The 64,315-nt window shown below is 44.4% G+C and overlaps 2 protein-coding genes across 4 annotated transcripts; both read right to left on the bottom strand.

Annotated features, from left to right (window-relative positions):
* Positions 1 to 21,520: 21,520 nt before the first annotated feature.
* Positions 21,521 to 24,786, bottom strand: RPL37A (ribosomal protein L37a). The gene is made up of 4 exons (XM_040070306.2): positions 24,717 to 24,786; positions 23,612 to 23,740; positions 22,288 to 22,370; positions 21,521 to 21,668 (listed from the first exon to the last, which is right to left on the bottom strand). The coding sequence occupies exons 1-4, from the start codon at positions 24,717 to 24,719 to the stop codon at positions 21,605 to 21,607; spliced, it is 279 nt and encodes a 92-aa protein (XP_039926240.1). The 5' UTR covers positions 24,720 to 24,786; the 3' UTR covers positions 21,521 to 21,604.
* A 3,816-nt stretch (positions 24,787 to 28,602) lies between these two features.
* Positions 28,603 to 63,430, bottom strand: SMARCAL1 (SWI/SNF related, matrix associated, actin dependent regulator of chromatin, subfamily a like 1). Of its 3 annotated transcripts, none has more exons than XM_040070346.2 (18): positions 63,341 to 63,429; positions 62,933 to 63,148; positions 61,553 to 62,513; positions 60,761 to 60,811; positions 57,915 to 58,175; positions 56,715 to 56,765; positions 53,841 to 54,021; positions 52,744 to 52,894; positions 49,632 to 49,790; positions 47,820 to 47,885; positions 40,506 to 40,646; positions 35,386 to 35,604; positions 34,531 to 34,601; positions 32,312 to 32,414; positions 31,461 to 31,643; positions 30,896 to 30,996; positions 29,299 to 29,395; positions 28,603 to 28,915 (listed from the first exon to the last, which is right to left on the bottom strand). In XM_040070346.2, exons 3-18 carry the CDS (start codon positions 62,421 to 62,423, stop codon positions 28,721 to 28,723), a joined length of 2,901 nt encoding a protein of 966 aa, XP_039926280.1. In that variant the 5' UTR covers positions 62,424 to 62,513; positions 62,933 to 63,148; positions 63,341 to 63,429; the 3' UTR covers positions 28,603 to 28,720. The 3 variants fall into 3 exon arrangements, with proteins under 3 accessions (XP_039926280.1, XP_039926279.1, XP_058277388.1); XM_058421405.1 differs by having other exon boundaries at positions 28,626 to 28,911; positions 63,341 to 63,430; XM_040070345.2 differs by lacking the exon at positions 62,933 to 63,148 and having other exon boundaries at positions 63,341 to 63,420.
* Between the last annotated feature and the right edge of the window lie 885 nt (positions 63,431 to 64,315).

The raw sequence follows: 64,315 nt of genomic DNA, 5'->3' as shown, positions 1-64,315 counted from the left end.
GCTGCTTGTAAAATCACCACATTGCCCTCTATACCCACTTTTCTCCCACAAAAGCAAGGAGATGCTTCCACTCCAGCATGACAGTAACCTCTCACATGAAGACAAGGGGTGTCACTCCGTGAATGCTGACATTGTGCCAATAAACACAGTCATTACTCAGAGAAGGGCAAAAGCACAGTGAACGGCATGCAGTGTTTGGTAAACCAGTTCACCACATTGGTCTGAACTGGGAAGAACTGTGAGAAATCAGCCTGCCAAATCCTCTGCTGGAGTCCTTCCAAATTACCCGAGCCAGGCAGGAGAGCACTGGCTGGGAAGCTGATGGGATGGGGTGTTTGCAGGCAGCTGGACTTCTCTGTGTCTAGACTGACTTGGGGGCGGGGGCAGTTGTGCTCCGTGACTCACGCACACACCTGGCAGCATGGCACTGCCCTCCACGCTGCCCAGCAGCTGGGGTGGAGGAAGTCGTGTGTGATCCCAAGGAGAGCCGCTCTGGAGCTGGGCCTGGGTGCTGCAGTGCTCCGGCTGGGGACCAGGCAGTCTGGCTGCAGCTCCACGGCTGGAGCGCGCAAACCTGTTCTGTCACTGCTTCAGTCCACGTCCTGTTCTGCGCCTAACTCATGGGATCTCAGGGGACACGACACTTCTAACCTGAGCTTGTCCCCAGAATGGGACTCTTCTGCTAGCCACACTGCTCACGCACCCACACATGTCCCACATAAAGCCTGGATCTCAGCAGCCAAGATCCAAGCTCACGTGCTCTGGGTTAGCAGACACTGCTCCAAGACACCCAAAGCCCTTTGGCAGGTCCCTTGAACATGAGCAGATCAGAGCTTTGGGTGTCTGCTTTCAAACCCACTCTGGGACTGGCAGCATGGATGTCACAGTGAGCTTGTGGCTGCCACAGCCGAGTGTGAGCCCAGGAAGACTTCACACTGGGACAATAAAGCCACCATCCCCTGGGATGACAGTAAACTGTCCCCAGAAGAGAGCAGTTGTGCTGGTATAACTGCACTGGGGACTCCAGTAAGCTTGGCTAAAGTCAATCACATGTCACATCACCTCCCACCCCTGACCCACATAGCTCTGTGGGTACAAGTCTGTACAGTGCTCTGGCCAGAAAAATTAGACATAACAAATATATTTTTAAAGAAAGGGGGAGGAACATTTTTCAGACCTAGGGGGTAGAGGGTGTTGGCCTGAACTGCAGGAGAAAGTTCAAGGTCAAATCCTCCTGCATGCAAACCAGCTCCTCCAGCAATGCTTTGCAGCACTTCCAAGTATCAACCCTTTTCTAACATCATCCATACAAGCACCTCTCTGCTTTAGGCACACTCCTATTTCTGAAAAAAAGGCTGTAAATCAGTTCTGCTCCTAGTTGGTAAAGTCCTCCAGATAAAGGCAATGTCCAGATAATACCTGAAAACCATATGACAGAAAGCGAGGTGATGCTGCCCTTCTCATACCAAGACGCGGGTGCATCAGTCCATGCTTCTCATTCAGGTCTAAATGGAAGGCTTGGCCTTCATAATTCTTGTTGTTACCTCTCTTCCAACACTGGGACAGACAGCTCATAACTCCAGACAGGTGGACAAGCAGCTCATAACTGAAAGACCCTGGACCACTCTCAAGGGACACCTGTCCAAAACTCCTTTCCCAACACAGATTGCCCAAAGCCTTAGTATATGTAGTAAATGTCCCAGCGAACCAAAGGGCTACTTTGTGGATTAACCATCAGTCAGATGAGCTAAAACCAGTCCTGTCTTGGGCCTCACTGCCAACAGATGAAGTTCTATGAGCTGAGTTTTTTGTTTTGTTTTGGGTTTTTTCAAGTATTTCACTCTTCTCATTGGAAGAGGCAAGTGGTTGACTGTAGGGAAGGAATTGGGGAAGGCCACCACACTCACAGTTGTTGATCTCGCTCATCTCTCCCAGCCTCCGCCACAGCAGAAACTGCACAGGTTAGATTTGCAAAACAAAGCTGTCTCTTCAAATATGCTGACAACTCAGCAATTTGTGAGCAGTACTTCCTGCAATGAAACTTCCTCTTGCAGGTATGCTTCCTCCCCTGAAGATATGTCCTTGTGTACTGTAGATTAATCTCTGTCCCATGGGCATGGTATTCCTTAATTTTTATTATAGCAAATTATTTTTCATATTTATATAACGAAATTACCTGTGCTACAGATGCTAAAAAATGCATCTTGTATGGCTCAAAGCAACCAATATGGTCATTTTTCTACTCTACCCATTTTCAGTTCCTTGCCACCCTTAAAAATTATTGAAGAAGTTGTATAATAGGGTGCAGCAATTTTGCCTTGAGGTCTTTACCTGTTCTTTAATTCAGTTAAATCCTCCACAGAATATTTTTCCGGTACCCATGACTTCAAAGCGCTCTTCAAAGTGCATTCTTTATAATGTTCCTCACCATATAGGTGTCCCGTGGACTTCACGAGATTTTGGGGAGCATTTGGCAGCCCCTCCACGGGGTTTAGCAGAGCCCCACAGCTGGAGGGGCAGCTCTGGCCATCTCACAGGAAAAAGCCATCAGCACAGCAGAGCGCCAAAGACTCATGCTTCAGTTCCAAGAGAGAAAATCCCATAACAGAAACCATGCCACAAACATCTGTGTTCTTGCCTTGGACAGGTGAAATGCGTTTCTAATTGGCCTCTCCCTGAAAATGGTCCAGGGGCAGCAGTCCTGAGGATCGTGCAGTACAGATGGAGCAGTGGTTGCATTCCCCAAAGTGCTCCCATCCAGGCAGTCCTGCTCCTGTCTGTTCACCAGCTGGGCCTGCAATGGGCCACCTTCAGGCCTCCCACATCAGCCAGGGTCACCCTGTCTCCACTGAGGTCTCTCAGCCCAGGTCTCTCTTTGGAGGAGGTCTGGTGGGCTGAGCCATTTGTCCTCCAGGCTGCCCACTGAGACCCACGTGGGGCTGCCTGGAGCACTGGGAATAGATCCTTCCCATGGTGGCTCACCTTGTCCTGCAGACACAGATCTCCTTTTGCTGGGGCCTGCTGATTAGAGAACTGCTCCCAGTGCCAGCTTCTCCTCTGTTTCCTTGGCTGTATGTTGGGACACGCTGGCTTCGTATTCAGATTTTTCAAATATTTTGCATTGTGGTTTTCCACGCAGTGCTCAAGATATTTTGCAAAAGGCACCTTATAAATTGACTCAATAAATGCACATAAAACACCATGTTTAATCCTTCCTTTCACATTCTTCTCTTCATTATTAAAATGTCCCAAACCTACCGACTCCCTCCCCACCCTGTGTTTAGGCCACTCCAGTCCAACTTAAAATACTTTTGGCTTCTACAGGAAGGCTGGAAAATGACTATTTTGTTTCAAGAAAGCTTGTTTTGGACTCAAATCAGGCCTTGTTAATGGTCAAAGCAAAGAAAGGCTGTACCGACTCTCACATCAGGTGCACAAAATAATCACAGCCTTGGTGGTGTTTTCATGCCAAGGGACACGCCAAGGGACATGCCAGTGCCATACAGCAAGGCTTCCACTCAGCAGCCCTTCCTCATTAGGGCACTCTGAATGGGAAACCATGCATACAAAAGAAAGAATAATTCTGGAGTATTGAGAGGCTGAAGGACACACAGGCATAGGGTGAGCAGTGTGGGTACAGCGCTGAGCACAGTCAAGGCCTGCCATGCTTTTGGAATGGTCAAAAATGTACCTGACTGCAGTGCATGAGTTCTAAAAAGTGGGTTCAACCACTCCAAAAAGCAGGTCAGATGGGCACTGTTTTGGAATTGACTTCATAGGAAGATCCATCAAACCTGCCTTTGTTTCCTCATTTCTGTGATGTTTGCACTTTATCCAGCGCCAGGGATGTTCAGCCATCCAACTCTCTGCTTTCATCAGCCTCCAGGTCCCCTTTTCTCCTTGCAACCCCACTCTGCTCAGCACCAGGAGACCATCTCCAGGTTCTCCATGCATTAAAACAGGAATGGGCCGAGGAAACAAGGAGAAGAAGTGAAAGTCAGATTGTGATGATGGCACTTTATCCAGCACTGACCTGTGCTCTGCCCCTCAGAGGTTTCCTTCAGCAGCTGAGAGATGGCGAGTTAAATATCAGAAGAGCATTTTGTGTATCACAGGTAGTACCTGAGCATTCAGGATTTCTCCTGTCAGCAGGGGACAGAATCTCATCTGAAAATATGCAAACTAAGCTTTGCTGTCTGCAGCACAGCCACAGGGCACAGTGGAAGACTCACACCACCCACGGGGCAGGAGGGCACCGTCACCTGACAGGGTGCAAGTCCCAGAAGATGATACCCATGCTCTTTAAAAGGCAGAAAACTGCAAATAAGGTCTCATCAGACAAGAGGTCAGAACAGCTGAGAGACCACACTAGCCCAGATTTTGTCCTGGAGCCCTAACCCTGTGGTTTAACTTTCTTAAGAGATTTCCCTAAGGATCACAATGTTCTGGACAAAAGACCTTTGGGACCTCTTGGGTAAATGTGGGCATTTTTTGTATTCATTACCAGCCTCTGGCTGCATTAATACCTTAGCTATTTCATCACAGGCCTCTCATGCCTGTTAATATGTCTTTTGGACTCATTTCAGCCCACAAGCCTTCCAGTTCCACCGTTCTGCTGTACAGCCTTGCCCTTTTTCAGAAGCAGCTGAGCGCCGTGGTCTCGAGGTTAAGGCACTGGAGACTTGTGCATGGGACAGCTGGCCTCTATGCCTGGCTTGCTGCAGCCTTTTACCCTTTCCATCCCTCTGAGCCCAATGGAGGAATTGTGGTGGGAGCAGGGGCCCTCGGCCTGTGGTGTTTGCAGGAGTGGGAATGACCTGTGCATGAGCACATCCATCTGCTTCCAACATTCTCACTTCTTCACGGACAACCCCAAAACGTCATGGTAGCAGTGAGACCAGGCAGAACGCTGGCTCGGCCAGCCACATCCAATACTTGTAGAGCTTTAGTGCGAGACCTGAATGACAGAGAGATCAGGCTGTTTTCTTTGATAGGTGAAGGGGTGGACTCATCTTTTGACACAACTCTATTTAAAGATGGTCGCAGGTCCAAATGGAGTTTTGTCTTCAACATCTAAAAAGGAAAGTCTTTTTCAAAGTATTTTTCTGGACTTTTATTTGCAGAAATATCTTGGTGCAGGGGTCAGGAAGAGCCTGTGTGTAGAGCCAGAGATAGCAAATGCAAACCCATGAACTTAATGAAAACCAAGCCTTGAGGAGTGGGCATGACGATGACCTTCAGTGCCTTCTGTGGGAGGAAGATGCACAGAGCAGACAAGAACCTGCTCCCTGTCCAGTACAGTCCCTGCTCCATGAGCTCCTGGTGGTTTCCTTGCCCATCTCCCAGGACAGATGGAGATGATGCGTGGAGGTTTTGTTCCTCTTCAAGGCTTTTAACAGTATTTTCATGATCAATTAGCCCAGCTGTTCATGAAGAAATGTTGTTAAAATGTTGCTTTTTGCTGCTGAAAATTGTCATTATCCTTGACCTCTTTTTAACATGTTTTTCAGGTTTAAAAAGAAGAGATAAAACATACGAGGTTTTCAGCAAAGTCCCATAAATTTGATTTAAAAGAAAATAACCTCAGAGTTGGATTATTTGGTCAGTTTCCCATGAAAAATCTACGGGAAAAGTCCTCAGGGAGAGATGTACCCTGTTGAAATGCTTAGTTTCACAAAAAGGACTGGTTTTCATAATAGGAAAACAATTTATGTAAGAATATAAGAAGCATGTCTGATGAGAGAGTTCATATGGGTTTGGTTCAGTAGGAGCTACTGAATCTGGTAGTCTTATGTTCTTACTCTTTCTGAAACTGTCAGCAAAGGATCTTGAATCCTATAACCAGGTAACTAAACAAGATTGACATCTTTGCTCTTTCCATTATAGGCATGGATTCGTTGTTGTTCTTGAAAGCCTTAATTTGCAGTATTCAACAATTTAACAATTGCCCCATGCCTTCTGCTCATTAATTACATCAATGAAAGGAATGTATTTGATTTGATGTAGATTATATCCATCTACGTCAAAAAACAACGTGAGTGACACTTTTTAACATGAACAATGTATTCAGCAATAAGAGAAATGTCATAGTCCTTTCCAGGATGGCAATAAACTGATAGGTCTTGGAGTTTTTAAAGCAGAGATAAGATAAATTAATTCAGATTGTTCCTCCCAGTGCCAAGTCTGAAGCTGATGCCTTGCCAAATCTACTATAGAAGTGCAAATTGGTGAGGAAAAGCAATGAAAGATATGAACTTGTCACTTGTTTTCCTGTTGCTCCAGACAGAATTTCAAACCACCTACTCCAAAACAGCTGCCTCTGTGGCACACACATCCTACCCACAGAGAAATCCTTGAACGAAGTCTTCCAACACGGTCTACCCTAGCACTCCTTTTTTCCTCAGTTTCCACCAAGGGAACAAGTACAGATCTCTCCTGAGAGTGAGCTGCAGGTGATGACTTCAAGGACCTTATCTATGGGTAGCAGCACAAGGAGGGAGGAACTGGAAAGGATATGGAGGTGCCTGGAGACCCAGTGAAATCTCTCACAAGGCCAGAGGTGCAGATGAACTGACTTATTGCTATGGAAAATGTACAGCACTCCTCCTGCCCTCACTTTTCAGGAAAGGACCAGAGGCAGCATTAGGCAGACAATGTGTGGTTCAGACAAACTATCTGACCACGCTTTTACCTATCAGCAAGCTCACGAGATACCCTTATCTGCTTGTCTTTCTTCCCATAAATGTTGTTGTGCAGGTCCAATCACAGCAAATAGTTCCACAGTGGTGGCCCTAGAAACTTAATCCATTTTTGCCTAGGGGAGAAGCCATCCAGCTGTGGCAGCAGAAGTTTCAGTGCAGCCAGGAACAGAGACAGAGGAACCTGTCTTTAACCAGTGCCCTCTGCAGACACATCTGTTGGGCTGAGTTTTGAAGCTGGGGCTGAAGTATATGGGAAAGAAAATGACTGAGGACAAAAGACAGAGGGGGAGGAGAGATTCCTTATGAGATCTGCTCTTGCAGTCCTGAAAACTTTTAGCTTTGGAACTGTTCAGAAGACTGGATGACCAGTGTCCCCTTCATCTTACCTGAGCCACTGCTCAGCCAACTGTGGTAGACCGCTTCAGATGACCAAGACAAACAGTCCATTAAAAATAAATGGTCATCTACATTTTGGTGAGGGACTGATTCAGCACCAGGCTCCTGAACAATGCAGCTTGCTGTCCAGGTATTACTCTCCCTCTGCTTGACCCATAAGCTCAGAAACCAGCTAGAAGAGATGAGAACAATCACTCAATCTGAACACTTACACAAAACAGACCACAGAGCCCGCCCGAGTAATTTCTGCATGAATACACTGCAGTCCTCTGGAGCCACTGGGAATATGGAGATGGAAACAATAGCTTTGAAAGAACAAATCAAACTTATAAAACAAAACAAAAAAAAAAGGGGGATGGGGGGGTGGGAGCAATAAAAGTCACGATGAGTCAAGGAGGTAATTATGTGTGATAGCAGGGTTCCTTTGGCTGGGGACCAGCAAGAGACGCTGTCTGCATCCAACCCCTGGGATGAGCATGACAGAGCAGTTTGTGCTGCTGAGAATTAAAGTCTCCAGACAGGAGAAAGGCAGCCATCCGAGACTGGGCCAGGCCTAACTCAGACACGCACAAGTCATTAAGCTAATGTCTCTTAGCTAATTGCACACAGAGACATATCCTGCAAGGAAAACAGCCTGAGAAACAGCCTCACGGAATGGGCATTAAACAAACGCATTAAGCAGGGGAACAGTAATCCTTCCTCGCTGCCAGCAGGGTGTGAGGCATTTCTCATCCACAGGACCACAGCCATTCAGTCATGCTCAGCCCACAGGAATCCCACAGAAGCAAGAAACTGCAAGAAGCTACAAGCCCCACATCACTTCTTTATGTACAAAGGCTCAGGGCAAAGAGGAAGAGATGTGGCTGATGATACATGTGTGCTATTAAACACACCTCCCTGGAAGGGACTGTGAGCCCCAGGTTTAGATTTATTAATGAAGTCATAAAATGTGATCAGCAGAAGGAGGCCAAGACTTCTGGGTATTTGCAGCTCTGCCTGAGTGTGCTCAGTGATTCAACCCAGCATTACTGGGCTTCTTAGAAAAGGGCCATGACTCATCCACACCACTGGTTCCTTCCCTCCCCAGAAAGCCCCCAAAACAAGCGGGTGAACATGGGAGAACAGTTTTCTTAATGGAACCAGCTGTCCCCCCAGATTCCCCCATCTTTTCTCATGCCGCTTATCTCTTAAGCCTCAATATCCTCCAAGCAGAAGTGGAAGATGCATAGCCTGATATCCTCAGATGTCAGTGCTTGAGAGTTAAGAGCTGATGGTTTTTGAAGTCAAAATCAGAAGGAGATTCTGCTTTCCCTTCTTCAAACACTGACAGCTTTCCCCAAGCCACTTCTGACAAATGCTTGCCAAATCTCCAACTTGGAACTTACAGATCTGACATTACTATCACCTCACTTCATCACTGTGTGGCCATCCTTATTGCAGAGAGATTGTTCCTGTCGCAGACTTTTAGAATTTTATTGCTGGAAACGACCTCTGAAAGTCTCTGCTCCAACCTCAACTCAAAGCAAGGCCAACCAGAACTACTTGGCCTGAAGATGTCCAACCAACACTTAACCCGCTGCTGACGTTTCAGTTATCACTTCTTGTCAGGTCTGCAATGAATACAGAGAACTAATGAGACCATTTCACCTTACAGCAAAATATTTTGTGTATTTAAATACAAATGTTTTCTAAAAGGCTTTCCTTCTTCAGATCCTTTAGCCTTTGCTCATAGGTCATGTTTTTGAGACTGATGATCTTTTATGCCTATTTCCCACAGAAAATTGCCAGTCTCCAGCCACACAGATCCTGAAGCTGCCAACCTCATGAAGGCTACTGTGACTGTAGATGGGAAGAGTCAGATGCCTCCACGGCTTCCTCCATGGAGGGCAGAAAACAGAAGAGAGGCAGAAAGAAAAGCAGAAACAGCTCATCAGGTGCTCTGAACACCAGCCTTCCCTTGGCTCTCTTCTCCTCACATCTCTGACAACCTCAACCATGAAGATGTATGGAAGCTCCACATGCTCAGTTCAGCTGTTGTACTTCTTGCTGTGCCAACATTTCATGCCCCAGCTCTTCCTCAGGGCTAACAACATAAAACAGTGGAAAACCTAACTCATGAGACAATACTGTTACTGTTATCTAACTGGACCACCCTCCACCCAGAGGAAAGCCCTTTTGTGTCATGAACAGGCCAAACACAGTCCAACTGCTGACCAGGACACTGGGACGAGAGACTCCTGGCAAGATGTGTTCCTCAGGATCCAGAAAAACTAGGACCAGGTTTCCCTTGGCTGTAAGCCCACTCTTGGGTATACCCTGCTCTGCAAATTCCTTCGTGGCTTCACCCCCATCCTCTTCCCAGTCCTGCCCTGGCAGGTCTGCTTCACCATCCCTCCTTGCCTATTGCTCTCCCCCAGAGCACTTGTTACTTTCCCAGCCATGAGAAAAACCCTCACTCAACTTCTCTTCAACTTGCCCTAGTCCTGTATACTCCCCACATCCCCCCCTCCCCAAACACGTGCATTTTAGAACCAAGGAATTCCTCTCAAACAGGAGTGCTTGAGGACAATAGGACTTTGAAAAGAAAGAGCCTTGCCACGTTAACTAGAGATGCCTGCCAGCCAACAGCTAGCCCCTAAACACAGGAATTTTGACCTCACGTAGTGAAATTTCCTAGAACTTTAAACCTTTGTTGTTGCTGTTGTTGATGATGATGCTGTTGTTGTTGTTGTTATTGTCGTCCTCTCTCTCTGGCTCTCTCTTGCTTTTCAATTTTCCACTTGGCAGCTGTGTTGAAATGATGCAAGGGAACAGCCGCCGCTTAACTGCAAATTATTAATTAGCTGCCAAGGAGTCTGTGCATGACTGCACGCAGGGCAAGGGGGGCTCTGTCCTGCATTACAAAATCAACTGACTGGCTTGGCATTGCTTTTCTGCCCAGAGATATAATTTAGTGGCGAGTCTCCATTTGTTCCAGAGCTGATTCCTAAAAGAGAAGGCACTTGCACGGTCTGCTGAGGGGGAGAGGGGGAGGACAAAACCAAAACAACACCCCACCCTTGGTGACCAAGAACTGATCCTTTAGCTGTTGAAACTCTTTCCAAAGAGCCTCAGTTGCTGTTTGAACAAACACTAATTGTTCTCAGCTAGGGGCTGGCTATATATAGCCTGAACAGGCCATTCTGCTGTGAAATAGCAATGTGATAAAACCGGGAAAGACTTCAGGTGCTCAGGGCTACTCAGGTCTCTAAGTTTTCCTAAGACTTATTGCCACCCCGGTAGGAGGAGACACCCCTCTGCTGAGACAGCATGTCTGGCCACATGTGCCCTCCTGAACTGCTGCAACACAACTGAGAGCAGGTTTGCACAAGCCATGGCTGAAGGCACTGAGGCTGTCGGTGCTGTACGTACACTTTGCCCTAGACACGTCTCAGTTCACAGGACCTCATAGTTTAAATACTCAAGACCAACAAACATCCCAGGGGGGATCTGTTCCAGTGGGTAATTGCCCTTATTGTTAAAAATTAACAACAAAACAATAATCGTAGACAGCTGGGCCTTTCGTGACTTTTATAGCAACATTCCCACAGCTCCACAGGAGGCATTGTTTGGGATTCACAAATAAATTTTCACCCCAAATCAGGATAAATCTTTAGTCGACTGTTTCAAAGACCTTCCCAAGAGAGAATGGTCACTTCCCATGTGGCTCACCATGGCATATCTTCCTGGAATGCACATCTCTGGCAGCGAGGCTGGGGGGCTTCAGTGCTTTTGGGAGCCACACTCCAGACAATTCTGGTACCCCCAGAGCTGCTGCATCCCTCATTTTCTTTGTGTTGTAACCCACAGCATTTCCTGGCCTTGACACTGACAGAGACTTGTGAGCCTTTGGTCACCCCTCTTTCCAAAAGATCGTTTGGGGGCAGATGGCCTGAGGCAAAGGGAGGCTCGAGGGGAAGCCTAAGCATACAAAAAGCTGCAGCCAGTTCATCTTCAAGAAGGTAGCTACACAGGGGTGACCAGGAGATGGACCACAACTGAGCAGAGAAACAACCCCAGCTTCTGCAAGCCAAGCTGATACCTAGAAGACTGATGAGAAGGGTGGAGGGAGGTTGGTCAGCTGCGATGATGTGCATCCTACAAAGCCAAAAAAGCATCCTTGGCTTGGAATGCTTCGAGTGCCAAACCTGAAGTGGTCTTGAGACTGTTATTTGAAAGCAGACCTCAGCTGCACCCTGCTTGTCTCAGGCTTGAGTGTCTCCTTCTTCTACCACTCATAAAAATCTGTATTTCTGTATGCCAGGAAGCACTAACCAAGACCAAGGGTGTGGGCTTGCAAAAGGCAAGCAAAGCCTCCTGCAGCTCCTCAAGATGCTGTGGCTGGTGTCTGACACTCCACAGCCTGACACGAAACCACAGCAGGGTGATGCAAACCATCACATAGACCCTGTCAGGGTCAGCAGGAACAGCCAGTGCTCAATTCCTGCCCTGAGAATCAGAAACTCGGTAGTCCAGCCCAAGAAACATCCCTTGGGAATCTGGTCCACTGAATAATCAACATCACACTTAAAAATTAATAACAAAATAATAATAGTAGGCAGCTGTGCTTTTCGTGCCTTGTTTAGCAACGTTCCCACAGCACAATGAGGGACATTATTTTGGGTTTACAAACAGCTTCTGGGACATGTACACATCTTTATCTCTTTTTCCGTGGCTTATCTCTTACCTGCTGGACCAGCCTGCAATAAATCTAACTGTCTGGCAGAAAAGCACATGGGTTTGCACGGCAAGGTTTTGATAGCAGGGGTGGATCCTGTGATTAGCTGCCAGAAGCTTCCGCTGTGTCCATCAGAGCCAATGTCTGGTTCCAAGATGGACCCACCGCTGGCCACGGCTGAGCCCATCAACAACGGCGGCAGCGCCTCTGGGATAACTGATTTAGGATGGGAAAGGAGTTCCTGCACAACAGCAGCTGCTGCCAGAGACAGGGATGAGAACATGTGAGAGGAACAACACCCAGGTCAGTGCAGAAGGAGGGGAGGAGGTGCTCCAGGTGCTGGAGCTGAGATTCCCCTGCGGCCCACGGGGAAGATGTGGGGTGAGGCAGTGGTGCCCCTGAAGCCATGGAGGAGGGAGAGAAAATCAGGAGTGAAGTTGTGCCTGGGAAAGAAGTGAGGGGTGGGAAGAAGGCGTTTTAAGAGTTTGGTTTCCATAACCCCACATTGATTTGATTGGCAATAAATTAAATTAATTTCCCCAAGTTGAGTCAAGCAGCTTTGGTGGGCACCTGGCAGCCAGCCACAGCTCGACCACCGCACAGACACAGGCAGCAATCTTGTTCCTAGCTTGGATGAAGCTTAGCATTCCTTCACATTCTGGGATATGGAAAGAGTTGTTCAAACCAGGCTCATAGCAACCTTTTAGACGTCGCACTCAGAGTTATGTAAAATATTTTTCCTGCTTTGGTAGCTGGCAAACTTTGTTTTATAAGACAAATGGAATTTATTAATGCAAAATATTTATCAAGTCTTTTTACTTTTTTCCCCAAGGGAGTAGAGAGGTTGACCAGGAGTCTTTCATCTTTGTTGGCTTCTGAATGTTAAAAATGCAGCTGATTTAGAGCAAAACCACAAGTCAGAGTGTGTCTCATTTCTATGCAACCCCTCTTTCTGCAAGTGATGGCAAGTTTTCCCTTAGACAATGGTACATCTTCCTGCAGTGATGGCAGGGAATCCTCTTGAAATGCATTCTCAAAGGCTTGGGTGATCTCCATGCTTTAGATGAATAGGGGTAACAGGCAGCACGCAGGATCCTCTGTGCTCAGCTTGCCCCAGTGGGTAAAACAAGAAGATATCCCATGCCTTAAGGGCCTCACAACATCCAGAAGGGTCCCTAGAAGGCAAGAACACACCAGAGAAAGAAGGGAAGCAGTGGGAAAGGGCAGGACAGTACTCTGACCAAACAAAGTAGCCTGATTACCATGTACAATCACTCTCTACCCTTTCAGAGCAAAAAAAGTAACACAACTAGCAGCTCTATCACCATTTCTTATGCCTTGGATTCTCCAAGTGAGCAATGTGAAATGACTTACCAGTGATTATTGTAAAACCTTCACTGCTAAGCCCTGATGCAGTAATAACAGTCCAAACCAAAGCAATGGCCAGGCTGCTGATGGGCTCAGGTAACAAGCCTGGGTTTTGGGTCTGAATCTTCCATATCTGTTTGACTGTTGACCATCTTTTCTTTTCTTTAGACTGTTTTGTTCTTTGTTTTGACAGGTAACAGCACAGTCTTCACCTGAAGTCCCCAAGGAGCACCACAGCATACACAACATTTCTGTCAGAGGTGGACCTACTTTGGAACAAGCATCTCTTGCTTGCTACAGGAACTTGCATTTCTTTGTTTCATATTCCTCATGCAAAAAGAAAAATACATCTTCAGCTGACTAAGGTTAAAAATTAATTGTGTAATGCCTAGATTATTTATTTGTTCCTCTTCTTTCCTTGCATGACTAGGGTCTAGTTTTCATTTAAGGATTTTTTTAATGCCCCCTTAACAGATTTGCCTTTTAATCTCAAATCTAATCCATCACAGTAACAACAGTTTCAGATCCAGCTGCTTGAATGGAAACAGACATGACTGATAGAGCCCAAGATCCTATCTTCAAGCAATTATCTTGGCCTCACAGCTGGGATATTAGAGATAATCCTGCATCAGAACTTCTTCCTTCAAAGGTGAGGCCTTCAAAGGCTGGCAACTTGGAAGAAGCATATTCAGTGAAAAAGACAAGTGCCCTCTCGGTCCATCACTTAGCATCAAGTATATTTACTTGGAGGAATCAGGTTCTCTCTCCACACTTTCAGAGAGCTGAAGCTGTTCCAGAATTGCCTGAAGGGGAGAGCAAAGCTGTGACTTGAAGGACATTTGACTCGGGGTGGTGAAGGACTGCAAAATAAAACATTCCTCTTACAATAGGAGGTTTAATCAAAGAAATGGAGAAGGGTCACAGAGCAAATTCCTGAAATCAAACTCATGAGTTATAAAGAAATATTCCTCGGTGTGAATGGAGGTCCCTTCAAAAACACCCACTGCTCATTCCAGGCTGCAGTGTGATGCACTCAGGCTCTCTGGCCTCACAACTCAATTCCTGTGCAGCACCTTCCCTGCATCCCACACCGAGCTCTTCCCATGAAGAGGAGGTAGGACTGAGCACAGGGAGGGGAATCCAACATCCCAGCCCCAACACAAAGGCTTGCTCCCAGGGTGTGCCCATCAGATGACTGAAGCCAGGAGAGCAAGTCAGAAGCAAAGCTGTCCAAACGCTTATGCGAGATTGTCTCCAGTGAAGCTCAAGAGAGGTGTGTAACCTCATATTGATGAATGCCACTGGCTTCTCGCTGCTTTCTTTGCTTTGTAAATTCCAGATGCCAGAGCTGTGCCGCTCTTTGCCTGGGGCAGAGGGAGAGAAGCAGCCCAGCCTGAAGCTCCAATCTACGTGTCCTACCCGGCTGCAGGCACCACCTCCAGGGCTGCTTCTGCACCCGGATAAGCACTGGGGAGGAAACAAAAGGGGAGCATGACAGCCTCATTCACTTGCTAATAGGCTACTGGAAGAAAGACATCAAATCTACAATTACCATGCAAGGACACAGTCCAGCTTGCTAAGAACAGAGGAAAGGCAAGAATGGCAAAGGAGGAAAGGAAGTTGATTAGGTTTTCCACAAGCACCCCAAAACCCACGCTTCCTACTCAACAGGAGCCCCGGGAGGCTGAGCAGGGCTGTGACACCAAACTGTTGAACATGAAACAAGCACTCTTTTTCTGGCTCTGGTTAGAAAAATCCTTTCTTGCAGAGCTGCCATAGTTCATGTGCTTAGAGCAACAGTGTACAAAAAGAAGGGTTGGGGTTTTTTGGGAAGGAAGGTGGAAAAAAAAAAAAAAGAGCACAAACCCTGCACTGGGAAAGCCACACCGATGAGCTTGTTAACATTTGAAGAGACTGCTTGGCATGATTCCTTACACAGATTCCTGCCAAGAATTTGCAAGAGGAAAGTATATTTAGCAATCCAAGGCATGCCAAAGCCTTGACAAGAGAAAAAAAAAAAACTTTTTGAATATGTGGAATAGCAATTAGACATTTTCTAAGCAGCCATTTTCAAAATGCATCCAGGCATCTAATAAGGGCACCTGAGGCATATCCACAACTCTGCCACACTCCATGCCTCAAAAGACATCCGCTGAGATCAAATACTCGGAGGAAGGATGTGTTACTGATGGCAACTGCCCACTTCCAGAGCACTTGAAGTGCTCTGGGGCCAGTTTCAAGCAGGCACCCCAAGCCGTTGGAAATACACAGTCTCGTGCCACTGCAAATCATTTTGCAGCATCCCTTAAGGAGCCATTTCTCCAAGGAAAGCTGGGAGCCCCGCTGCATAGCTGGGTAGCAGAGAGATGTTTCCCACCCACTTCATCCACAGGAGCTGGGCCAGCTCTGCGATGTAATTTTTCCCTAAGTGGAGCTGCTGAAAATCCAGATGGGATGAGCAGCAGGTGGAAGCTACGAAAGTACATAAAATCAGATGGTGACTTGCAGCCCATTGAAGTGGTGCTCTCATCATTCCCCAAATCTGGTTGCTTCTCTAGTTGTCCAGTGTTCTGAGCTGCATGCAAAGCCAGAAATAAATTTCATCACTAAATTTCGTTTCCTTCTAGGGAGAGACCTAGAAGATAGTCGCAAGACAGGGTTAGTCTGCACCAGGAAGGTGACTCACCTGCATCAGTCACTCTTGTTTCTGAAGTGCCATTGAATTCTCCTTGGGATGCAGCATGGAGGAAGAGGCATGAAGGAACTTAGGAAGGCCATGAGCAACCCTTGGTTGTGCTCAAGGAGGAAAGCAGCTGACCAGACAGTAAGAGCAAAACATTTGATGGTCATGGAAGTTAGAAATCACACTGGAATATGCTCCTTGAAACATGGTGCCCATTGCTTATAACTGCCAGGCTGAGTTACAAATTCCTGAGACACCAAGCCAAAAGGGAGCACCTGCACACGGGCTGAATTCACACCACCTTTAAGTCAGGACATGCAGAAAGGGCAACCAACACCTGTGGCTGGGGTTTCTCATTCCTGTAAGCCCTAAACCCCTAAAAGTCTTTAATACGTGGCATAACACCAGTGGTGCCCCCAAGGCTTAACATCATGATCCCCTACAGACCCACAGGGTGTCGGTGACCAAGGGGGCAGGAAGCACAAAGGGGGTAAAGCCAAAGCAATGATTTTGTTTTGGAAACAAAGAAATATTTAACAGAAATCAGAAAGAGGAAAGCTGCCCGAGCTTGTTCAGTTTCTTATTTCCAAGTTCCTCTGGGCTCCTGAAAGACCTTTTGGTACCTGAAATGCCACCCTGACTACAGCTACCATCCCCTTAGGTTATATCCTTGATCCTGAACGAAAAATCCCATGGAACTGACACATTGCTCTGAAAAAGAGGTCCCCTCCTCACCTGCTCTTCAAAAGCAACTAATATAAACTAACCACAGCCACATCTACAGAACATTCAGTCAGATTTAAAGTCTCAGTTTCCATCAAACCCTTCTCCAATTCCCAGAGCTGTTGTAATCCAGATGGGTCAGACATTGCTACAAGCTCACGCCCTCCAGGACAGGTATCAGCTCTCAGCATCTACGACAACTCTGTCCAAGTTCCTAACTAAGGCTTAACAGCAAATATACCGAAAGCAATAAGCAATATTGTTTAGAATTCCTGTTTTCACCCTAGATTCCCGGAGGAAACAACAAATTTGGAGGATCGCCTGGCCGAATCACATAGCCGTCGATACAAATTCCTCCTAGTTTATGCACAGCATTTGGACTGAGCACTGGCACAAATTCAGCTTTGCTAAAGGCGGCAAACGGCTACAAAATCCCCACGTCCAACCTGCCCGTGCCGATTTCAACCTCCTGATGCGTTTTGTCACAGGCTCTCGCCTCGGTCGAAAACGACCGCCGTGGTCTGTTTCGGGGGGGAGAAGTGCTAGCCAAGACCGAGGGTGTGGGCTTGCAAGAGGCAAGCGAAGCGCGGAACGGCCGCGCCGAGCGGCTGCCGGGGAGCCGGGCGCGCAGAGCCGCGGGCGGCCGGGAGCGAGGCGCGCACCGGGCGCGGCGGAGCGGCAGTGGCGCCCGCTGGCCGCTCGCAGCATCGCCGCGGCAGCATCGCCGCTCCCCGAGGAACGGGCACGGCCCGCAGCCTGCGCGATTCGCCAGCACAAAACGCCTCTGCCGAGGAGAGCGCCGGGGTGCCACGGCACAAGAAGGCCAGGGATCTGCGGGCGCAGCTCATCCCACAAGGGAGGCAGGTAGGACGGCACAATCCAGGTCAAAAAGATCGTCTCGCATCCTTATGTTCTCTTTCGTATTTCTACCCTGCCCAGCTTCCACCCTCTGCAAATATAAACCCAAAGGGTAATTAATAACCTCCTCGGCAGGAATAGAAGTCATCTCAGATAAGATACCTGTGCGGCCATCCTGGGATATCAACACAGTGAAACGTATCCTCTGCACCTGTTAATGAATGGCTGCTTCAGAGCAGTTGAGAAGGCTTCATCAGAAACCTGTGCTTCAATTACGACCTCTGCATTAATGAAGAAAGCACGGAGGTGTGCAGAGTCATGTCTCACCACATGGAAAATGTGAGCCAAGCACACTGAATCAAGAATAAAAAGCAATATGCAGAACCACACTGTCCTGCCCATAAGAGGAAGCAGAGGGGCAGGGGCTGATCTCTCCGGTGATCAGTAAACAGGACACAAAGGAATGCAATTAAGTTGTGTCAGGGGAGGTTTAAGCTGGATATTAGGAAAAGGTTTCTTCACCTTTCAGTGGTTGGGCACTGCAACTGGCTTCCCAGGAAAGTGGTTACATCACCAACTGTATTGGTTTTGAAAAGACAGGTGTCTGCTAAGGAGAGGCAGGCCTCTCTAGGAAATGAGGAATTTGAATCCTTCCCTCCGTGTTATTATAATTTGGAAGATTAAAAAATAAAACTTTTCAGTCAGAGCTATGGGGAAAAAGGAATAACAGTCCTTTACTAGTAAATATAACAGGACAGACAAAAAAACAACAGCAATTATAACAATAGTAGAACAGAACTAAGAACCCCGAGGACAAACGGTGAAGCTCCGGCGCTGATGGCTGGAAGCCGGGCGCGGTGGACTGTCCTCAGCAGGCAGAGGTGGCAGTGCCGGAGAAGCCGCAGCGGCGAGACCCGGGCTCACCCAAAATCCAGCAGGGCAGCAAAGAAACTCTGAATTCCTGGATACTCCAACAGATGGTAGAATTCCCAGGACCAGACTCCTTCGTTACCCGTGGACTCCAGAAGCCAGCCGTGGCCCGATCCGTGCTCCCCCCCGGAAGAAGAAAGAAAAGCCGCGAGATCCCCCCACCCTCCGCTCTCTCCGGGAGCTTTTTTCCCTCCCCCAAAACTAAGTTATCAGTTCTTTTGTCCACGTTAAGCACTCAGCACTTAGTCTCCTAGCAACTTGGGAGGGGGGAAAAAATTCTACAGGAGACTTAAACCCCAACACCAACCCAGCTGGGATATGCAGATATGTAGGTTGGCATGAATGACACCAGATACCTGAATACATGAATTGACTTTAGTAAGGGAAATTTGAAGCACTGAATTAAAAGGAAAAAATAAAACTTTGGAAAACAGGTTCAGGGTCACTGCAGTCAAACTTGTGAGCCACAGACTTCTTGTAGCTTGAGAAAAAGTTCCTTCTTAGGTCCAGCTTCAAATTAATCTTTTCAAGATGTCAGGCTCATTAATGCATTTTTGTTGCTGTGGCTTATCACTACCCAAATCCATGTAAAGCTTAATTTTGAGCAAGAACATGCAACCCCTCAGCTACTTCCTTTCTATTTTTCCTCCAGCAGGAAAATTTGTTTATAAGTATTGTTAATAACTAAAGTTATTAACAAGAACTTTTGTTTCCTGACCCGTATTGTTAGGGATGGGAGATGCAGTCACCAAAACCAAATTGAAACTCTCAAGTCAGACCATAAGAGATGTTCCAGCATCTTGACAGTTTAAATGGATTATTTGGAGGCAATTATTAACTCAAACAGCAGCTTTTTCACCAAGACTAAATGTCCAAAGGATTGGCTCAACATGAAATTTTTTGTTCCAACTCAGAATGGATTAGGCAACTCAAACACCCAGACACGAGAGCCTACTACCAGACCAAGGGGCAGTGAGTCACAGCATTCAGGTGGACTGACCCCGAGATCTGCACACAACAGAACACCACAGGCTGTGGCAGTACACCCACATCTGTGGGTGGTGCTGAAGAATTAGCAGCACCAGCCACCAGCAGAGCACAAATTGCTTTTGCCATTCCAGTCAAGAAGGTTTTTTTCTCACCATCTTGCAGCACGTGGCCCAGTCCCTTGAGGAAATGGGGAAAGGCAGAGAGATGTTTTATGTGTTCTCTCTTCACCCCCTTACATCTGCCCATTCCTCCACTCACGGAGCTCTACGCTGTTCCTCGAGGCACAGATGTGAAGGACATACCAAGATGAGCCAAGCTTCTTCAAGTTATTTAAGCTTTCCTCAAATTCACCTCAGCGCATTCAAGCAACGAAGTGTGCAATTAACTAGAAAGGAAAATGGTTTTTAATGGCTTCACCAGTAACAAGAGCCTCTCAAGCTACTGGATAGCACTACTAGTGTCTCCATAGTTACACCTATAAATACAGAACAGTGCACTGGGTTTGCACGGTGAGGTTTTGGCAGTGGGAGGGCTACAGGGGCAGCCTCTGTGAGAAGCTGCCAAAAGCTTCCCCTATGTCTGACAGAACCAATGCCAGCCCACTCCAGCATGGACACACCATGGACAAGCCCACTGGCAGTGATGGTAGAGTATCTGGGGTGACAGATTTAAGGAGAAAAAAACCCACACAACACCAATTGCAGCCAGAGAGGGGAGTGAGAGTATGTGAGAGGAACAAGTCTGCACGTACCCAGGTCAGTGCAGCAGAAACAGGAGATGCTCCAGGCACCTGCTTTTGAGAGACTGAGTATTTGGTTTTTTCAAAAGCAGCTGGTGAGATGCACGACTTTAAACCAACTTTTGTTTAGCAACAAACTGGTTTTGAGCCAGATGAGGGAGAAGGCCGTTAAAAAGCAGATCCTGCGAGGTGGGGTAATGCTTTTCATCGTGCAAACGTCCTCCCTCACACAACTGGCTGAGATGTAGAACTCCTCCCTTTCCCCCTCCCCAGGAAGGTATTGGGACATTCACATGCACACATAGGCCTGACAGCATTCATCCCTGGCTCGGCTATGTTGCCCTGAGGCAGCTGTCAATGTCTTAGAAGGGGTCATAAACCATCTAAGACCTTCGACGTGCCCATCAGACCTATTCTGGGCCTGGACTGCACATGATCCACAATGTTACATCAGAGAGTGGAAAGCCCACCCTCTTCATGGGAGGAACCTAGGTATTCCCACCACACCTAAAGATACTAACCTTGTTTCAGGGGCTCCCCCGCCTCCCACAGACCAAGATTCTGACCGTCACCCCGACTAAAGGACGTTGAAATCACCCACAATCAAGTGTTATCACTGGATCCATGGCTGGTGGTATTTTTCCTCTTTTCCTATCTTTTTTTTTTCCTTTCCTATGCTTTTTTTCTCATTATTTGCTTATATATGTAGTATTTTTATACCTTTATGCTGTTATTTCTATAGCTAACCAAAACAGCTGCATACCTCCATTCCATTTCAACCGAATTACTCTAAAATAAACCTGCCATTCCAGTCCTACAGCCCATGGAAGCCATCATGCTGAAGCAGGACCACATCCAAAGGAGGCTGTGACGCTAGGAAGCCAACAGTGGAGCAGGCCCGTGGCAGGACCTGTACCCTGTGAAGAGCCCACGCTGGAGCAGGTTTGCTGGCAGAACTTGTGATGCCATGGGGGACCCAGGCAGGAGCAGAGAAAGTGAGAGGAGCCCTCCCCATGGGGAAGATGGGAGCAGCAGAGTCAGCATGTGATGGACTCAGCCCCCATTCCTCATCCCCCTGCGCAGCTGCTGGGGAGGGCAAGAAAATAAAGAGTACAGTTGAGCCTGGGAAGAAGGGAGGGGTGACGGGAATTAACATTTTGTTTTATTTCTCATTATCCTACTCTGATACAATTGGTAAAAAATTAAACTGGTTTCCCCAAATCAGGTCTGTTTTGCCCATGACAGTAGCTGGTGAGGGATCTCTCTGCCCTTATCTCAACGCACAGACCTTTCATTCTATTTTCTCTCCCTTGTCCAGTAGAGGAAGGCAGTGATGAGGCAGCTTTGGTGGGCACCTGGCACTCACCACACACAACACACAGGACATTTTACAGAAAAGACAAACATGATTCCACTCCATTATCACCCTTTTATTGATAAAAGGACAGATCTTGACAGTGGAGAAAAAGATGTTTCACAAGGAGAACAAGAAGTAGCTTCTACTGGTCCTTCAGTTCCTTCAGTCTTCTGATGGCAGATTTGACTGTCACCGCAGAGGTGGTACTGGAGGAAGAAGCAGAGTCATTTGCATGTGGCACAACAACTGTGCTGCTGTTACTTGTTTTTGAGAAAGCACTAATCACTTCAAACTGTTATCATCTGATTGCACTGCCAAACAGGGTCCAACTCCACTTCTGATTTCCTGACAACAAAGCACATGGAACTCCACTGGCTACATCCCAACCCCAGTTTCCCAGTCACGCACCAACCACGTGCACCAGTGTGTGGGCTCAGATCCCGCACGACTGCTACGCGTGGGGCAAGAGTGTCCTCTACAGAATTGTGGGGGAAGGAGAGCAAAGAAAGGGCGTAAGCAACAGCACCCTCACAATAAAGGTTATTATGATTCCATTTTTTTTTCTTTTACAAGGAAAGGAAAACATGAAAATAACTTTCCTTGGAATAAAACTGGCTTTGCCTATTGCAAAGAATAGCTATCGAATTTACTTTGATCCACAGCAATCAAATTTTAACAGAACAGGCAACTTCGCCCGTTCACAATCTCAAGATTGAACTACTTAATGGTTAATAGATCAAAAAATTAAAATAATAATAGATAGAAAGTCAAAAGCTCAGATCTATGTGAGAATAAATGCTGACTGGAGCTTCTTCATTTCCTTACTTGTAAGTCCAGGCACCACCAGCAACTGTCTTCATGCAGGATCCACAGTGCCAGATACCCACAGCCTTCCTCTTCATTTTGGTCTGGAACAGAAGAAAAAAAGGAAAAAAAAAAAAGTCACTCTCCATCATCTGAAAAAGCCAAACAAGAAACTTCAGGCACGGACTTCAGCATAACACCACAGCACTCCTATAAGCCAAGTTAAGACAAGAAAGGGACAGACTTTTACTCAAATAATACAAACTTCTGAAACACTTTTCCATTCAGATTATGAACTGGGTCATTTCAGAGGGCATCATCAAAAATTCAGCTTATTTTGGTAGAGAAAAACAGTAAGGAGTTACCTTGGCCATAACAGCTGATATTCTCACCTGGTTTGGCACTCATTTAACACTACTGCTCCCAGGCCACCCTGGGCAAGCCCAGCTTGCTCAACCCACACCCACTTCAAAGAGCATCTAAAGAATGGGTGGTGGGTATAGAACTCCCTCCCCCACGCAGGAATCCAGCACCTTGCAGAGGTGACAACAGGTCTGCCCACACCTATGCCTGATCTAAGCAGCTCTGCAGACAAAATTATGAATGTTCTCACTTCATATGTGAAAGGCAGTAAGTTAAAAACACACAAAAACCCAACAACAAATCAAGGAAAAAAAACCCCATGATGAAAATATTTTTAAATTTCCAGCCACTTTTAAGATTCCTACTCTACAGGTATCAATAAAAAATATCTGTGCAAAGCATAAACATGTCAAAAACTAGGTTCAACAGCGAATTTTAATTATGTACACACACAGTGAAGATTACTTCCTATCAGAAATTCTTCCCCAGTGTCCTAGGGTGACTTTACGATGCTTGTGTCCCCAACCAGGGCACCCATCCAGAGTTATATAGCACACAAAAGTAAGCAACTATCAGAATTTTAAAGTGGGAAAAACTACTTCTGTTCCTCTGCCAGGTGTGCTGTAAAAAGTTACTGAAGAGAAAAAAAAACCAAGTCAAGCCTTAATTATCAAGATAACAACTGCAAAGCTTTAATTCTGTCAGGTCTATTTTACCAATTATGTAAAACATATAATATGGCAACATTGCTCACTCTTTTGTTTCATGAACTGTAATAATGTTTGTCTCCATTTAACTACTATTAAACATTCATGTGAAATGTCTACTCTCTTTTTCAAGGACTGACAGGAGCCCAAAGCTCCTAGTCCCTGTCTTGGAACTAGGCATGTTCCCCTCCAGTACAAAAATTACTGAAGCATCAAATCATGTTTCCAGCATCAATAATAACGTGATTTTTAAAGACTTTTTGGAGATCTCTCACCTTGCCACAGAAGGAGCAAGTATACTTGGCATGTTGGCTGATTTCAATCTTCTTCACCATTTTCCTGAGGGATGCACCGTAACGGGTCCCATATTTACCCACGATCCCGACCTTCTTGGTGCGCTTGGCCTGTTGGGAGGCAGACAAGAATCAGCTTCAGCTCTACAGAGACGGGGTTCTCCTCGCTGCTCCCCTCTCCCGACATGGCAGCTGAGCACTGAGCACCCTAAAGCCGCGCTGCAGCCTACCTCTGCCACTGGGAAAACTGAGTATTCACAAGGTCACGGAATGGGCCAGGACAGTGGTCACCCAGTCCAACCTCCCTGCTCAAGCAGCATCGGCCCAGAGCACATGGCACAGGACTGCATCCACACGGTTCCTGAGCATCTCCGCCGAGGGACTCCGCACCCTTTCTGCGCAGCCGATGCCAGTGCCAGTCACTGCACAGGGAAGTTCTTTCCCGTGTTCAGGTGGGACCTCCCGTCCATCACTTTCTGCCCGTCTGTCCTACTGCTTGGCACCACCGAGAAGAGCCTGACTCCTGCCTCTTGACAGTTCCCTTTAGATATTCGTACACTATTTAAACTATTTATTTATTATATGTTTATATAATCAGAGTCCCTCTCAATCACCTATTCTGAGGCGGAACAGGCCCAACTCCCTCAGCCTGTGCTCATGAGAGCTGTTTCAGTCCTCCACTTCTCCTCGCTGCCCTCTCCTGGAGCATCATCGATGAAATGCCGCCGGGCTGGCGCTGCTGCAACCCCCCCCCAGCTCCTGCCGGGGCATTTCGGGCAGCGGTGCGGCCGCCAAGACCGAGCAGAGCCCCGTCCGTCCGGGGCCAGCCGGCTGTGGGCACGGAGAGCCGCAGCCCCTCTGTCCCCCGCGCCCCGGCTGCCATTCCCCTCACCCGGCCCGCCTCCCCGCGGCCGCCCGGACGGAGCGAGCCGCTGTCGCAGCGCAGCGCGGAGCCGGGGCCGGCTCGGGGACGCGGCGCGCCCCGGACCGCGGCTCCGCGTTGCCCCGTGCGCACCCCGCGGGCTCAGCGCGGCGGCCCCGGCGCGGATGGCGGCGGATGGCGGCGGACGGGCCCGGCCTCACTCACCATCTTCCGCCGGCGCCGACGCAGAGAGAGAGGCGGTGCGCAGGCGCGGGCGGGCCGGAAGTGACGCGGAGCCCGGGCGGGACGCGGCGGCGGGCGCTGGGAGCTTCCCGCGGGTCAGCGGCGCGCCGGGCACGGCACAGCCCGAGGGACGGACAGACAGACAGACGGCCTGTGGGCAGGGGCGGCCCAGAGCCCTCAGAGGGCTTGTGCAGGCTCCTCACCCGAGACACTTCCGAACCGTCGGGATGCAGTGCCGTGCCCTGTGCTCCGCGATGGCCCTGCTCGAGCAGGGAGGCCGGACCAGATGGGCGCCGCCGTCCCTTGGAGCCTGACCCATCGTGTGGAACCCGGTGTGACACCCGGGCGGTGCGTGAGCGCCAGCACCGCCGGAGCTCAGATTCCTGGGTTTCCACCCAGGGACGTCACGGCGGAAGAGAAGGGGCAGTTCCATTTACTCGCCTCGTTTTTAAAGAGAATAAGCGGCAGGTAGATGTCAAAACAGAGACAGAAAACGTGACCAGAACTGCAGAAAAAGTTAATAATAAATATATATAAAAATCAATGAGGATGTATTCTTATCGTAAAACATACCAGCCCTAAACCATGAGGTTTCAAGAGTTTTGGCATCAGGTCAGGTTAAGGCAACTTCCTAATTTCCTCGGGGTTGCCCAGTGCTGAAACCACCAGCCCCTGAAAGCCTTCGTGTGCCGCTGCAGAGGTGATTCCCAACACCAAAACACAGAGGGAAGAACACACCAGTGCCACCGAGCTGCAACGCCTGTAAGGGGATTAGCAACTCATTAACCTCCATTAAGAAATCCAGTTAGCCTGAGAGCTTTTCGATGTGCAGAGCCAGCTATGGTTCATCCCCTCCTGCCAGGAGAGGGCCCGAGTTTCCCAGCCCGCCTAGAGAAAGGGTCCCCAGGTAATTGTTGCAGGCAATTTTCCTCCACACCCACCCTGGCTGCCTCAACCAAGGACAGCACTCTTCACTTGAAGTCTGTTTAGGTCAGAGGGAATCAAGGAATCGAGTGTACCCAGCTGTTGTGTTACTTTCCCTGGCTGGGGTCTGTACTTTAAGAGATGCTCATGGACAGATGTCACATCCCCTCTTGGCTTTTGCTCTGAGGGTTTGAACACTAACATTTTTAATTCCTTCTGTTTTGCCAGGCTCCTCATTCCCTGATCGTGCAAGCTCTTTGGGGAGCTGGTGGGCCAGAGCAATGTTTGAGATGAGGGCTGAGCAAGGCTTTAGGCAATGGTATTTATATCTCCCTCAGTTGAATCAAAATTTCATTTGAAATATCCTACTAATATTATCTGCCCTTTTCAGATCCTTGTCACAATGATGACTCACAGGATGCAGCTTTGATACCAATGTATTAGAAAGCAGAAAAGTTCCTTTGGCTGCTTAATGATGATATGCTTAAAAAAATATAAATTGTCAGCCAACAGATCCAGAGAATCTGCTGCTATTCTTTGGTCTGTATCTAAAGGGTTCAGGTTCGCTGTGACAGTACAGTACGTGGTCATATCCATCATCTACAGACAGCTCTGCAAAACGACCAAACCCAGACACCCTGGGTGACAGCCATTCCCAGCACTGCCAAAGTAAACACACATTTCCAAGGGACTGAGAAGATGAAGGACACAGACAAGGCAGCACAGCCTTGCCTTGATTGTCCACCCCCTTGAACTCTTCAGCTCATGAAGCTAGCCAGCCTGGGGAACTTAGTTGGAACTGCTCCAGCCCATTGTTATTTTAACCTGTGGTTGCTGTTTCGGCGTCCTTCTTGCAAACACACCTTTCTCCAGCATGGGTGGGAGCACCTGATGGGTGCACAAGCAGGCATCCAGCCACAGTAAAATGCTCAAGATCCAGTTGCATGGGTCCTTCCCTTTACTGCTTTTAGATAATGCCTAAAAGATACAGCTCTATCATTTTCAGCCGGCAGGTGCAAGAGGCCCCAGGGGTGCTCCATGTTCCTGAGCCTGCTGTGGGTCTCGCTGGCATGCTGCACACTGCCTTGCAGAGGTCCTCCTCAGCAAGCCTTGGAGATCCTGTCTGAGCCTGCTGCCAGCTGCCCAGCCACCTCCTCACCATATTAATGAGGGACTAATGGTGCCATTGGGATAAGGCCTGCAGTCTCTCCAATCCCAAGTAATCACTAACAGCACTTTCCTGCAAGGTTCTTCTCCCCTTTTTCATGTAGTAAGTTTCTGTATCTGTGCAGCAAACCAGCTGAGATTTTATGGATCCTAACAAAGGGAAGGCACACCTAGCATTCCTCTAGCAGGGTTGGGATTTACCAACATACAGACAAGATGAATTGAGTTAATAAGAAGCAGAATTCTCCAAGGGTACTTTCAGTGTATCTTAAGAAAGTACTGTTTTAAAATAGCTGTAGCTTTACAAAGAAAACTACTTCTATAGCAGACAACACTATGGGTACACAAATAATGCCTTTTGCAATTTTTTTTTCAGTCAGCAGACAGCAACATTTCTCACCCCTTACTCAGAACAGCCCACTTTGCAAGTAGAAAGATCACTCATCCGACAGACAGATTAAATACTCTGTATTCAAGATGACAGACATTCAAAAATGTCAAAAAGCGTGTCTTCGTCACCTGGCCAGCTGTTGAAGTAAGAGCAGTGATGGTTAACTCTCAGCCTCAAACCCAGAGATAAAGCATTTCCTCCAGTTGCCCAGTCACAACACCCCTTGCTACTGCTCACACCCCAAAGCACCATCTGCAGTCATGAATGAAAAGCAGTTCTCCACCCAGCACAATTGTACACGCAGCCTGTGGGCCATTTCCATGACGACACCAGCTGAAAATGGAACAATCAAACCCTTCAATGCAGGAAAAAATACCTAATGTAATTAGGTTGATCTTACAGCACAAACATTTTTTTTCCTCTGCCTTGCAAGAGAGGTATTTTTGTCAGTGTCTGGTATCTGTGCAGAGCCAAGCACATCACCTCCACAGCACGGTAGCTGCTGGCCTCCAGGAGCTAAATGCAAGCCTTCAGCTTGCCTCCTTTTCTACAGATTACAGCTGTAAAACACAGCTAACTGGGAGATGGAATGCTAAAATAGAAAAAGTACCAAAAGCTTGGGAATCACAATTTAGAACAACTTTTTATTTAAGCAGTTCAGTCCAGAATCAGTTTCTTACAAAACAAGAGAAAAAGTCTGTCTGTGTCCCCTTCTCCTCATTCACCTGTAGAAATCAGTCAAGTCTTGAAGAAAACACCCACCCACCCCCACACCTCCCCTCCCTGAGAAGTCAAGGTTAATCCCTGGCAGTCAGCACAAGCTTCACCCTCCACTGACAGAAGCACATGCCAAGGAGCAGGTCCTAATATTCAGCACGAGGCCAGAGATGAGTGTGCAGAGTCAGACAGTGCCTAAAACAGGCAGTGCACGCTTACTGACACACAGCTACATTATGTGGTAATTTCCTCTTTTCCCTCCTCTTCCCCACCTCCACAAAACATAAAGATCTTTTTTTCTCATGGCCAAACAGAATACCCAAGAGCCAGCCTGTGAACGATCCAAGGAATGGCCAAATTTGCCTGTGAACAAATTCTTAGAAATACAGACTTTGGAAATGGGAAACATTGTTAAAAGCACTCTGCAGCTGCTGCTGAGTTGGTTTTCTCAAGAGCTCTGCCTTGGGGACAGACAACCATTATCTGCTTTTTAAGTAAAACAACTGTGGAAGCTGACATGCTGAAACACAGCGGAATGACGCTTGCCCATGTCCATTCAGTTATTGACAAAAGCAGGACTGCAAACCCTGCAGGCTGCCAGGCGTGTGCTGCACATCTGTCACACTGTCAGACTGCCTTCTCATCCTTTGAGATGAAACATGCCAGAGATAAAGAAAATTTCAAGTCTTTTATTTTCAAAAACCTCAAAAAATAACACGATTGCTTTTGGTTTTTCTTTTTTAATTAAAAAAAATCTCTTAGCTGCCATGTCTTTAGCTGTCACCATTTACACTTCAATACGCCGCTTTTTTTTGGGACTCAGTGAACATGCTTCTGCTTCTCTGTCTTGCAAGGCACTGCCAGAGTCAAACTCACAGCCAGCATCAGCTGCCTCCAAAAACAAAATATCATCAGCATCATCTTTGCTCTCAGAGAAGGTCTTCTGGAAAAGGTCGTAGATTGTCTTCTGCTTTGGATCTGGCTGAGAAAACAGAGCAGAACAGGATCTAGATCCACATTGCCATGTAAAACATGGTGAGCAAAATCAGAGGATACTCCCCTTACACAGTGCACATGTGTGTACAGGTCATACCATACATGATACATACACACATGAATCTCATACATATATACTCAAAGACATACATATAACATGGATGCTATCAGGTCTCCTTGCCAGTAATAGGCTTGGAACTTCTGTGGAAAGTCCAAGCCAAGGCACGGATCCTGGGAGGAGCTGAACAATCTGGGCTGTGGCATTAAAGGCAGAACAGGTGTAATTCACCTGTGCCAATCTAGACGTACACAAGCCAAAGCCCATTCAGCATCTCCCAGGGACTACCAATATTCTTTCAGGGCAATTACCTTAGGACAGTAATTAGTTGACTCAGCTGTTTCAGAGAAATTGGTTTCTGAAAGACCAGCTTCACCCAGCACTTTAATCTTCTCCTGAATCATTGGCCTAGGAGTGATAAACGGATATTACTGAAAGGAAAAAACCAAGGACACTGCTTCATTTACTATGTGTAGATTTAAAAAGGATACAACTGGGTATAAAGGTGGCTTTTCTACCACACTTTGTTGGTTCCTTAACCTGTCTGGCTCTTGGTTATAAACTATCAATCAATTAAACTGGTAACAATTAGAGGATTCTGGGCTATAACCATTTGGAGAACACATATGTCCAATAGAGAAACTAGCTGACTGAGGCAACACCAATGGTATGAAGTCAGACCAAGAAGATGCAGCTAAAAGGGACTCCTAGCTGCCTGTGTGCTCAGTCTCCAAGGCAAGCAATGGTAAACTCCAACAACAGATGCATCAGCATTTCAAGGATAACTCCCAGTGTACAGCAGGAGGAAGAATCTATCACTGGCTCAAGAGGCTGAGAGGTCCCAGCCACACGTGCGCACTGGACACTGAAAGATGCCAAGGCCATGGCACAATTAATGCATTTATCAAATATTCTCATCCTCTTGTTCTTTTTCTTGTCTTTAAAATATGCCACTGGTCCTTTCGAGAGCCGTATTTCTTCCCCATTAAGCACTAATGACTGCACAGACAGCATTTCACAAATAAAGGCAGAATTACTGTCATTAACTTTCCATGAAATCTGGGTGATGCATCAGTTTCCAGATCCTTGCATTGTAGGGTTATAATTACTTGCCATCATGATATTCTGGGAACTGCACAAGTTCACTTAGTTCAGTCATTCCTTTAAACAAGGTAATAAAGATGCAATTTTGGACTTTAAATGAAGCAGCTGGTGGATAATTTCTTTTCATCATTTGCAGGTCAGCTCCCTTGCAGCGCTAAAGATTCCTCAGATGCTACCCACCCCCAGATGTTAGATTCCCCAGCCCTAAGGACTAATGTCCACTGGTAACTCTCACTGCAGCCAGAAAACCTCACACCACAACTGTCCAGAGGCTGGTCAATAGTATTATCTGAAGGGCTCATTGAAGAGCAAAAGGAAGGCAACAGTGCAGTCCTCCTCCACAGCTCCCTGTCCGAGCACAGAGCAGCCAGATTGCTCCTCAGAACTGATCTACAATGCACTGAACCGTCTCCAGTGTCTGCTGGCTTTGTTTGAAAGTCTCAGCACTTTACAGTACCCTACCACAGGAATGTTCTGAGCTGTTATCTAAGACAATTTCACCTCCTTACAATGGAGACTGTGAAGGTTTTAGATGCATCAGCTCACCCAGAATCTCTTAAGAGCCCTTTCTTTGAGAGAGCCCTAGCTCTAAAAGTAACTACTTTTATTCTTCCAGCTTGTCAGCCACTCAGTCATGTCCACTGCAGCCAGGCCATGTCACCAGCGTACATCAGCCCTGGCACGTACTGATCCTCCCCTCACAGGCCATGGAAATCAGCACTAGCAATAACCCCTCACACCACAGATGTGACAAACAGTGGAAACACGTGTCAGGAGGACCAAAGTGTCCTTCTCACTTCTTACCATAAGTAGTCATCTGCTGTTCCTTTAGCCACCAGGTAGTGAACGTTAACGGAGCTGGTCTGTCCAATTCGGTGTGCCCGATCTTCTGCTTGGATCAAAATCTTAACATAAAAACATGACAAATAAAGAGTGAAAACTACAACATCTGAGAAACAGCGTAAACACCAGAGAACAGAAGATCTCATTTCTTTTGGTTAGTACTCTTTCTCATCTGGATCCTCTTAAGACCTGTATTCCCAAACAGAGTAAGCCAAGAAGTAATCTGGTACACCAGGTTCTCAAAAGGCACTGAACAGTTTTCCAAAGTAGAGGGTCAGCACTGATGATGGCTGAGCAAACCCTCAAGAGCTCTGTAAAATTAAGAGAGAAACATGTTTCCCTTTTGTGCCACCTTCACCTGCCAGCAAACTGTAAACCAGTCTCACAGGTTCAAGCCCAGGCACCTGTGGTTGCAGAGCCAGCAGACATCAGAAAGAGACAAACCCTAGAGAAAGCTGCCTGCCCATTACATCTCTTAATCGGCAACATTTCTGCTCTCCAGAGAGCCAACCTCCAGGACACTTACCCCTGGGTTCCAGAAGAGCTCTGCAAACACCACCAGATCTGCAGCAGACAATGTCAGGCCCATGTTTGCAGCAGTAAGGGAAAGGACAGCCACAGCCTGCTTCTCTGAGAACTGGAACTTCTGGCACAGAGACTGCCGCTCCGCTGAAGACGTAGAGCCATCGATGCGAATGTGCTCAATGTGCTGTGAGAAGGCAGAAGATGCTGTTTAGAGACCTGGTGTTCCCTTTCCTCTGTACTCCTTCCACGTTTTAGTGGATTCCATGTCCAGTGCTGCCACTGGCAGTGTAACCAGTGCCACTGTGGGTTATAGTCTGGAATGTTATCTTAAACCACTCTTCACCCAGCATGACGCAGCATGCTTTAGGAGCATCCATGGAAATCTCACATGACAAGTCAGACAAACAAGAGAAGTCAAGAGAAGTGATTGGCAGGTCTGCCAAGTCTCCATACAATATCTTAGTTCAAAACTGTAAGAGCACCACAGAGGTAAAGGCAGGCAGGGATGGTGGGCTTGGGTAGTCTCATTCTCCCTCTGAGGAAAGCCTGGAGAACAATGGCCACACAGGGTAACACTCCTCCAAGAATTCACAAGCTCCAGGGCAGACAGTGGAATTAAAGAACATTAAATACAGTAAAAGCCATTCAGCTAATATAAAGTGCATGCTGTGAGGCATTCGCCCTGATAGCTCAGCTCCCTCAGTGGAGGGCACACTCAGAAACACAGCAAGTAGAAATCATCTCCGTCACTAACTGTCCTAAACTATCTCACCAGCCATAAATCCAGGGGCTGTTCAACAGATTTGAAGCTGGAACAGTGATAAAGTTAAGACAAATCAGTCAGTCACTTACTTTCTTCTTCAGCTCTGCAACTACTGCATCCAGCATTATCTTGTGATGGGCGAACACCAGGAATTTATTATTCCCACTTTCCAGTAACTCCAGGATGTATTCTCTGCATGAAAAAGGAAAAACACCAAAACACTATAAAATTACGTGCTGAGAAATTCAGACTTTGCTCACAACAAAATTTGAGGATACTGCCCATCTATACACAAACATGAGGAAACAGGCTAGCACAAAAAGCTGCAGTAAAGTGCAAACAGCAAGTCAAGTCTTCTATAAATTAAAATACAGAAAGGAAAATTCCCTCAGTTTTTTCCTCACCACAGGCAGACAGCTGCCTACATTATACTTGGGTATCAAAGAGAGTCAGTTTATTATATCCCACTTTGAACATGACATCCCAGGCCAATCGATGGAAGGTCATCTATACTTAATGACAATCTCACTCACCTATCTGTATTTCTAACTTCTGCACAATCACAATACACCAAAATAAACTGTATGCAGCTAAACTTCCTGGGTTTACTTGGGATTGGTTTCATATCAGAAGAAAGCACCTCAAAACATGTTGATCAGAAAAGAATATCTGTTCTTGCAAGCGTTCCCAGTGACAATTTACTCCAGCTTAAGTATCTAAATTTGTCAGCTATTTCTAGGAGTTATCCACAGGCACAGAGGCTAATGGCCAATGAGAGGCAACAAGACTCCTTTTAAATGACTTAAATGAAAACATCTAGTTTTTCCCATTGACTAGCAGCACAGACACAGAACCCATTTCTATGTAGTAACTTGTTTTACTATCAGGTTAACTGGAGCCTGAGGAACACCTAGAAGCCCATGCAGATGATGTAATTTTTTTCTTCGGAACAGCAAAGTTGTTGAGAAGATCAGGAATACCAAGACCTTTGCTAAAGTCAGCAGCCACTGTTACAAAGGACTAAGAAGGATTTCCAGCAGTATTAAGATGGCAGACAACTTTACAGAGTTCATAATATTCAGGTCCCCATTACATGGCAGTATTATTTAACAAAGAGAGAAGGGAGAGGAGTGGCACTGCTGTATTTTGAAACAAACATCAAAGCAAACATTCAGAGTAGTAAGCAGAAGCCAACCAACACATCACAATTATTTTATATCTCATTCCCACATTCTATTTAACAAATGGCAAGTAATTTCAAATGGAAGCAATGGAAGTTATATCATTAAGAGTAAGACATGGGAAGTGCTGATGATCATAGGACAGTACCATTAGTTAGATGGTACTCAACCTTAGCAGCTTGTAGTAACTGATATTGTAAATGCTACGAAACCCCAGGAAAAAATGGACTGCTTCCTACAAGAAAGTCAAATAAATAGCACTTCATAGTTTTATATTCAGTTCACACTTGCAACTGAAAAAGAAGAAAGTCTTCTAACTGTTCAGTAACATAAAAGGAAGAAACTCTTCTACAGAAATAAATGCTGGGACTGTGAAGTGCAGTGTTGTGCCAAATAAATTTTGCAGCAAGGTCTGCGACTGAAATCACACAGTGCACCTCAGTTGGTCTTTACACTCAGAGAGCTGTGGAAAGTAAACCATTTTCATATTACTACCACACTACTTATTAGAAAGTTATGCTATAACCTAAAGCAACTCCTTTGCAGTCCCAGCAAAAAGGCCAAGGATGAAAGGGCACAGAAAGAAATTAATTCTAGGGAAGAGAGAGTTAAAAGCACACCTATGGTACAAAACTTTTACTGCTGAGGTCCCACGTGAGCCCTGTGGAAGAGCCAAGAACTTCAATAGCAGCTGTGAGATTCCTAAAGCAACTAAAGCTCTGCTCATCTCATAAGCTTTTTGGTTCAGGATTCCTTCTGTAGCAGAACTGCAGCACTTGTTTTCTCAAATTCCGTTGATGCTTTTAATTTCATTATTCCCTTGCTCCTTAAATTGAAAAAGGATCCAGACCAGAGAATATGATCCAAGTCCCAAACACAAAGTCATTTTAAATGGCTCAAATGACAGTTTAGATTTGTATCTGGAACGAAATCAGAAGACTTATTCAGCCAAAGAACCCCAAGAGAAGAAAATGTTTAGTGCATTGTAATTACAGTCAAGTTTTTCTAGGCTGACTCGAGCCTATGCTTCATGTCCCTCCGCTGTTATCTCTAAGGCACTGTCTCCCTGTTCTCAGCAGAAAACCACATTTTACTGGGCAAGAATGAAGCAGTGACACGGTGCTTACACGACTGAGCGGATTTTAGCTTCTGCTGTTTTGCTGAAGAAGACAAGAAGAGCTTCCTTCTCCTGTTGTTTCTGTAGAAGGAAGAGATAAACAAATTTGAGTCTCAAAAATGCCTTTTCTTTTTCTTGCTTACAGATCTGGTGTTTCTGCTGCTGCCAATAAACACTTTGCTAGGAAAAAAATCAACCTAAAAAAAGCACAACAATAGAGGCCTGGAGGGGAAGTCTCCTACTCGCCATTAGGTACTGCAAATACTCACACAGCCCTGACACCTCCCTTCCCACCTCCCACTCAACTCCTACGAGTTGGATGACAAGTGTATCACAAGAGCAGTTTTAGTTGAGAAAGCGTGTCCCAACTAAAATGGCAAGGAAAAACCCCAAAGTTCTTACAGAACTGTATTAGCAACATAGGAGCCTAGAACATGCATTTTCCACCCCATACAAGGAAAACAAACAAGAAAAGCAAAAATAAACCCTTCACATTTTTGGCTACTGCTCTGTTCACAACACAACTCAAACAAGGCTGTTTTTGTAGGCTGAGATTACAAAGCTAGACAGGAGAGTAAGCAGAGAGGCAGGAGATACGAAAGAGAGTTAGAAATTACTAACAAAAGAGAAAAAAAGAGAGGAAATGGTATTTCACACAAAGGGACAAAGCAGACCACTTAGATCAAAAGCAAATCAAGCTGAGCTAGTTTTAATTGTGCGGTACACTCATTTAAAACTGCGCCTTCACATAAGGTGTGGCTCTGACCTTTGGAACTCAGGGTACTGCTTTTTCATGAAAAAGGTTTTTTAAATAAAAGTACCTGAAATAGCAATCATTCATCAAAAAAATAAGTTTCTGACTTACACTTGAATATCCTTTGGCCATCTTCTTTGCTTCAGCTGCCAGTGCAGCTTTGGTCTTTGCACTAATGCCTTCAGGAGCCACCACAACCATTTTGCGTTGCTTTGCTGGAAGCTGGGAAAGCACATCTGATTTAAGACGTCGGATCATGATGGACTGTTCCAGCAAAATTTTCAGTTCAGTTAAGTTGGATGATCCAGAGTAGTCCCAACCCCATGGCATCTGGGAAAGATCAAAACAGTTACCACTGTCACACCTATAAGAGACTGCAATCTAAAAGCAGAAAAAAATTCCAGGGAATCTGGACAAGGCAAGAACTTAACGTTCAACAGGAGCTTTGACAAAAAGAGCAATAAGGTAGAAGCGTACAAACTAATCCACTCAACATGAAAAGGTTACTTACAAGCTTCCCTTCTTCCTACCTACAAGAGCTCAGGGAGGTGCAGGGAAGACGAGTATGCAGAAAAATGGCAGGGATCCCTACTCCAGCCCTGTGCCCTGATATTCACTCTCACACAGCAAGGTGTTGCTGCTCTCCACCTGCAGCTTTGAGCAGGCCAGAAGAACTCGCTGCAGTTCTGTGCATGCGCATTTATCTCAGCTTTAAGCAGAGAGACACACAAAAATATTTTCTAACAGCATAAGGACAAACATCCTTAACCCAGGTGCTTTCACAGAGCTGTTACACTTTGTCTGACATGCTAGGTCAGAACTGCCTGCTCTCCACTCTGACCTGACTCCTGCTCTGCTTCCTGGCATACTCTATTTCTGCCATTACTGTGTTTGGCTCAGACTCAAGCAAGCCAGAAAGACATCACTCCAAACATTGTCTCTTCAAAGCATCATCACTTCGAAGCTCCTCTGAACAAGCCATTTCTTTGCTCCTCCTTGAAGCACTCTCCTCTGAACCTGGTCTATCCTCCAAGATCCTGTGTGCAGACACTATACACCTGTTCAACTAAGCTCAGCTCATCACTTCTCCTGCCAGCAATTCCACAGCCTTTTTACTCTGAGAAAGAACAACAGTGGCACCAAAATTAGTACATTTCCCAAAAGAAGCATCTTTCAAACAACTGTCTGTCAGAGAAGAGACCAATATGGTTTTAATGCTGAAGCAAGGGAATAAAAGAAACCTTTCTGCTGCAATTTCACAAGTAAGTATAGGGAATACAGATACACAAATACCAAAAATCAAGGTGGAGAGAGAGATGAACTCTTTCTCATAGCTCTAGTTCTAAATAATATTGGCAGTATCCAAAAATACAACCTCTGGTCTTGGTATGACAATCCAAAGTAAGCCACTACATATTCCCTCCTGAAATGCGTATAATGGAGATGTGAGGAGTCTCAGCACCTTGATCGGCTACATTAATTGATAAAATAGATTTAACCTTAAAAATCTCTACTGATTTTGCCTTCCCCAAGAGAAAACTGCTACAACATGTAAATGGAAGTAAAAGCCCCCCCTAAGTGTTCACTGCATTCTCCATCCTTTTCTAGAATGCATGAGACAAAAAATAAATACTAGCCATAAGGTTAGTCATGTTACTGAATGTATTAAAGGGTGGTGCTTTGATGAAGAGGGATGAGAACATGCTGTGGAACAAGAAGAGGAGGAATCAAAGAACTTATAGGCAAGTAAGACCTCTCTGATATCCAAAAGTGAATGTTCCTACTTCAGGTTGAGATAAAACAATCTGCAATCCTATTGCCATATTTTACTGATGTGAACCATTAACTGACTTTAGATTCTGGTAGTTAATCTATTCCTACATAACTATGGCACCATCTGATTAGCTAAAGTTGGGTCATTAAAGCAGGAAACACTTCAAACCCTAAACACACATAGCCAGTTTGAATCCTGTAGAATTAAAACTTTGGCTGACAACAGCCCAGTGGTGTAGGGCTAGAGTTAATAAGCCCACCTGGATCTCAGCCAACCCCTCAAAAAGCCTATATGGAAATCACTGCTCTGCTTCCCTGAAACCAAGAGTGCAACACATGCATTCCTCAGGTCCATGGAAAGGTAGCTCAAGTCTATGTGGGTTAATTGGCTTTAGGCGTTCTGCATGAAAGCTGACATTGCTGAGCCACAGTCTTTATGCTCCCTTTCTGCATTCTCAGGCTCCACAGGTCCAGCAAAGCAGACAGACAGAACCAAGAATGACCCCCCTGGTGCTGTTCCCAGCCTCCAAAGCCCACTGCCCACACTGCTCAGTGCACTGGTAGGTGAGTAGGAGGGATCAACATGATTAGGCTGCTGAGGAAGGCTGGCTGTGGGCCTGGATATTGCTCGGGCTACCTCTTTCCACTTAAAAGCCTATGTTTTCCCACTTTCCACTTCCATAACAAGCAAGTCATACATATGCTTTGTGCCCACGTAGCCAAATTGATTTCAGAAGAGCAGCATCCTCATAAGGCAAAGAACAAGGCACACACAGAGCCAAGATACCATCTACTGCCATGTTAAAAAGCACATACAGGGAGAGTCCCACAGAATGTGGAGAGGGAGAGGAAAAGGGGAGATTTTGCCAAAATATACATCTGGCTTTGATCTGTAACATTCCAGAACACATGCTTCCAACTGTGATTTTCTTACTAAAGTGTTACAGCATCTTACATGAGTCAGTAAACTTATTACAGTGTTAGCAGGAGCTGCCAAACTTACAAATTCGGAGCATGTGCTCAGATAGAAACTACTTAATATTTGCCAACATCAGCCAGTTTGAAAAATGAATTCACAGCATGTATTTTGGGGAACAGTCTTGGGATATCTTGTAAATAACAGGTGACATTTCACTTGCTGCATTTTTAAAAGTACAGATACCGGGAGGTTGAATTAATAAAAAATTATAAATTTTTATTTGCAATTTTGTCATAAAATCTTGAAACAGAAACTAGTCACACTTTAGCTTTAAATTGAATGGATCAGGTTTGCCAATTTTTCTTTAATCTTATAATGTAATTGGATTTATTATTAATACCAGAACATTTATACATAACACCTTTCATCCTTACACATCTTCAGAAGCCTTGCAAAGCCTCTCTGGGTCTGTGCAATTCCACCTCCACTCATAATGCTGCCAATTTCAGGACAGAAAGCAGAAGTACCACATCAGTTCTTTAGAGAGGATGCAACTTCTAACACAGTCTCAGGTTAGAGCTACAGCAACAAATGTGAGGGACACTCTACAGCCATGAAGGAACCAAATACAATCACCTTTTAAATTTTTTCATTGCTCATATTCAGCAGTCCCATCTTTTTCTCTAATATTATCTATATCTCTTCATTTCCAGCAACCCCACCTCTCCAAACAACCAAATTCTTCCTAGGTTCATGCTACCATTTACTGACATTAACTGTAACAAAATTCCCAGGTGAGCATGGAGAAGACCAACAATGTTCAACTGTCTAGGAGAGGCAGACCAAACATAAAAACAAAATTGTACTAGAAATTCTGACAAGGTTTTGAAGGGAAGCTGATATAGATTGTGACCTCCACGCTGAGTTTCACTGAAGGCTGAAAAGTCATTTACACTGAACACACTGTTCAACCTGGATCCTGTAAAACGATTTTATTTCTTTTATCCAAGGTCTATGTACCTCATAATTGAAATGACAGCAACTTGTGCAGAACATTACCCTTAACAGGGGTTATCAAACTCCAAACCTACTCACACTCACATGCTGCAAATCTACTTTCCTTTTTACTGCAGAAAACCAAGAAGATTAAACTGTATCTCTTAATTTCCCTCTAGGAACCATTCTGAAAGGAATGCTCAGAAAAGAATCTTTCAGTTTTAAAGATAATGAAGCTTAGCACAAGATGTGGCCTCTCCCTCCATATGATTCCTGCTATGGATGGAGATCCAGGACTGATGCTCTGTGATTCTGCATGCTATGGCCTTACTCTAATCAACTGCATCAGCACATGACCACCGAAGCCAATTAAGTGCTCTTCTGACTTGCACACAGCACTACACTGGCTGTGAAAGCAGGTGGGCATTCAGATCTAGGAAAAAAGGCATTTCAGAATTTTATATGAGACTGCAGTAAAAATCTTCTTGGTGGAAACTTGGTATATGTTACCTACCCCGAACAGAAAAGAAAACAAACACAAAAGCCCTAAAAATAGTTGTGACTATTTTTATGGCATACACTGATGATGTTCAGTTCTTCAGTAAATATTTTTGAACACTGAAATGGTCATTTGGTGTTTCCAACCACTATGCTAAACACTCCAAATTAGAGCTGTAGGGAGATTTGAGTCCCTCTTTTGTGTCAATGAAACCAGCATTGACCAGTGTCTAGAAAATTCTAGACACTGTGTACAAGAATCAGCAGCGAAAGCTCTGCTCTTAGCAGTGTGTGTTCCAACACACACAACATCCCTAGGGATGGCAAATCCAAGTACAGGTGAGTTGCCCATACCTTGGCAACAAGGCAGACATTTGCTATGGTGGCTGCAAATGCTGGCTTCCAGCAAAGCCAAATTCGTGCAGTGGTTGGGCTCAGTAACTCTGTGGAAACAACTGCTGAGCAGCTGGCAGAGGAGTTACTTTCAAAATATGCTGAGGATTGCATCCATTTCCTATTTTAGAAGAGGGTGGAATACAAAGATATAGGCTGTAAGTCTTCATTCTTTTACTTACCTGGAGGTATAAAATCCAAAATCCCAAGCAACAAAGTCCTTTATCAAACAGTGACTAACAGAAACTAGGCTTTCTTGTTTGTTGTTTTTATTTTTTTAAAACCAATTAGCCCAATTCTGTAGCTGCTTAAAGGCCCCTTAGTTACTCTGCCCCCTTTAAAAAACTCAGAGGGGCAAGATCTGATAACAATAGGCTCCTTTCACCAGTTATGGCCACATTTGTTTGGGGATTTTTTTTCCACCATTTTTATTTCCATGGCTTTCAAGGCAAGAAACACTGCTGCATTTACCACTGCAGCAAGTAGACTTCTTCAGCTTAAGAACTTTCAAAATGTTACTCTGCAGAGAAACTTTCTCAAAAAAACATGCAGTATCATGCAGAATGAAGAAAAGAAAAAGCCTCCATATTTTGAAAAAAAAAATACAGTGCTGTTTGCAGAGTCCCAGTTTGTCACTTTCCCACAGAAGTACCTTCCTGGCATCGCAGTAGCGCAGCCCAAAGGAGTGGAACTGTGGGAAGAAGGTTGGCTGCACAGCGGCGATCTGCGTGTAGAGCTCCGCGGGCCGCGACATGGCCGGCGTTCCCGAAAGCAGGATCACTCTCTTGGCAGCCTGGGAAAACCAAGCAGGGCATCATTATCACACAGCTTATAATAGAGCAGTCACCCCAGTCCTGAAAGAAAATCCCAGACCGACCCTGTTCAAGTACCCTAAATGGAAGAGTGCTTCACCTTCACAAGGACTTTCAGCTATCACTGCCTGAAGATGTCTGAGGACAGTCCTTCAAACTTCCAGGGAGTAGGACAAGCCACACAGTTTCTTAATAGCCATCCACATGCTCTAAGGGAAGGGTACATCCATTTTTACTACAGTACTTTCTGAACCAGCATTTACCCACTAGACACGTTAACATCTTATGCACGGCTCAACTTTTCATTTGGCATCAGCTATCACAGGAAAATGACGCACCTTTGCAGGTACATCCCCACTCCAAAATAAATTCTCTCATAGTAAACCTGCCACAGCAAGCCACAAGCAGACTGTCTTTTTCACAAAAGCAGAAGAGATACAAAGAAGAAGGTTTTTGTTTCTTACTTTTTTGTTCTTTTTTTTTTTTAAATTATACTAGCAAGGAGGGCCAGAAGATCTGACAGCCAATGGTGAGTGTAGGCACAGCTGGCTGGATGCTAAAACATGAGAATAAATATAAATCATGTAAGAAGATTGTAAAATTTGTTGTAGGGGAGACAGGAAGAGGACAGAAAGCCTGGATCTAAAGTAGGTGCTCCCAAGAAGTAGGGGATAAAATTACACTATAGACATTAGTCTCCACTTTTACCTTCATACCACCACTATTATCTAATTCTATTATTAGATATAAGCTATGAATTTCTTCTGCTGTAAATTCACATACCGTAGTTAAATTACATGTGCCTTGCAATTTCCTACACGGTTTAATGCAGGTTCATTAAAATAACAAAGAGATTGTTGAGTGACATCTGTACCAACAGCTCATTCACATTTAAATGAAAATTAAATTCTTTTATCATTTCACTGAGATCAACAAGTCACCCAGATCTATTCAGCTGTTTAATCCACTTACCAACCAAATCTGGTGGAAAAAGAGTTCCGGAAATTAATTTCAAGACTCTATCAGCTATTTATATACAGGCTGGGATCAAGGTGGGACTTGCCTTCTCCAATAATTCCTATTAAACTGACCAGAGGGAAATGTCATCACCACCAGGATCAGACAACTCTCATGAATATCTAAAAAAGCAGAATAGTTACTGAGTTAAGTAAAAGGAAAGGTCAAACATTTGAGTAGGTAGGTGAGAGTTTGCACAAGACAGGTGCTGATGCTCCTCAAAAGAGGAAGAAGTCACAGAGACCAGAGATACCAGATCCCACGACAAAACAGTGTTCAAGCAGAAATTAGGTCACTTTTTAAAATTAAGTAATACTAGAAGACAACTGAACAGAACCTACACAATATCTGACACCTAGCAGAGACCTTTGAGGACTAAACTGACACTACCCAGAGAAATCTCCTGAAAAGCAAGACGAGCAAGTCCCACAAGTGCAAGAAACCTCCAAATTAAACTTGTTCCTCATTGACCAACACGAGGTAACTGCCAAAAAAGGGGAAACATGAAAGCATGGGATAGCAGACATCTCATATAAGGAAAATATGGATCAAGCTAAAGCAAGAACAACTCAAAACAGACCAGGAACATAATAAATGCAACATAAACCCAACTGTGTTGAAAGGGTTTATGCCGTTCTCAAGGCTCTTGCTTCTCGGAGGGTACTCCCTGGGAGCTGCATAAGATGAAGTTGGAACACTAATTCCCCAGTAGTCAAAACAATTATTCAGGCTCCTTCCCCAATCCTTAAATAGGTGTCAAAAGAGAGAATGATGAAGTTACGGGTTATTTGAATTCTAAACTTGTCCAGCTGCTGCTTTGCTGTGTGTAACTTATTTCTGAACAGACAGGGTATTCAACCACTGCAAGCTCTTACCAAGGGCTGTGACATGTCTTCGAATTAACCATTTAAATCAAACAGAAAAGTAAAAAAAAAACAAAAACAACAACAATAAAATCAACCAAACAAACCTACCTCAAAAGACACTAACTCTACAAGAGCTGTGAAGAAGTTCAGAAATTAATTCCAGAAAATTTCATGGAACATAGGTGATCTAACTCATTACCCTAAAGGTCCCTTTCAGTTTTAAAGCCTGTGACAGATGGAGCTCAAGAAAGAAGGAAAAAAAAAAACATCCTAGGATGACAAATTTCCAGGTGTTGAAGGCTGACTTAAATTCTGAAAGAAAGAAATGGCTTTGATTCCCTTTTTCTAGTGGCAACTCATTTTGAATAGATGCCAATAAAGATTTGCTCCTGCAGAGAAGCCTCTGCTGATCACTGCTTAATTCTTGTTTCCTGCTGAACCTTCTGTGCTGCCAAGAGTGAGCATGTAGCCTCTTTCTTCAAAGGTCTGTAACCATAATATGGAACAACACCGCAGAAAATAAGATTGCAGGGGCCAGAAAGGACTTTCTAGCAAAATCAGATCTTGTAATCAAATGATACATATTTCCACACAGAGGAACGAACATTAGCTGCTCAGTTGCATTTAGGCATGAAGTTCACAGAACTGGTGGAGACCTGGTCTGCAGTTCTCAATTACTAAGTAGCCTAAGACAAACGTGGCTTTGTAGCATTACACAATACACCAGCAAGAATTAATTCCACAGCTGTGAAAACATTTACAAAAGTCACTTTTGAAAGTCAAAGAATAATTTATGAAATGATGGCACGCACTTTAGAGGTCAAGACCCAGTAACCAAGATTCAAAGGGGAGCAGGCGAGGCGAAGGGGTTATGTGACAGGCAAATAATTGAACACACAAAGAGCCTCATTAACATACAATGACTGTCTCTGTGTTAAGTGAATTTCACAGCAGGAGCTCTGCCATATGCTATCAGACTGACATACTTTTTAAAATAACTGTGGCTGGTTCTGGCTGTACAATTATTCGTGTCCCCAGTTTTTGCTTACTGTGTCATTTCAAACTGCTTACCTTAAGAATAGCTTATTCTGCAAAATGAAAAATCTGAGAAGGACCATAATAAAATAATCACCTGATGAAATAGAAGATGTGATAAAGGGGAAGAGTAGCAGCTGCTTTGAGAAGTCTGTTTCTCTGCTTGGGCAAGAGATCGGGCTCTGCATTTCATAAGATGAACCTACAGTAATTATTCCAAAAATTATAAATACTTTTCCCTACTGTTAACCAACATGTAGACAGACAATGTGTGTCAAACAGCAGTGATAAGCTATGACTGAAGCAAATTAAATTGCCTTCCTATTCCAAGAAGGAAAAAAAAAATGGAAGGTAAGATGAAACCCTGAGGGCCCACAGCTTCTTCAGTTTCAAGATGAAGTTCCTCCTCTCAGCAGGTGACAATAAGGAAAGGTTTATTTATCTAATCCAAACAGATCTGTAACACCTAAAGACAGCTGCTGCTTATTTCCCAACAGAAATAAATTTTTGTGTTCCTTTCTCACCTTCTACCTTCAGCATGGACGTGTTTCTCTCCACTATTATTTAAGTTGCTCTAGGGCAACAAGCATAAAGGGTTTAGATTCCAGCCACACAGTGTATTCAGGCTCCCATAACAAAACCAAAGACCTTTAACCCTGCAAACATCTGGATGTGCATCAGACTATTAACTGGAACAGCAGCTCAATGGGAACAATTAAATTAGTAATATTATCCATGTGTTGGAGAGCAATGCTCATAGAGACCACAAAGAATAAAAGAACATTTAATGCCACTGGAATTTTTGGATTAGGTAGTACCTTTTATTTCTCAGTTTCCAATGCAGTTCTTCCTTACTTATTGTCATGCTTCCAAAAAACTCATCCATTTTCCATTGGGACCTTCCTAGTTTCCATGCAGTAAAGACCATGTAGCACCTTGGCTGGTCAAAATAAGCAGGATCCTTTCCACTCTGGTCCCCAAGAGATCCCACTACAGATCAGCGAAAAACTTCCGTTTTGCTTGTTTCTTCTCCATCCACATCCCTGAGGCTTTGCTGGTTTTAAGGGTATTGGTAGTATGTATACTCTCTCTCCTATGTTTATGTCTCTGAGCCAGTCTAAGCTTAGAAGGAAAAACCAAAATGCTTACAAGAAGCGTAATACTATTGACGCTTTCTGCCTCTGAGGGAAGCAGATGCAGGGCAGAGGTGGAAGGGAACAACCAGTACTGTCAGTATGCCTAGGAGAACCCTGTCCCAAACATGAGACTGCAGAAAAGAGCAAGATGACAAGCAGGTCCTGTTACCAATTGACACAGCTTTGAATTAGGGGGAAGGACATGCCAGGACTAACCAGGCCTTTTGGTGACTCAGCCACAGCCCAACAGCATGAAGCTATTCTCACTTTGATGTGCATGGAAACAAGACACAAAGACTACTTTGAACACAGCAGCCTCTGGCCCCTGAGTACTGGGAGAGGTGCTGCAGCTGGGGACAAACCTCAGGCAGCTGCCAGCACAGACCTGCTGGTGTGAAAGCTGGCTGACTTTGAAAGCAGAAATTTTTGCCACATGACCAAACATCAAAGGACTGTTTTCTGCTACAGCTTTCAATCCATCCTTCTCCATAATTCTGCAGGGATGCACACAGACTGTGTGCAAACTCTACCACCTCCTTTCACATAGGCAGAAAGAGCATTCTCCCCCATGTACAAGCCTGCACACCCACACATTTGCACATCCACTGGAACATGAAGGGAATAAGAAATATGGCCTAAATATCTTGCTGCTGCTGTTTCACCCTATCTTACTGTTCATGCAATTATAAGTTCCTCTCAAAGTCCTGTCCACTAACAGTAAGTTTGGCATAACATGTCTACATATTTACTCTAAACTAATGACAACCTGGGGCAAGCCATCAGGCAGTGAGCACAGCCACTGCATACATCCAGCCATTATAAAATTTCTTCCTCTGTCTCAAGTAAAACTTTTCTGAATCTCTCTCAGGGTATCAACTAACTATGTCACAAAAGATACTGAGTGCTGCACACACAAAATTTGCTTTTGTTAATATTAAAAAAAAGTCTAGAAATTCCCAACTGGCAAACTTAGGTGACATGTTTAATACATGGCTTTGCTTGACAATTCGATACCACACTTGCCCTGCAATATATAAAAGAGAGCAGGAAAAGATGAATTATGACTGAGTGGTTAAGAACACCACTTCATTTTGAAAACCAGTCAATATGTGATATTAAAACTAAAATAAGGCTTTAAATGCTGCAACCATGAACTAAAGATTTGAGACGTGGAGATTCAGTTTGGCTATCTAACAAGACAAATTAGAAACTAATATCCAAGGTATGTCATCTTTATTATCAATGTACTAATTTAATCCAATTACTGTGCAGTTCTGTATAAACACTTGCAACAACTTATGTATTTTATTTATTATTCAAATGGAGAAGTCAAAAGAGCAGATTCTATCAAAATAAAAAGAATTAATTAAGTATGGATAGAACTGAGAAACAGTTCTTTCTCTAAACCATTTTAACTTAGATCTATCCAGTCTCATTGTGGACTTATAAATCTTTGTAGTATGTAAGGACCAAGGATCACATTTTTTAAGTAGATTTCTTTTTTTCTGTCTCTAAAAGTCAGTTTAATCTTTTATGCTTTAGGACACTGAGATCCTCACGGGAAATACCAGCAGCTACAGCAATTTCCAATAGTTTAAAACGGTATTATGCTAACAGTTAGAAATGGCAATGCTTAGAAGGTAGACAAATAAGGCATGAGTTAGCTCCAGGGGCTCTGGTTACAGCACTGGCACAGCTGCACTGGGACCTTAAGGTAGGGACTGAGGTACTAGAAGCAGTTCACCTCTCAAGGACTTGCCTACAGTTACACCTTTTTCTGGTCTCTTCTAAGAGCCCTACTGCTGCTCAAATCCTTTAACATAGAGAAGGCAAGAACAAGAATCTAATCCTCAGCAGCATGTTTAGCCATACCTCTTATTCTGTAATTTCAAGGGATCTTGCAAAATAATGAAAACACTCCCATTTCTACCCCACTGGCTACTTACTATAAGTATCAAATAGTATAGTTGTTAAATTCAGTATTCAAGTGATGAAAGCTCCTGGTATTTTGGCAGTTCTTTCAAATATGCAAACATTGGTGTGATGTGATCTGTTGGGCCAGTAGTGACCACAGCATCTCACTAGCAGCTGAAGATACAGCTGCCACAGGGGATAGTTTTAGAGCAAAATGCCTATGTTGGAAAGCAAGGAGAGAAGAAAAATGGCTATTACAGCAAATACTTTAGAAATTTTAGTCAGTAACCAGGCAAAGAGAATTTACCTGAACATCTAACACAAAACATCTGGTACTGCATGCTCATTGCAGAGATAATGTACGATATGAACATGAAACTCTTAATGCTTTCAGAAGACTGAAATTCAGTTTCAGAAGCATCAGCTCTCAATTCTTTAAGACCAGTGATGTGACAGCATAAAACTAAATTCTCAGGAAGTGCATACAAGGCAATTAACCTCTGCCTAAGAGCTACCATCTTTCACTCTCGTATCTTGCAGCCTACAAATAATTTTGACAAGCTGATCTTTACAAAGCTTCAAGAAGCAAAGGATGAGGCTGCTTTTTGACATTTTGCTCAAAACAGGGGCGAATTTGTTATTTTCCAAGATTTTCAGATATACACACTAATTATTGTATTTCAAACTGCTCACAGAATTGGACCTCCTACTTAAGTTTCCAAACATTAAAAGCCTGAAGTGATTTGAAAACCAAGAGAAGGCACAAGTCAGGCCTTTAAGGAGAACAACCAAGTTATTCAAGGATAACCATCTTCAGCATGCTATTAAGAATCTTGCATATTAAAGTTGGTTGCTATAAAGCCATCACAGATCACATCTTCACTTTATACATACTGCTAATTAATGCTGAAGAGGAACTGCATTTACCTTCTAATGTACGGACCCTGCAGTGTCTAGAAACTATCCTTAACTTTAATCTGCATCCGTTAGAAGCTTTTTGCCGTCTAATATTTGTATGGAAAGAAGTGGTAAAACCAAATTTCAGTCTTGGATCTACACTATTACCTGGATTTCCCCTTGCACACCAAAAGAATTCAGCTGCTGGCTCCTAAACCTGGTAAGTGGAGGACCACTCCCCCAGGAGCCTGATGTTAGCAATCAGAGCTTTGGCACACAGCATACACACCTTGAGTAGAGGCATGGCAGCCTGGCAGCGTGCAGTTTTTGTGTTCTTCAGGAAATGAGATTCATCCTGAAAGAAAACAAGCATGAAAGTGAAGTCAGTTCAGATCCATATTCCAAATGCAGGTTACAGAACAAATTCCCAGTATTCTCAGCTATCTAGTATTACAGGCCTTTCATTCAGGATACTGCAGGCATTGGGATAGTCCCATCAAATTTTAAACAAAAAGACAGGATGCAGAATAGCAGGCTTCCTGCACTCAAACCTGCAGCTGCAAGCAAACGGAACAAAAATCAAACCTCGCAGGCATGAATCATAAATGAAAACCAAAAAAAAGTGAGCAGAGAGGGCTGGAGAGAACAGGAGAAAGATGAATATTATTTCCATAACTGATACTCATTTGCCCCTATGTATCTTTTAAATGTAGCAAACATAGGAGGCCTATACAGTGCCAGTTCCCTTAATAAGGGTATAATGCAAACGATAAGGAAAAAAGAAATCTAATTAAGATCCAACTGTTCTGCTGATAGGGCTCACCAGGTGGGTAATAGCCTCCTACTTTAGACATCACCCTCAAATGGGCTTCACTTCTACTGCTATAGTAAGGCAGAACTTAAGGCACAAAAAGCAGTCAGGACCCTCCAAGGGTATATTCTCATCTTTCCATGTGTGTAGAAAAAAGCATGCAAAGACAATACAACTGCTTAGCCTCTCAGGCACAGCCTTCCCCCTCCTAAATAACAAATAAGCTACAATAATTTTCCCAGCCCCCAAAAGAAGATTGGAAGAAAAAGCAGGAAAGCTCAGCACGCAATAAGACTACTCTCATCTGTAAAAACCTATGAAGGGTCCAAATAGGAACATATAAACACACAGAAAGAACATCTGTCAGTTCAGGGCTGGTTAGAAGCTCCAAGGCAGTAGCCTCAAGCCTACAAAAGTAATAATCTGCATTTCCACCTTGACAGAATTTTTAGTCAGAGTGCGTAGGAGAAAAAATATAAAAATTAAAAAGATCAGTTCCCCCATGAGTAGCTTGGTCTCTGACTCCATCTATTACCACATTCCCATCTGATGCTGAGAAACAGAAAGATTATTAGGTTCCAGCTGTCATGATTTTTGGGCAGGTCTATTTGTGTGCTGGAAACTAGACTGAGAACATCAAATACTCATAGTAAGCTACATACACACTTTTGCTCTCTATTGATCCAAGCTGGATTTGAAACACTAGATATTTTGAATTTTTAGTAACTGAAACCCAGAAAAATGCCATTTACTGTGGCTCATTAAAAAGATAAAAACTGGAATTTGAAGTAATTTACAAAAGAAATGATACAAGTGATCAAAGAAGGCTTAATGCAGATTGTCAGTGGAACACAAGCTAAGGGAGATTTTTTTTTATGCTTTACCCACACTTGATGTTGAAAGGTTGTCTGGTTTACTGGATAAACACTAACACCACCCTTAAGTCCAAGACTTAAGAAGACACAATTCCAAGACTACTGTATTGACACCACATTAAACACTTTTCTCTCCAGCAGAGGCCATGGCCAAGCACAATGAAATCAGAGAGGCACAATAACCAGTAAAAATGAAAACACACCTTAGGAATCACAAAGAAATTAAACTCTACTAGTTATATCAAAAGGTTTCAGAGAAACTTCATGCTTGTATTCATGAAGACAGCTGTGATCACAGCCACAATTACAAGTTACTTTCAGTCCTAAGTAAGGCCCACTTCACACTTCTTTGCTGTACAAAGTCTACCCCATTTGCAGCGCAGAATTAACTTGAAAATTTTCATGTACCACTTACAACAATAACTACTTGGAATGTGCTCTTAAGTTGCTTGTCCATCCGGCTGAGGAGATCAAAACTGACGATGTTGATCAAGCTTCCTGTTAGGTTGTCCTTCCCACTCACTATGACATTGGTGCTTCCTGGACTCAAGGATGGAAGCCATCTGTGAAATGCCTGGAAGAAGAGGAAAGAAATTAATTGCATTCTAGCGTTTATCTTCTTTGCCAAGATCCCAAAGCACTACACAGAACATCCTCATGAATACACAGAACATGGACCCACCCCATCCACCATTAGACATCACTTTGGAGCACAGTAAGGGTAAGCAGCCTTTCCATGGCAACATCCCTGGTAGTGGGAACATCAAGAACAGACCTCAGGCTACAAGCAACATCTACTTTACATTGCAAAGAAAGCTCAACCCTATTCCTTCTTACTGGAAAAAAAAAAAACCCAAAACCCAACAGACAAACAAAAAAAACCCCAAAAAACAAAAACGAAGCAATCCCAGTAATGCCCTCCAAAATACAAACTAAAATCTGATCTTTAGTGGAAATGTGCATAACTTTCTGAGAAAGCTACCTGCTATGCTCAGAGCCAGAGACTACTGTGACCACTGCTTACAGGGAAATTTAGTTTTCCCACTCAACAAGAAACCTAAGTTTGTGAAACACAGACTTCTAAGCAGTAAACATCTATCACTATAGCAATGCTTACTCCACAGTAAGGGTGAAGTACAACTCACCCAGATGAACAAAACATTTCCAGTACCTCTTCTTAAAACGTCCACAAAAAAAAAACCAACCCAAAACAAAAAAAAACCCCAAAATTAAAAGATCAAGTTAACAACACACCAGCTGCTCTATGACAGCAGCTGAAATTCATGTGGTAATTGTCATTCAATCAACCTCCTGAAATGCTCCACACACCAGAGCAAGATATCCTCCCCCAAACCCATCTGTTAGCCAGACCACCCACCATTTCCCTTGTAATTCTGTCCCCAGTGACACTGAGCTCTCTGCAACATTTGAGTTCTGCTGATGTTGCTCTGTGGAAAACTGCCTGGGCCCATCAGGATCTGGTCCCTACAGGAATGTAACCAAATGGTGATGAGAAATGGCATCTCTGTCTGCAGCAGCTTTGCCTGCTCAAATCCCCCAACCACAATCATTCCTCTCCACTGTCCAGCAACCTCATGCAGCAGCAGGACTTAAATGTGAGCTTCTCACACATTTCTCAGTATGTGTGAGAAAGTAGTAATTAACTATCCTTCTCCACTTACTGAAAGCACCCCAACCAAAATGTAGGCAAGGTTAGATACCAACCAAAAAAGTATGTACTTGACACCACATCAAAATTTCAGACAAAGATGGCAGCAACAGGAAAGTACCTGGGAACTCCTACTGTACTGCCCTCCCCTTTTATAAAGGGCATGGGACTAATTTACACCATAAAATTGATCCTGAATTTTTCACAGGGTGCTGTCCACAAGAAGTGCTATGAAACTACCCTGTTAATTATTTAAGTTTCAATGTTGAAATGCATGTGGGTGCAAGACTTTTGATCCAAGAGTACCTTGCCCCTTCCCACCAGCTTCCTATGGCACCTTGATTATAAAGTCACTCAGTGGCCTGAGCAGAGAAAGTTAAAAAAGAACACTGATATTGCTAAGATGAAGAAAATTTCTGCCAATTTGGTTCCAGAGACATCACAAAAGCTTCTACCATTACAGTAAAACACATCTGTACAAGAATGAACTGAGTAGATTATAGACTATAATAAATTTCACCTTCTGAATTTCTGTGACACATTTTTCTTACATTTGCATCCATCACATACTCAAAAATCAACCAGATCTCTAAGTCAAAACGTCCTAATGAAACATCTCCCACAAGAGCCTCCTGGGCAGCTGGGAGCAAGGGAAGGAAGAAATCAAGCACTCAAATTAAAAACCAAAACCAACCAGACAAAAATGCCTCATATTTCTTAAATCTCCTGAAGCAGAATGTAGAAGTTTATTTGCAGTTGCCCATGCCCTTCCTACTTCAGGAAGTAGGCCCAAATTGTTCCTGGTAGATATATATCCCACAGAAGCGATGGATTCAGGTTCAGTGTTGTTCCACAGGTCTACAGACCTTGAGATTTCAAGTATGAGGTGCATCACTCCCTTTTTCAGTAAACAACTTTATTTTCTTTTCACCCTGCATTTTGTTGCACTACTGGATATCAAAACACAAACCAAGATGCTCTAACAACCTGGTTGTAGCACAAAACCAGCAAATCCAAATCAATACTTTCCTCATCAATGCTATATTCCAGGAAAAGCTAAACTCCCATCTCCTCCTTCTTTGGAAAGAATTTACTGACCTAAAAGCTCTGGCTCACCTTTTTCCCCCACAGTGAACATTTCACTAGCCTATGGCAACCCAACAATCTCAGTGTTTTATCACTATGGCAGTGATTTATGTCAAGACACATTTCTCAACCATGCAAGTTTTCTTGGGCTTTGACCAACATTAATAAAGTAATCAGAGGAGTCAGCAGCATACACTGGACAGGCCAAAAGACATATTATGACAGACACTTAATGATGATGATAATGGGGCCCTTTGAACAGACTGGAGAATCCCGACATCTGAGCCTCTGTTCCAACCAAGGAACGGGCAAATACTGCTATGATGGGCTCGAATACAAGACAATTGCTTGAATGTAACTATTATCTTTGACACTGATGAGTAAAATATCTTTGACACTGATGAGTAAAATACCCCCTTGGAGCCAACTGACTTGCAAGAACAAAGTTAACAGAGGGTCAGAGGACACACTTTCTCTAGCTGTCCCCCTCCCCAACAGAACAGCTAGACTACCAAAAAAAAAAAAAAAAAAAAAAAAAAAAAAAAAAAAAAAAAAAAAAAAAAAAAAAAAAATCAGCCAATTAAAGAAAAATTAGGCATATACCATACAGTCAACACCAAATAATTTCCCATCATCAGGTTTCTAAATCAGTACAATTTTTTGTTTCTTTGCCTTAATACATTTCGAAGTTTAACTTTTGCAAAGCACAGTATAGTCTAACCATCACACAGGCTCTTTACTGACCCCATGCACGTGCCCAAGCTCACAGTACCTCTGCCCACGTAAACCTCACGGAAGAAGGAGTGACCACCAGCAAGGGCCAGTCCTGCTGGTAATAGGCAGCAATGCAGATGGCCTGGATGGTCTTGCCCAGGCCCATGTCATCAGCGAGGAGCAAACGTCCATTTCTGGAAATTGCGAAACTGGGGAAAATAGAGAGGGAAAGAGGAGTCAAGAAATGGCAACCAAGATGAACACAAGCCATGGCTGAGCCTCTAATGTGGATCCCCTGGAAGTGATCTGGGTTCTTCAGTAAACCTGGATTTTCTCCCTCAGCCTTCATACAAGGAAGCAACTCTCACAAGCCTCTCAAATCTTGGAAGTTCCTGAACAGAGTGGTTCAGCCCAGTCCTTAGAGATTTTGATTTCATATGAAAAATGGTCTCAAGATCTTACAATTATTTTAAGCACATTCTTTCCATTATATTACTCACATTGTTCTTCCAGAGTTCATTCTGGCGGAGCTAAGAAATTATTACTAAAAACAATAGCAATTTAAGACCATTAAGTACAGACTGTCCTGGACTGCATATTGAAATCAATAACTAATGATCATATATGATGGGGACAGGGACATTTACATTTTTTTCTGTACATATAATGAGCAATTTTAAATCTTTTAGGGCTTGGGTCCCATTTCCTGGTCCCTTCCCATGCGTATTTAATATTCAAAAAACAACAACTGAAGACACGCAGTTGGGAAAAAAACCAATTACCTTACCAAAAAAAAAAAAATCATATGACAATTATGAACATACTGAATCACAAGAGAGAGATCAGAGATGTATCATTTGAACAATTTTTTAGACCAGCAAGATACTACTTTCCACCTGACTCATGATGAATTCTATCTAGAAATAAAACAGATGTGTCACTCAAAAAATGATTAAAAATTAAAAAAAAAAAAAAATCCCAACAAACCATACTGTACCAAACAATCAAGAAGAGCTCAAAGTGCCAGAATATAATAGACCCACACCCTAGAGAAAGGCAGAACCCTCCACAGACAAAAAGGTAACCTGGGCACCAATATAAACAACACAGTTCTAGACAAGGACTAGCACTTAACAGCATGCAAAAAGGACATACTTCACACCTTCCCGCTGAAAGGGCATGAGGCTCGTCACAATTTTGGAGTCCACTGCTGAAAGGTCAGCATCAGGAATGTCTGTCTGTGATGGAGATCTCTGGAGTTGAGCAGCAAAGGTCTTAATTACTGCTTCAGGCAGCGGCTCCACTTCTACAGACACGAGGCTCAGTAACACTTGCACTGCAAAGAACAGAGCAGTTTATTATCTGAAGGGACAACGTACACACAGCTTCCATTACGGAACTCAGGACACAACCCTCAACCTCGTCAAAAATATAATTTCCTACGCTGAGACAAGTTCACAGAACTCACAGCATCATGCACAGGTGTTAGTAAGCCCAGCTTCTTCCCTGAAGTCTAATTCAGAACCACATGATGAATCACATCTCCCCTCAGACTTGGAAAGTCTGATGCCATCATTCAGAGACAATTGCTACTAATACAGCTGGAGCTGGATTATTCATGCTGAGGGCAGCTTAGGGCATACTTAGAAATGAAAGTACAGATTTGAACAAAAGAGCTCCTGAAGCCTAGAAAGCAGGGACATCTTTATCTTGACCTTGGGATTCTACACGTCTGAGGTTCCCACTGAGCCAAAATGATCAGAAGTGACCCAAGACAGTTACCTAAAGAATATCATTCATCTTCAATTTTGAAAACTCTCTTCTCCTCCTGTTCCCTGAATTCACAGTTGGGCTCTGCCTCCACTTTACCACATTTATTTACTACATTAGGCATCTCAAGACTCTGAGAAACAGCTCGTTAACCACCAGCAGCAGCAGCACTCCAACAAACCAAGAGCACCTCCCTGCTCAGCTGGTGGCCACTGCTGCTCTCCTGGACAGAAGCAGCTTACAGGCCAGAACCAGCTTAGAGGCAGCCACTTCAGTTCCTCAACACTACTGCTCCTTCACCCATGAAGCCTCACAATTTTACCTTCCCAGCTGGACTAAAGGGATCTCCAGCATCCATTATGCCAAGACCTCAGAGCCTTCATCTTTTCAACCCATGCATCATAACGATCACAGCATCTAGCCAATTCTCCTCTTGGACAACCTTCTTTTAGCCTCCTCCAGCAGCCTCTCTATCCCACCCCCTCAAAAATAGAAGTGTTTCTTTCTAATCCAACAGTTAATTTTTAAGAAAATAAACACCAGTTTTAAACATGCTGTGACCAGGAAAACTAATTTAAGATTTTTTGTCCAGGGACTATGAAATCAAAGACACCTCTGCACTAGGAGCAGAAATGCAGGTGCACAGGTTTCTATTGCAGGAAGCAACTTCCTTTTTTCTTTAGTAGTCAGTTTGTACATGAATTCCAGAAAACAAAAAAAAAACTGCTTGGAAAAACAACTAAAATAAGAACTCACTATACCAGCAGTAAATGCACCAGAATTCAGTTAGGTATTTTCGTTTCAGTTGTCTCCAAGAGGAAAACAGCAGGATGGACCCTTGCCATATAAAGGGGGAAAGCAATTCCAAGAAATATACATATGAAAAGATTTCCATTTGTGGTTGGGCAATGACCAAACTTTTTAAACTCTCCAGTTTAATCTCTTCTTCTTCAATAGCAGGAACGCTCTCCACCCGAAGAACAGCACAAGCTTGTTATTACACTCACAGACCAAGCTATGTGTTAGCATAATTGCTACAATTTGCTCACTGAAAATTCTGTTGCTATTGTTCTGTACATGAGCTGGGAGAGTGATTAAGATGTATCTGCCACCAGCATGATTCATGCAAGAGACAGTTTTTAGTGAAGTGACCTTTATATAAAGATGACTGAGCAACTAGGCAAAGAGATATTAACCTCTACAAACAGTTCCCAGCTAACAGATCTCTCTGCTGGAAATGGCAACCAGCCTTGCTAAACTCTCTTTTTTTTTAATTTTGATGTAGGCAAATGAATAGGCAACAAAGCAAATGCTGTTCCTCTAAAAGGCACGTGCTGGAATCCTCAAATGCCCTCACAAATTACACTCTGCAAGATTCATGGATTTTTTTTTTTTTTTTTCCCCCTCAAATCTGTGGGATTCTGAATACCTCATGTAACGCGTACAACTGCCAGCCAGCATGACCAAGCCTATGACAGACTAGGAGGTGATGTGCCTGCTCAGACTGCCTGGCACAGGCTACAGGATCAGGCCCTTTGCATGCACAAAAGATCTTTTGACCAAATTGTGAGCGATCATCAGCTCTCACCAAAATCAGGAATGTCAACATTCCACCCCTGCAGTTTCATAACAGTCTCCTCCAAGACACACTCACTTGTTTTCAAGACCTGGCCTTCTCACACAGCCCCACCACATGGCTTTCAGCCCTACAACCATTACTAATGTTATTAAGATATGCATCATAGAAGCATGCCCTTACTCAATTATTAAACATACACTGGTATCCCATGGAAGCAGGAGCCCATGCTGGAGAAAATCTACTCTGAGAAACAGCATTTCAGCATTTCCTAAGGATGTGCACACAGCACCTGGCTTATTACCCTTCTGAAATTTACCCCAACCAAATTCCACAGCCATAAACCCTCACATGAGCACCAAAGCAAACACAGCATGCCGACTGGGATGATAAATAAAGTTATAGTACTTAGGACTTGTGTAAGACTATTCATCTCAAAGCACTCCATAAACTTAACTGAACATAAAAACCCGAGAAGCAGATGTGCTAGAAGCATGCTGCAGAGACTGGATTATTCTGCAAAGCTGCATCTATTAAAAAAGAAACCACATGAAAACAGTTCTACATTTCAGCTTGGCAAGTCACAGTTTCAGCAGCATTACACAGATGCATAAAGGAAAAGGCAACAGACAGAAACTGATGCACAGGAAGTTCTCCCTCACTGGAGAAATGCAGCTACTCACTTAGTTTGGGGTAATCCTCCAGCAGGAAATTCCACTTTCTGGTATTCATATCTGCAACAGTTACAACAAATGCTATCATAAGTCTCTTTTAAAAAAAGACAATTTTCTGTCCATAAGAACTTGTCAATCAACCTATAACCTCTGCATTTCAGAACCACTGATCAAAATAAATTCTCCTCTGTTTGCTTTCATGTTAAGCAAACAGTTTGGAGAAGATTTAAAAGTATGACCACACATCTAGTAACGGTGGTATCACCAGAGAAAGCCAAGATCAGCTCTCCCAATTAACCCATCTGATCATGCATTTTGGCAACCATTTTCTCTTCACTGCAAGAAGGGATGGAGAATGTGTGCAAACTCTGACTTCAGTCAGAAGAACACTCACTTTCAGTTGTGCCTCCATACCCTACAGTCAAAGTGCTTAGGAGGCTAGAGGAGGAAATTCAATTCATCAATATCCAAAATGTAACATCAATGCCAGATCTATCTGGCAGGCTTATCCCTGTGTAGCATCTGTGTACAACATCCAGGGAAAGAAGACTGAATTCAGAGTCAGGTGAAGACACAATGAGCCAAGTGGGGCCCTGCCTAAAGAACTAGAGCTCCAGAATTTCTTCTCCATGCTGTCACTGATCTTCTGTGACACTGTGCATGTCACCTCACCATTCTGTGTCTCATTTCCCAAATCACTAGTGGGGAAAAAAATTATATTTACCATTGAAATTTAAATGCCAACATAAAAAGTGCTCTAGAGTTACACTCGCCTTGAAAACATTAGTAAAACTCCTGGTAAATTAAATCTGCTCAGGCAGTCTGTACACCACAGTAAAACAGAAGAGAAAATCCAACCGCATTTGATAATAAAGAAAATAACTTTGCATGGTCTGCATACCGCTGGCAAATTATTAGCACAACTCACCTCATTTACAATATTTACAGTAAATGTGGATGTAATCATGCTGAGATCTGAAATGTATCACCTCAGCTAACAGGTTCAGAAGAGGACATGTTCTGCCATGGGATAAAGTGCTGGACACAGACACAACACTGAACTAGAACTATAAGATCATGTAAAATCTTCACCAAAGCACATTCTCTGATGCTCTTTCAGAGGGATGTACTCTCACAACCTCTCTTCTATGAAGCAAGAGCAGCCCCAACAAGGCCATTATTAGAAAGCAGACACAGCAGGAGACTCACCATAATTTCTGGAATCCATCTGTTTGAACGCTCCAATCACTTCTGCAGAATAGCCAATATCAACCTCAAATCGCAAGCGAGAGATAAGCACACATTTCCCTTTGACAAGGGCTGAGGGTTTCTTCCAGTTCTTACACATCTTCAAGAGGGATTTCACATCAACCCTGCTGCCAGGAAAATGAGAGCCTGATGCCAAGCCAACCACATTTCCTTCTTCCAGTGGTGCCAGAATAACTGATGAAAGTTGATTTGCTGCCTCCACTAGGGAGAAAAGCATAGAGATATAGAAAAGAATTAATAACAAAGAACACACACAAGTTTAAAAGGAATGATGAATCCCTGCTTTCATTCACAGGGACAAAGAATAGATAAGCAATGGCCTGGAGGAGCGGGTTGGTGGGATTTTGCACAGAGAATACAGCAGGAGCCAAGGGAACGTGATAGTAAGTGAACGAGGGCCTGTCCAGCACTGTGATTACACTAAGCTCCCTCTCTGTCAGCAATCCTAAAATGTGGCTCCCTAGGCCAGGGCAAGCAATCTGCAGAAGCACATTTAGCAGTAAATTGCACACAGCCGTACAGTGCTTTCGCTCAGAAAATCACAGGGACAAGGGCACGGTGATCAATAGCGTGTCTGAAAAGATGGGAAGGTGTTTCTGTAAACAGCAAAAGAGAAAGATTTAAAAATATCTGCCTCCTGCCTCACGTCAATGTCTGATAGACAATCAATCCAGGAGGAATGCTGTGTATTCACAGGGCTGTAGAAAGGAATCTAGTCCAAATTCCTAAATCTCTTTTGTTACAATTTAAGTTCATTACCTTTCATTCCATGTCTTACAGTTAGACCTGCACTTCCACCCAGCCATCTGCACTCCTGTCTTACCCATCACCAGCAATCACCTCTGGCACAATGCAAGGGCACGGAGAGAGGAGGGACACAGCGTTTTACAGATGTTAGCCTGAGAACACAGCTATCCACAGTAATAAACATGTGTTTCTCTGCCAATCTATACCCATGTGTTGTCTTTATTACTATAACTGAACTCTGATGGTTAAGGAATGGGAACACAATTTCTTATCGTTTTTACAGCGCCAAAGTAGTGAAGTTTGTCCCTAAGCCTCCAGCTCACAGATCCTCCAGCTCACAGATACTCCTGTAACACAAAGTCATGAACATCTCCAGAGTCCATCAGACACAAAAGCAGGGGACCATTAAGCACACTCTGCCTCCAAGTACTTGTGGAAGGCAACTTCCCCTCTCTGGGAGCTGTTTAGAATAAGCCCAGGTGAATCCAGGCCTTTGAGCATTGAGCTGCACATCATGATCCATTCTGCTTCTTTTTTAGTCCAGAAAACTGATACGCAACAAAAAAAGTACAAACTTTAAGTTCGGTGGTCAAGATGTGAAAATGGAGAAAGAAATTCAGACAATTTCTTCCTAATCAATTAAAAAATAAACCCTCTGGATTTCATCCAACCTTATTTTTAAATAAGTGACTTCCTGAATAAATCCAAGCATGTAAGATTTCTACTCCAAATAAAAAGTTTAAGAGTACCCACTGAAAATAATTTTTAAATTAGAGGGATTGGAAACCACCAATTTAGACCTTCTCCTCCCAATGCACCAAGCAAAAGATTTTAGATGCTACTGGTTTAGCATTGTGTCATCTCTACAACTAAAACTGAAAGAAATTAGGGGGAAAAAAAGCCCATTTTACTCCTTTATTTCAACGTTTGTTTCTAGGCTTGACTGCATGTTTAATTTATAGTGCAAAGGAAAAGAAGGTGATACAGGACCACATTATTCAGAAAAACTAAATTACAAGTGGGAACTTTAAAAAGAATTGGTTTACACTTCCACTTTTTCAAGGCCCTTTTAAGTTAGTTTCCATTTCTCAGGCTATTTTCCCCAATTTCACAGGCCAGTGTTGGTCACATACTTTCTCCACTTGTAAACAGGAACTTTCCACAGAGTACTCATATATTTCAAAGCTTTAAAGAAAAATGCCTGATTTCTAAAAACCATTCTCTTCATTTGCAAGCTCCTTGATACAGAGACTGTGCTTTCATCTGTACTTGATATATTTCAAGCAAGCCAACAGCATTTAAATTATAAATGTGTGGCAAGCCACATGGGAAGCTAAAACACCAGCACTCAACTGTGGTTTTTCAAAACGCTCAACACAGGCCTAATTCTGTTCCCACTGAAATCAATAGTGATTTATCACTCACTTCAATACAGTGTGCTTTTGAAAAGCCTACCTGAAGTGTTTGCCTCTATAATCTCTCAATCTTTCCAGACTAACATGAAGGAGAGAGGAAAAAAAAAGATAAACCCACACTTGTTATACCAAAAAAAGGGCAGATTCATTTTCAGTCTCACTCAAAACCCTAGAGAACTACCCTTTATACTTTTCTGACATACAAAATTAACAATAGAAGTGTGTATATAAGAGTTATTTAAAAAGCAAATACATGAATGGACCCAGAAATAAAGCATTAGCCACTGGAACACGCTCAGTTTTCAAAGCAAATTCAAAACAAGTACCAGCACCGCAGATAATATTCCTATGTTCTTGCTGGTTTCTGAAAAATTCAGTGGTAGAGAAAGTGCAACCTGTGCTTGGTATTTAGACTGCATAAAAAATTAAATTATTTCTAATCAACTGCAAAGTATTAGAAAAATGTTATGTTATGGCTCGATGCCTAAAGCATAGACGTTATCTTTAAGTAGCACTACTCTTATTACTCAAGAGACTAACAAAGCTAAACAATAACTATGGAAAGCAGGGGAAGGAGGGGGTGTCAAGATTCAGCTTGTTTTTTATCGTTCAGCATTTACTTACAGAGACTGCTGTAATCTTCCATGCTGAAATTCCATTTTTTCGTAGCAGGATCTAAAGTAGGGCAAGAGCAATAGGGCAGAATATGAATCATTTGGGGCAGAAAAAAAGTGGTGGTATGAAACATTCACATGAGGTAGAAGTATTCAATCTACTCATGCAAACTTTTTGCCACACATCTGAAAAACAGTTATGCCCAAGTTTACAGCTACATGACACCAGAGAAAGCCATGGGGAATATCAATACTAAGACAAGAAGAATTCACAGCCATTCACAGGGATCAGCAACACATGAGGGAAAACAAAAACAGAATATAACAAATAAAGGCAGAGGTAAAAGATCAGAAGAAAGACAAAACGGGGAGATTCCACGGCTCTGCATAACCCAGGAAACAGAATCACCTCATAACCCTGAACTGTAGCTGAAGTGAGCCATTTTCACATCCCAGTTTATGAAATCAATAGTGAAATCAATAGTTTATGAATAACTTTGCTTCCTTCACTTCCAAAAAACCCTGATTAGCTGCTGCCACTAAACTTCCCAGAGCACTGCTCTTAGGAGCAGCAAGGCTTCTGACTTCTTTTCTATATCCAAGCTCAAGATATTTATGTACAGAATCCATGAGGATATTTTCAATTTTATCTGTATTTACTTCTCTAATACCCCATTAATACCATATATTCCACCCCACCAATAGGTACACTGGTAAGAGCAAGTAGAAACTACAATAGCAGCAGATGCCAAAACTTCAACCGAATTTCAAACACAGATAACAGCAAACAAACAATTCTTACCATAGGCTTTGCTTGGTACCTTTTTAAACACAGCAATAAGTTCAGCATTATACCCTATTTCAACCTGGAATCGGTCTTCCCCGTATTTCACACATTTTCCTTTTGTAACATTATTTGCTTTCTTGTGAGAGGCTGCTTCAAAGGCAGAGCCCACAGCAGCAGAGCTAGTCAGCTTCTGCATCCTACCACTGGCCTGAGAGACAAAACCTCCCCCTGCTCTTTCTGTCGCTCTGTTTATGTTCATCAGCATTTCTGAATCACTCAGGGCAGCACTGCTTGGTGGTGAAACACATTTAATGGCAGATTTGTTCTGAGTTTGTAAATCTTTACTACCATCAGGATGCCCGTTATCAATGAATCTTGGATGAGGTGGTTCAGTGGGGTTTTTGAAAGCTGGGTAGCATTTGGGCTGCTGGAATGTTCCATGGTTAATTAAAGTGTGTTGTCCATGTTCCTGACTACGAGCATCCAAGTAATGTTTATGGGAATAACTCAGAGAATTTGGGATCGTTGCAGGAAACTGCTTAAGGCCACCTGCTTGTTCCGTGTCCTCTGAACAACTCTTTTGCTGCTCTCTGCATGAGCCAGCCATCTGTTGGTTTGCAGTGTAATGGTTATAGCCTTTCTGGTGACAACTCTTCTGCTCCACAGGCGTGTTTGGATTCTGCTGGTGCTGGCTGGTGAACCCGACATGATTGTTTACTTCCTTTGAGCTTCCCGGATTGCCCAGACTCTGTTCTTTGTGCAGAGGTGCAGCGATGCCCGTGTGCCCAGCTCTCTGGGCTGCCAGCCTCTCTGCTCTCCTAGCCAAAGCTAGCTGGCGGTTCTCTTCAATCCTTCTCTTTTGCTCCTCTGTAAGGCCTGATGACATCTTCAACAATTCTAACAACAAATCTGTACCAAAACTACATTGGGAACTAATCACAGAGGCACCTGCTTCTTTAGAGGAAGAAAGGCCAGTCTACAGAAAAAGAAAGAAAAGAAGTATTATTGTATTGATAACTTAGTGTTATTAATGATCAAGTATTACTGTAACTGATCCTACACAAATCTAGTAGTACAGCAAAGCTGTCACACCAATGCTGAGCCATTATCAGCAATTAGATGGTGACAGACACTGATAAGGCCTTGCATGGCAGTCCTGCATAGATAAAACATACGGAAAGAGGAGAAAACTCCTATTCCACTACAGTTCTGAGTACTCTTCTCTGCAATTCCCAGCAGAACTAATAAAATAGTAAAGCACCCTGCACTGGAGAGCCAGCCCTGCAAAGACACATGCAGGCAAAGATTACATCCCTGCACAGTCTTTGGTGGAAGTGTGTCCTATTTCAGCTACCTATTAGCAAAGATGGGACGATGCCCATCTTCCCCGTTCACCTTCGGTTCCTGGGTATCTCACAGAGCGTGGCCGATACATGCTGAACCCCACAGGACAAAGCAAACTCCTCATGAGAAACCTCCACTCGCAGGTCACAGACGTTCAAACAGAAGCGAGGGCCTGGCTCCCATGACATCTCCCAGCAGCCCGCCTCGCTCCATGCGTTCGCTGCCCCATGTCCTGCGGGACGCCTGGCCCCTCCGTTTCTCACCTCCCTGCGGGCGGTGGGGAAGGTTCACCCTCTGCCCACTCCCCTCCCATGAGCCGGATAGGCTCCCGTCCCAAACATCACGGAGGTCCCGGCCCACCCTGTCCCTCGGGTCCCCCCGCCGCCACCCGCCGGCCCCAGGCTCCCGGAGGTCAGGCCGTGTTCCCCGCCCGCCCCGGGGGCTCCGCCGTCTGCTCACCGCCGGCGGGGACGGCCCGGACGGCCGTTGAGGGACTACAGCTCCCAGCAGGCCCTGCGCTACCGCCCGGTGCCGCCAAGTGTCTGGGAGCGCACAGCACGCCGGGAGATGAGAGCGGCGCGCGGCGCCTGCGGGGCGGTGGGAAATGTAGTTTTCCGGTCGCGGCGCCATCTCGGGGGCGCTGGCGTTCCGTGGGGGTAGCCGGGACTCCGGGGCCGGCCCCTGGCTGAAGCCTTACCTCAGCCAGCACCCAGCGCACTACGGCCGGGGCGGACACCCTCGCTGGCTGCCCGTGGTGTGTGGGTCTGGCATGCTAGTGTGTGCTGTTCCTGAATGGTGACTGAGCGGGAAGCTGATGTGTGAGAAAGGGTCACGGCACTTGTAAGCAGTTAGGAAGGAGTCTGCCCCCCGGGGTTAGGAGCAGCAGCTAGCATTGGCGAAAGGCTGCTTTGTCATTTTTCAATATTGGTGGTAGGTTGGAAAAGACTGCTGTGATCATCGAGTTCAGCCCGTGACCAAATACCACCATGTCAACCACACCATGGCACCGAGTGCCACGGCCAGTCTTTCCTTAACCACCTCCAGGGACAGTGACTCCCCACCTCCCTGGGCAGCCCATTCCAGTGTCTAATCACCCTTTCTGTAAAGAAATTCTTCTAATGTCTAACCTAAACTTCCTCTGGTGCAGCTTGAGCCCGTGTTCTCCCATCCTGGCTGCCTGGGAGGAGAGCCCTCCCTCCACTAGCTACAATGCGGTTGTACAGAGTGATAGGCTCTCCCCTGAGCCTCCTCCTCTCCAGGCCAAACATCCCCAGCTTTCTCAACAGCTCCTCATAGTACCTGTGCTCCAGACCCTTCACAGCTCTGTTGCCCTTGTCTGGCACCTGAACTCACCTTCCTGAGCTGAGGGGCCTGAAATGGTCACAGCACTTGACCGTTGTCAAGTGTTGGGTACAGGGGGACAGTCACTGCCCT

The sequence above is a fragment of the Hirundo rustica genome, chromosome 7 (assembly GCF_015227805.2).
Source record: "Hirundo rustica isolate bHirRus1 chromosome 7, bHirRus1.pri.v3, whole genome shotgun sequence".
NCBI classification, from domain to species: domain Eukaryota; kingdom Metazoa; phylum Chordata; class Aves; order Passeriformes; family Hirundinidae; genus Hirundo; species Hirundo rustica.
The sequence above is the reverse complement of the archived record's forward strand: the minus strand, read 5'-3'. Positions and strand labels throughout refer to the sequence as shown.

Coding starts and splice junctions, on each gene's coding strand:
- RPL37A (XM_040070306.2), bottom strand. Junction 22,371..23,611: donor CTTGCTCCTTCTGTGGCAAG/GTGAGAGATCTC, acceptor CTTCTGTTCCAG/ACCAAAATGAAGAGGAAGGC. Junction 21,669..22,287: donor GGTGGTGCCTGGACTTACAA/GTAAGGAAATGA, acceptor TTCTTCCTCCAG/TACCACCTCTGCGGTGACAG.
- SMARCAL1 (XM_040070346.2), bottom strand. CDS start 62,423: ATGTCATCAGGCCTTACAGAGGAGCAAAAGAGAAGGATTGAAGAGAAC. Junction 58,176..60,760: donor GGAAGATTACAGCAGTCTCT/GTAAGTAAATGC, acceptor TTTTCTCCCTAG/TGGAGGCAGCAAATCAACTT. Junction 56,766..57,914: donor GATGGATTCCAGAAATTATG/GTGAGTCTCCTG, acceptor TAACTGTTGCAG/ATATGAATACCAGAAAGTGG.